Source organism: Pseudonaja textilis, chromosome 1 (assembly GCF_049901715.1).
Source record: "Pseudonaja textilis isolate UNSWEBS1 chromosome 1, rPseTex1.2, whole genome shotgun sequence".
NCBI classification, from domain to species: Eukaryota; Metazoa; Chordata; class Lepidosauria; order Squamata; family Elapidae; genus Pseudonaja; species Pseudonaja textilis.
This window is the reverse complement of record NC_141990.1, coordinates 262069206-262141294: the sequence shown is the minus strand read 5'-3', so window position 1 is coordinate 262141294 and position 72089 is coordinate 262069206.

Sequence of the window (72089 nt, the reverse complement as noted above, 5' to 3'; positions counted from 1 at the left end):
GCGTAGTTGGTCCAGGTGCCTCCGCCACACGCGACCGTCCTCTAATTGGACCCGGTAGGATCTTGGACCGGTGATAGCCACGATCTGTCCTGGCACCCACAATGGATCCCCTGCGTAGTTCCTTGCAAAAACTGGGTCCTGCAAGGCAAAGTCTCGTACCTGGCTGTCCGATCCCAAGGGGGTATCCGGGCAGTAATGAGGGTGCAGCCTGTCAAGAGTAGTCCTTAAACATCTCCCCATTAAGAGTTCAGCCAGGGATTTGTTAGTGCTTGTGCATGGAGTTGTATGCTGGCTGAGGAGAAAATGGGACAACTTGGAATGCCAGTTTTCCTGACCGAATCTGGCTAGTGCCTCCTTGGCCGACCTGACTGCTCTCTCCGCCATCCCATTACTAGCAGGGTGAAAGGGGGCCATGAGGACGTGTCTGATGCCCAGATTCGTGACATGCATGCTAAATTCACAGGACGTGAACTGCGGCCCGTTGTCGGAGACTATCGTGTCTGGAAGCCCATGAGTTACAAAAAGTCGGGTCAGGGCTTTAACAACTGCCTGTGTGGTGGTTGTGGGAAGCAAGGCAACGTCTATCCATTTAGAATACGAATCCACGACCACCAAGAAAGTTTTGCCATGCACAGGCCCGGCCAGGTTGATGTGTAACCATGACCATGGGGCATTGGCACTTTCCCACTTAGTGGGTGAGGCTGCTGGTGGGGCTGCCCTAGATTCTTGACAGGGTTTACAGGAGCTTACCCACTCTGCGATCTGATCGTCCATCCCCGGCCACCATACGTAACTGCGAGCCAATGCCTTCATTCGCACGATACCCGGATGGTCCTCGTGCAGTACCTTCAATATGGGCACGCGAAGAGTGGTTGGGATAACGACTCTGGTACCCCACAGCAGGCATCCCTGGAGTTTTGATAATTCCTGTTGACGCATTTTAAATGGGACAAAGTCAACTGAACACTTTGTATCCGGCCACCCCCTCCCCACCCAGTCCAGAACCTGGGCGATTATTTTATCTTTCTTGGAGTGTGCCGCGATGTCATCTGCAGTCACAGGTAGCTTAAGTTCGTTGACTTCGAAAATTGCGTGCACCGGAGCTGGGTCCTCAACTGGGGTCGGTAAGGGGCAGCGGCTGAGAGCATCTGCGTGGCTTAAAGTCTTACCGGGGCGATAGACCAGCCTGAATGAATAGGCCGCCAGGAACAATGTCCATCTAGTCATCCTGGGGGACAGCACTTGTGGAGTTTGCCTGTCCCCCGATAAAAGTCCCAAAAGTGGCTTGTGATCGGTAATGAGTTCGAAATGGTGGCCAAAAAGGAATTCGTGGAATTTTTTGACTGCTGCTACTTCAGCCAGAGCCTCTTTATCAATCTAGCTGTAGTTTCTTTCAGTCATGGAAAGGGTCCTGGAGAAAAAAGCAATTGGTGCCTCGGTGCCATTGGGGAGTCTGTGACTTAGGACAGCTCCTATCCCGAAAGGGGATGCGTCAGCGGCCAAGACCAAGGGAAGGCGTTGGTTGAACTGAATTAGAACGGCGTCAGAAGTGAGCAGAGATTTGATCGCTTTAAATGCATGGGATTCTTTGGGGCCCCAGTGCCACGGAGTGTCTTTATCTAATAACCTGTGTAAAGGTTCAGTGACTGAAGCTTTGTGTGGTAAGAATGAAGCGTAGAAATTTAATAAACCCAGGAAGGCTTGTAGTTCCGTTTTATTGGTAGGTGTGGGTGCCTCGTGGATGGCTTTTACTTTTGACTCCACCGGGTGGATGCCTGAGGCATCTAGTCTATATCGTAAAAAGTCCACTTGTCTAGTGGCGATGGTGCACTTCTCCTGTTTGAGTTTGAGACCATGCTGTCTAAACTTCTCCAATACTGCCCTAACCCTCTGGAGGAGCTGGGGTCTGTCCATAGCTGAGACCAAAATATCGTCAAAGTATGGGACTACTCCTGGAAGACCTTGGAGAATTCTCTCCATTAGTGACTGAAAAATACCTGGGGCTACGCTAACGCCGAATTGGAGGCGTTTACACCTGAATGCCCCTCTATGAGTTACTATGGTTTGTAAGTCTGCTGTGTGGCTGTCGACAGGGAACTGCTGATATGCCTGTGACATGTCTAGCTTGGCAAAAATGGTGCCGGGTTCAAAAGTGTGCAACAGGTGCTGGATGACTGGAACAGGGTATGCGCTAACCTGGAGATAACGGTTAAGGGTTGTCTTGTAATCAGCACAAATTCTCAAACTACCGTCCTTTTTGAGTGGGGTGACTATGGGGGTCTCCCACTTGGCGAAATCTGTGGGTTCAATTACCCCTTGTTTGAGAAGTTTGTCCAATTCCGCGTCTAATTTAGGGCGGATAGCGAAAGGTACTCTACGGAATTTCAGGCGGACAGGAACTGCCTGGGGGTCTACGGAGAAGGAGATGGGTGTGCCATTGTAGCAACCCAGCTCGCTACTGAAAACATCGGAATAGTCGGAGAACAATGTGTCTACATCAGAAGTTGAGACAGCATGAATCCCTGTTATGCTAAGGCCAAGAGAGGGGAACCAATCTAACCCCAAAAGACTAGGGAGGGTACCATTAACCACCACTAAAGGCAAATGGCCTTTAAAGGTTTGGAATTTAACAAGGAACTTGCCTTTCCCGAGGACAGGGAAGTTCTTGCCTTGATAGTCTCTCAGGGTGAGGTGGCACTTTTGCAGCTGCTTCCTGGTCAGTCTGGGTTGAATCTTTTCAGCGTATCCCAGGAGATGATTGAGAGCACTGAGCCAGTGTCCACCTCCATGGTGCAAGGTTTACCTTCTAGGGAAAGAGAGAGTTTAATTTTATTTGGAGTTTGGGAAGTGTGGTTGGCGTGGTAACACGTGTAACAGTCTTCTACTTGCCTTTGGAGGCTAGGAGATGAAGGAAACTTTTGGGGAGGAGCGCGTGCTGCCTGGCAGACTCTTGCAAGGTGACCTTTCTTATGGCAGTTTAGGCAACTGGCGTTTCTAAACCTGCAAGATGCCCGGGAATGGGAACCCCCGCAGGTTAGGCACAAAGGGATCTGTTGTGGGCCACTGCTGTTTCTCTGCCTCGCTCCTACCTGTGGCTGTTTCAGTTGCTTGAGGCGATGGACACCTGAAATTTCAGAGGGGTCAGCTTCGCTCATTACCTCCTCTGAGTGGACGGTGGAAGTACCAGGCTTTGGTGCGGTGCCCTGAATCTCAGCTGCTGACTGGATGGATAGTTCAGCAGCTAGGGCTTCATCCATCGCTTGGGAAAGATTTAGATCTTTCCTGGCCAGCAGACGTCGTTGGAGCCTCTGATCTCTTACCCCGCAGACCAGTTGGTCGAGAAGCATGTCGTCTAAGTAATTATTGAATTCGCATTGGAGAGCGGCTGTCCTCAGGGCGGCCATGTACTGGTTGATGGATTCTCCCTCGGCTTGCTTCCTCATCCTGAACGCGTAGCGTCTTGCGATCTGGGAAGGTTTAGGGGAGTAGTGGTTCGAGAGTGTTTCTTGTAGCTCACTCCATGGAACGTTCTTGATGTCACATGGTGCAAAAAGTGCCATGGCAGTGTCGAAAACTGCAGCCCCACAGTAGCTAAGGAAGTACGACTTCTTCCTATGCTCCGCAGCATCAGCTAACCCAATGGCATCGATGTAATGGCTAAAGCGATTTTTATAGGAGTCCCACGTCTCCTCGTTGGGTTTGAATGGTTGAAACGCCGGATTGGCGTTCATCTTGGGCCCCTCAGTGTCGTCGGTAGACCGGGCTATCTCTCAGGTTGGTCGTGGCCCTGGGGCTGCGCTATCGGGAGTGCTGGCGGTTGTGGCTACAACGCCCTCGACTCGCTCCATGACTCGGCCCTTGCAAGAACAGCCTGCGTTGCGCTCTCTGCGCTCGTTGGCGGTGGCAGCTAACAGCGCCTTAACTGACTTCAGCTCAGTGATAACAGTTTGAATTTCGCGCTCTCTGGGGAGCGTTGGCGACTGTGGCTACAGTGCGGTACTTCGCTTGAGTAACTAATTCAAACGACAGTGGTTTGAATTTCGCACCCTCTCGGGGGCGTGGGCGGCTGAGATTTCAGCGCCGTGACTTCAGCTCTTTCGCAGCGGATGAGCTTGAGCTTTCAGTGCGAAGCGGTTGCGGTTCAGCTCCGAGGCTTCGCTGGCGTGACTTTCAGCTTTTTTGAATTTGAGTGCTTCTGGCTAGCCTGCGTTCACATCCCATCCTCGTTGCCAGTGTTGTAGAGCGAAGGAATAGACGAGGCTTAGACCAGAGCATACAACTAACAGTCTTTATTCAGGGAATAAAGGGTTGTTGCGTCTGCTAGCTAACAAGGCAGACTGCAAGCGAACAACGACTGGCTCTGCTCGACAGCCGGCTTTTATAGCCAACTGTCAAACGGAGCCAACCAATGAGAGCTGCTGATGCTCCCGCTCAAACAGCGGACTTGGTTGGGAACTCCAACCAGTCCTAAAGACATAACAACATACATAGTGTGTTGTGAGTTAATTTTGTGAGTTTGCTTGCTAGCAAATTTTATGAGTTTCCTTGCAAGCAATTTTTATGTGACAGACTCAGGTAGCCAATTGCAGAATCATAGATCTTTAAGTTAATATGTGATTCTGTGAGCAACTCAGTCTGCCTGCCTGCTTTGCCTGATTTTTGGTAAAAGTTGCTTTTTTTTAAATAAAAAATTCAATATTTACATAAATATTTATAATATTTACATACAAGCCATGCCCACCCAGTCACAAGTCTACTGAGCCACACCCACAAATTAGGCAATGCCCACAGAACTAGTTGTTAAGAAATTTGAATCCTACCCCTGCCTGTATGTGCGTGTGTGTGAGTGAGAGAGAGAGAGAGAGAGAGAGGATAGATCAGATCTCTCTCTCTTTCTCTCTCTCTCTCTCTCCCACCAATGTCAGCAAGCCACCACCAGTCAAAATTCATATTAGTAGTTCCTGGGATATAAAATTATGAGTTTGATGGTCCCTGAGGTCCAAAAGGTTGGCAACCCCTGTTCTAGACCATCCTCAAGTTTGTCTTTGCAATTGGTATAATTAGCCGGCTCTTCCAGTAAGAAGACAAACAGACATTTTGAGTTACCCCATCTTATTTTTAGAATAACAGAGTTGGAAGGGACCTTGGAGGCCTTCTAGTCCAACCCCCTGCTTAGGCAGGATACCCTATACCATTTCAGACAAATGGTTATCTAACCTCTTCTTAAAAACTTCCAGTGTTGGAGTATTCATAACTTCTAGAAGCAAGTTGTTCCACTGATTAATTGTTCTGTCGGGAAATTTCTCCTTAGTTCTAAGTTGCTTGTCTCCTTGATTAGGTTCCACCCATTGCTTCTTGTTCTACCCTCAGGTGCTTTGGAGAATAGTTTGACTCCCTCATTTTTGTGGCAACCCCTGAGATATTGGAACAATGCTATCATGCCTCCCCTAGTCCCTCTTTTCATTAAATAGAAATACACAGTTCCATCAACCTTTCTTCAAATGTTTTAGTCTCCAGTCTCCTAATCATCTTTGTTGCTTTTGTCTTCACTCTTTCTAGAGTCTACTGTTCCTTTGATGCCTGACTTTTGTATGGTAAAGCCATACTATTAGTCTAGATATGAAGTAGGTTTAGATACAGAGGTTTTTAAGATGCCTTGTATCATAGTGCAAGCATAGGCATAATCACACATGCTCAAAAAAGCAGCAGTGGTTTCTTAGATTCCCAGAATATCTGTTAACCAGTCAATATCTTACAACAATAACTGTATAATTAAAGTGATATTTATCTTAATATCTTGCATATTTAACATGCCTTACAACTGCACCATTAACATATTTAACATGCCTTACAACTGCACCATTAACTAAAAGTAGTTTGATGTACTATAAATGAGTAATTAATTGAAAAGTGTTTTTCTTTTGGCCTTGCCTTGGCCTTATTACTGTCACTAAATAACTTTATTAATGCATTAATATATGTATGTATACACACACACACACAAAGAAAACAATAGGGGAAATACACATGAGGATGGTCTTATTGAATGAAATGTTCTGGAGTAAAATAATTTTCATTATAATAATTTATAAGAGGCTCTGCACCTGTATGGAAGATTTCTGCACATATAGACATGTCCAGCTGAACAATTAGCAATCATGCTGATGTAGCTATTTTGGGATGGACTGGAGATTTGGAGATTTTTCTGGTCATGGTGTCATAGACAAAGTAGGCCTGCTTGAGGCCTGGACCCTATTCACAAACTACTCCTAAATTGGAAGCTTAACTTGAAATCCTCATGAAGCAGCCTGATTGGTATGGACAAGAAGAGAAAGAGAACATTCTGCCCCGGAGCATTTGCTCTTAAGCATATCAAATTTACACATTAATGGCACAATCATATAAACATATCAGACTATAAATGATATAATGATCCTTTCCCCTTCCTCTTTTTTTCTTTTTTTGTCTTTCAGTCTGCATTAAAAAGCCTGCAGGCTGAATCCTTTTCTTACAATTTTTCTTTTCAATATTGTGATTTCTTTACTTAATAGCAGAATACATAATGGCAAGCATTATTGTCTCCTGAATTATTATATTATGTCCAAAACACAATGGCCTGCCATCAAGAAAGGCAGGATAAGCCCCAGGTAGAAATAAAAAAAGGTTCAGAAATGGATGATTCTAGGAAAACAGATGCAAAAGACAATGTTACTGAAGTGCTTTTCTAGAAATGTTCTCATAATGATTGTTGGGTCCTAGACCTCACTTGATTTATTTGTAATTTCAAACAAAAACAGCCCCAAACTCCTTAAAGGTATACCAATGTCTTCAATGTGACAGATTTTAAAGCTTTGTCTCTACAAATATTTCTGTAGTTACAGTTAAAATTTTATGAGAGCTGTGACAGAATGCAGCAGCTTAGAATGCAACACTTACTAGGGTAATGTGTCTATTCTAAAGTCAACCAATTAAATTCAGTGAGATTTACTCTTAGATAAGTATATGTAACAGCTTGAGGCTTCAAAGCCGCATAATTTCCCCTCTTACTACCAAAATACACTGACCAGAATTTCTCCAAAGCTTGAGACTGAATAGTTTCTGTCATAGCTTCAATCTATTTTTTGAAGTCTGAATCTTGCTGTACCTCTTTGCAGCCAAGTAAATTCTTCAACTGAAAAAAACTGGGCAACTCTGAGTCACAGCATGGCTCTTTTACTTACCAAATGGGCTAGATGGAAGTCCATTTTACTTTTAAAACTCACCTTCACACTTGGCCCAGCAAACCGAGGGCTTCCTATATACACAATATATGCAAGGCAGGGTGGGATTCTACCAGTTCGCACCTATTTGCTAGAACCAGTTGTTAACATTCTAAGCAGTTTGGAGAAGCAGTTGTTAGAAGAAATTACTGGCCTAATCCTGTAAGGAAGGCAGGAAGGAAACATTCTGGTATTGCTTACAGAAACTGCTTCTCCATTAACCCTTATTACATTCTTGGCAGGACTAGACTTCCTGTCTCAGGAACTTCTCTGGAGTTTTTTTCCCCTCCTTTGCTGGTACTTTGCTTGTGTGGAGTGACCATTCAAAGTTACAATGGCACTGAAAAAAGTGACTTATGATCATTTTTCACACTTACGACTGTTGCAGCATCCCCACAGTCATGAGAGGCCAGGGGAGGAGATGCATGCCTCGATGTGAGTGACATTGAGTTGGCCACACCCAGTCAATAACATGACCACCAAGCCATGTCCACCCAGTCACATGACCACCAAGCCACACCTACCACCCAAGCCACACCCACAGAACCAGTTGTTAAAACATTTGAATCCCACTAAGGATTATATTATTGGAAAGTCCATCCTCTCTCTGCATCTTTCATCCTGTTTTGATCACTATGGCAAATGGCAGAAGACTGATACAGGGAGGACTCTTCATTTTTGATACCTGTTTCTTACCTGGCTTTGTTAAGTAAATCACAGAGCTTAAGAAATAAAGCACAATGTTTCACTTTTTCTTCTGCTTCCTGCTCTTCAAAATGTTGTTTAGATAGGAGTGAAGCTTTTCTATCTTTGTTTATTTCTCAAATTTTCCTTTTCATTCAAATGTAATGAATGTTTGTCATTGTCTGTTGCATAATTGCTCAGCAATCTTGCAGTACTTCCTTATGTTGAGGAGACCATCTCTATCTGAAATCACCTCTCCAGCATATTTTCTTGTTTGTTCCATCTCTATGTATCTCACTAATTTAAAATTCAAGTATTCTTGAATATTTCCTTTTCATGATCTCATAAAAGGCACATATTTCTGGACAAAAATACTAGGTTCATTGGGACTTAGAAGCCAAAAGTGGTTCATTTTCAATGTTGGAAACAAAAGGACTAGGAGTAAGCTCAGGGATGCATATTTATCTCATTCAAACTGTCTCATTTTCTTCCTCTGCTTTTTCTTTTCTTTTCTGCTTGTTTAAAGATTTTAAAGTAGTTTGCATTGAATGCAGAAAATACTATCTATGTTGATTGAAATGAATTTATTAGTAGCATCAATACAAAACTTTAGTAGTTCAAATATCAAATTTGCTTCCTTTACAGCAACACCAGAATAAGCATAGCCTTCAATTGCCATCTGTTATTCAGATCTGACTTCTTGTATCACTTTTGTGGGCAAATGGTTATAGTGATAACTCCAATATCTCTCTCTCTCTCTCTCTCTCTCTCTCACTCACTCACTCACTCACTCACTCACTCTCACTCTTAACTGCCCATTTGGCTTTGCAAAAGCGTCCTCAAAGAAAAACTACAGGAAGAGAAAACTTTGTTGGAGGATAAAATCACTGCAAACGCCAAACTGCACAAATACTCCACAGCTCATAAAGCAGAAAAATGAGCATTTGATAGAAACATAATTTGAGGGAATAAAAGCTCCGGGCAACCTAATGGTGAAATACACTGGTTACCTGACCTCTCGCAGAAATAAATCTGCAGCACGCACCAATTATATCCAGGCCCCAGTGTGAAAAATAATCCAAAATGAGATCCTGAATGGAGGAATATAAACCTTTAACAGGGAAAAATTTACAGTACCCAGAGGCATTGCATTTCAGAGGTCACTGCAGTTGTGGTTTAATTGCCTGCCCTATTAGCAGAACCCAAACATCATGAATGCCTATTCCTGTAGAGGAGAATGATAGGAAGAAAGCTCTTTTGGGTACTGAACTGAAGGGAGCTTTGGGTAATGACTGCAAAATTGTCTACTTTTCACATTATTATTCAAATGATGAGGCTATTGTTTTCCATTATGCACTTCTGCAAAGACAGTCCAGCTAGAGACCCTGGGTGGACAGCTGGTGGAAGTGGATGCCAGGTAGAGCTGAAAGGCTGAACTGGAATGCCACAATACTGCAGGCACAGACAATGTTTTTTCCCACACTGCCTCTGGGCATGAAAGTTCCTTCCTGTACTGTCTAAAGCAATCTTGGATCTTTGGCGGGTCTGACATGTGTATCATGTCATACAGGTTTATGCATTGCATCTAAGATACAAATCAAGTTGGCTGCTGTCCAATTAAAGGACACTTAGCTGATTAATTATATGAGTTTCAGCTAATTAATTGATAAAATATTCATATTTCATACCATTACAGATGGATAATATTTATCTTCCCACAAATCCATGAAAGTAAGTGTTTGCTTTCAGAGAGAGTATCAGAAAACCCTGTTGGGTAGTACCTATCCACAGGCACAGATCCTACATTTAGAGGAGTCTCGATAAGTGCAGTGGTTAGAGTGCAGTACTGCAAGCTACTCCTACTGCAATTTGGCAGATTGAATCCCACCAGACTCAAGGTTGACTCAGCCTTCCATCCTTCCAAGGTGGGTAAAATGAGGACCTAAATTGTTGGGTGCAATATGCTGACTCTGTAAACCTCTTAGAGAGGGCTGTAAAGCACTATAAAGTGGTATATAAGTCTAAGTGCTATTGCTATTTATATAAGCCACGGACATTTTTATACACTCTGCTGAAAGCATGGAAGTTAGGCACTGGTTCTGTGAATTGAGATGGAGCATTTAATCTATGTTCTGAAAAGTATGCCACAGAAGAGAAAATGTTATTTTGCACTACTTCAATTTAACTAGAAGACTTTGTAGGGCAGGAGTATCAAACTCAAGGCCTGGGGGCCGGATCCAGCCCATAGAGTGCTTAGATCTGGCCCGCTATGCCACCCTGCAAATAGCAAAGGACCAGCCCACAGTGCCTCTGCTAGTGAAAATGGAGCTTGTGAGGGCCGCGCACGGAACTTGTGAAGCTGTGTGCAGAGCTTGTGAGGACCGTTTTTGCTAGCAGTTGCAGGAGGACATCACAACCAAAAATGGAGTTTGGGAGCCTGTTTTTGCTGGCACTATAGGTGCCCCCAAACACAGGTTACCTCATGCTGGCCATGCCCCCTGCCTCCCCACCTGAGGTGAAACACAACCTGATGCAGCCCTCAATGAAATTGAGTTTGACACCCCTGTTGTAAGGGAAAACATTTCTAAAGTGACCTCTGTATAGATATCTCAAAAAAACTGAGAAACAGCTGCTTCAGTGGTACTTTAAAATGGCCTCTAAACCAACAAGCAAGGCAACAGTGCCACTGTGATATCTTTCTTCAGAATGTCATCCACAAATACGTCACAATGATCATTACTAATTACAGATTATCAGACCATTTTAACAAAAGTCTCATTAAAAAAACCCCTCCAAAATCATGATTTGAACTGCAGTCAAGTTGGTAAAATTGGTAAAAGTTCAAATGTGAATATAAGTAGCTTTGCTTTCCACTAATTGCATGTCTTATCTGTTATCATAAGCAATGTGCACATAACCCACTTCCTTGGCCTACTGTATTGAAATCAAGAACTTGACAGACATGTACCAATAGTGAGGAAAACTTCTCACGCTGGAAGAATGGATGAAGCTCATGGAAGCATTTCCACATAATACTATTGTGTGTATTGGGGGAGGTGGCTGAAGCACATACAAGCACATGTTAATAGCTTATGCAAACTTACATCCCTTGACGTATTTTTGTTTAGTTCATTGATTGATTATGTACCATCAAATCATTTTTGATTGCTAGTGACCACCTGGATAGATTTTAGTTCACGGAGAGATCATATATAGTTCTTCCTTGAATAAAGTTGAACTCTTGGGATTCAATTTCAACTTTGCACCCTCTTTACCACTCTTGAGAAATGTTACTTCAGGGAACTGTCATGTTTCTGGAAATATAACAGTTAAAATACACATTGTTGAAATGACAATGGACCATATATTTTTTAGGCACACACGCCTAAAGGAGTTAAAGGGGGTAATAAAATAAAGATAATCCAACTCATAGAAAACAAAATCCTTTCCAACATTTGGGCTAACCATTGACAAAAATAGAGCGGAATTTGGTCATGCCACGCATTGTTCCTGATGAATCAAGTGTATTCTCCAAATAGAGTTAACAAAATTTTCCTTTCATTATTTATCCCTACAAATTTCATTGTTTATTTCCTTCCTGTGCACAAGTTGCTTATGAACAGGTTGCATAGCCATCCACACAATTTAAAGTTGGTAACAAACCTCAGTAAAAAGGCTCTCGATATGTAGATTACAAGCCCAGACACCAAGCGCTGTAGAAATACACAGTAACTTAATTAACCACCACGGTGCAAATTAGGAATTTTACAAATGGTTACAAAATCAAATAATTATTTCCAAATAATGCATGCAAAATGCATGCAAAATGATGAGTGCAGGTGAAATAATAAGACTAGATTTCTTGTCCCACTGAAAAAAAAAAATCTGAAATTGTTTTTCACTGGGTAGCTCATGCTTAGTGAATTCTTAGTGTTTTCTGCACTGATTAGTTCTATCTGCTTTTATTTCAAATAAATTAACAGTTTAAAACTTGGTCATCTAATTAATTTTACAGAATTAAAATAAATATATTATCACAATGCAAATGATAATTTGAAACTTGCTAATGAAGCAAGCAGTTTCTCTTGACTAAGTTGAGCAATCATTTATTCTTTTGCAAATCATACTACTCAAGTCTGCAGATGGATAAATTGTACGCAGCAATAGAAGTGGTGTTGGAACATTTTCATAAGTATTGAAATTGGATTAACATCTCCATTTGATAGAGTTGATTCATAATTAATCATAGCTATTATTTCATCTTTTTTTCCAGGATTAATTTCTGTTCTTCTGCTTCATGCATCTGAGCTAACTCTTCAAGATTTCTAAAAGGAAATAACAGATCAGGAATGCGTATGCTATCAAATATGTTGGCTTATATCAAGTAATGACAAGTAATTCTTCCCTTTTTTTGAAATGGGAAACTGAGCTTGGCAAACCAATTGCAAATGGGTTGGATAATTCTGAGATCAAACCATGCAGTGCTGTGAAAAAGTGAGGCAGATTTAGAATCCTTTTCAACCACAAAGCCTCAGACTTGGCTGTTATGAAGTCAACAGCTTCTGCTACTTTTATGCTGGTGTCTCTCCATCTCTCCTTCCTTCCATTCTTTATTGCTCCCTGAGGCTTCAAAGCTGTTATGGTTCATATTTCATTATTATGGTTCATATTTTTAAGGATGAAATTCCTGGTGCTATGTAAGGGAAAACAAAAGACAATTTAGTCTTACATATGATGAAAATTCTATACACTTTGTGCTTAGAGTTTTAGAATGCAACCTACTACAGGGCATGATTTAAACTTTAACTCATTTTCCTGTCTCCCTTCCCTTATCCTGGATTTTTAATTTTTTTGTCTAATGAAGAGTTGTTGGCAACTGAAAAGATTGGTAGAGTATACTGGTAGAGTATATAAATTGTACTAATAGCAATAACACTTTGACTTATATACCACTTCATAGTGCTTTACAGCCTTCTCTAAGTAGTTTACAGACTTAGCATGCTGCCTCAACAATCCGAGTCCTCATTTTACCAATCTTTGAAGGATGGAAGGCTGAGTCAACCTTGAGCCAGTGAGAATCGAACTGTTTGCAGTCGGCAGAATTAACTTGCAATACTGCATTCTAACCACTATGCCACCATGGCTCTATTAACTTTTCTTTACTTTTGAGGTTATGTGATATACAATTTCACCAGACTACCAACCAGCACAGTGTTTGACAACACAGTGTTTGAACCAAGCCATTCTGCCTTCAAATGCTGAACAAACTAAGTTTACAACAAATCTTGGATTAATCGAAACATATAATGAACTGTCAAATCTGAGTGCAGCTCTCCATGTGGTTTTCAATGGATTGCTAATTTTGGCATCAATCAAGGTGGTTGAAATACCATGAGCTTATTTCTGTCTACCTAGACTGCAAAGGAAGATATATAGACTTCTTGCTCAAGTCAAGAATGCCATAAACTGAGGGACCCTTGTTGGTCTCTGAGATTGGTTGCTTTATTACAGACGTTACATTGCCCAAACTAAGTAACATCATCAGTGCTAGTGTGCAGTGCACACTATGATATTACCTAGCTTGGGTAATGAAACATCTGCAAGAAAACAGTGAAGATCAGAGGGAACCAAGGACCCCTCATTCCAACCCTGAGCTATAAATATTATCCTTTAATGGCATAAGCTGCATAAGGTTTCCTGAGCTCTGTTTTTGTATCTTACAAGAATATCTTGCCCTCTGTAGTCCTAGTTAGTATTTTAATGATTTATTCTTACAATCACTACCAGTTGATTATCCATCCCTTATTTAAATTTTTGAGGCACTCTGAAAGCTTTTATCTACACTATCTGTTAAATAATCAAGATAACTTCATTTCTCTAAAAGTAGCAAAATTTTGCTACATTATGTGTAAGCTTTGCCCACAAATGGTTGCTCATTGTTCTTGTTGTATTTTTATTCGCTTTATTTATTTCTATTGGTCAATGAATGAAATAAACTTACATTTGTCTGACTTGTTTTCACATTAATTCTTGCATGCATAACTTTTTTTTTGACTTATTCTCTCTTCCCTCCCTTTTGAGATTTTTTTTAAACCAAAGTGGGAATTATAAATACAGGCAAGATACAGCATTACTACATTTTGTGTATAGAGAAAGAGACTAAACCGGAAGCCTCTCCCTCACCATATGAAAATTGAATGAAGCCAGAGTCAGTGAATTTGGAAATCACAGCCTCAATTTGAACTTTGAGGAAACCAATCCTTTTGCATGCCAACAACTCTTTACTAAATCAACAGACTAAAAATGAAAGGAAATAAAGGCAGAGAAATTCCTGCATTAGCATCCCTCAGAAGTATGCATGTAAGGTGGCAGCTGGCCATACAGTTACATAAATCGCTGGATTTTGGCAACTTAATGTACAAATGGCAGGGTACCTTATTTAGAACAGAATAAATTGATTTCAAATTTTGGGTTCAGCAATCCTCTGTTCCTCAGTAACCAAACTGATTAGTATTTAGAAAATAATTTTTAAAATAGAAGTGGAAAGGGGTTGACAATCAATGTAATGCTTATCAATGTTATAATTGTAATGGGTGAGTTGTGAGGTGCAGTTAGAATGCAGTATTGTAGGCTAATTCTGTCAACTGCCAGGAGTTCGATTCTGACTGGCTCAAGGTTGACTCAGCCTTTCATCCTTCTGAGGTCGGTAAAATGAGGATCCAGATTGTTAGCGGCCAAATGCTGACCCTGCAAACTGTTTAGAGAGGGCTTTAAAGCACTACGAAGTGTTGTAAAAGTGTAAGTGCTATTACTATTGCTAATTATTTACTGTAACAGTTTCCATTTTCCTAATGTATTACAAATGGATTTTTTATTTATCTCTTCAGGATTTGAGAGATTATCCTGAAAAGGACAAAATCAGACCAGTTACCCTCAGACATGTGGATTACAGAAATGTTAACAATAGCCATGCTGGCTGAAAAATTCTTAGAGCTGTAATCCAGCTGCCCAGAGGATACACATCTGGAAAGGATACTGATCTGAATACACTGCAATTCAACATGTCAGGCAACAGTATATTCCTACGTATTGCAGAAGAAAACACTTCTTCCCAATGGGGAAATTTCTCCCTTGACTTCAGACTAGCAGACATACCATAACTGTATAGTAAATCATTACAATTAAGCTTCAAAAGAACATTTGGGTAGCTTTCTTAAACCCTTGGTCCATTTCTTATTATTGCAATGCCATTTGAAATGGTTGATGCTTTAAGGCCAAAAGAAATCAAGACTTCTTTCAAAAGAAAAGGAGAGGAAACTGCTTTGCCTACTTTTCTAATGACAGCCAATATTCTGGATAACCACTGGGTAAATGGAGATGAAAATGACTTTTTCTTCTATACTTTGTTGCGGGTAGCAGAGAGAACTCTATCTAAGATTTTTGGTGTTGCTGGCAACCTTGAGTTGCCAAGATGTGTAGTTTCAGCCTGATACCTCTGACTTCAGTATCCTGGAGTGAGTATTGTGCTTGTGTGCAAGATGTAGACTTATATTGTATTCCAAGGCCACTGTGAGAACTTCTTTTATTCTTGAGTACATTATCTCCAACACTTCTTCAAAGATCAAACCCATCCCACAGTTCCTATAAAAGTTTGCCATTAGCAGTATATCCTACAGAATGATGACATTTCAAAGATCAAGGAAAAGGTTAAAATATTCCTATAAATTTATTCTTAGGACTTTTAGTGCTTCCTGTGCTGGGGGAAATGTCATTTTTCTCTGGGCTGCCTCTGTTCAAGTAATGGGTGTAATATGCTTTCTGTGATTAAAAAAATATGTTCTTTACTCCCTGGTTTATGCAAATGAAATCTAATTTAATTTTTATTTGTTTGTTTAGATTCAATCTAAAACTCCCCCATCAAATCAGACAGACAAACACAAACCACCACACATAGGAATGAAAGTGCTAATAAAAAGAAATGGCAGCAAATCAAAATAAAACTCAGACAAGGAGCTTCTACATAGTGGTATAAAATATCACCCATCCTTGATGTCCTTTACTCATCACCAGAGTTGAGTATAAATTTAATTCAGTCACTGAATGCTTTATGCTAGCATGGAATCCTAAGATTTGGATCATATTGGTTCAATCTGGAGAGGAGCGACACATTTTGTGGCGAGAAAAGCACTCCATTCCCTTAATAAACTCTAGTAGTCTATTTCTAAATTTAAAATAAAATAAAATAAAATGACTCCTTTCTTAACTGGAGCTAAATTCCATTCACACAAACTGCACATGTTCCAAGCAAGGAACAAACAATGACATAAAACAGCTGATATCTGTGACCCAAGTTCCTCTTTCTCTCTTCATTTATAATATCTCATCTCCATCTCTCCAAGCCACTGTCTAGCTATGTCAGAGCTGGCTGAACTCCAGTTACTTTATTCTGATGTACTACCTTTCCTTGCCTATTTCTTTGCAGCTGTTTACACTTAGTGCTGAGATCCTACAAGCATATTTTAGCTGTGAGTTCCCTAAGCCAAAGGTATGATAAGCTGTAAAGGAATCACAACTGCAGAAGTGACTAAATGGTGCCCTGAATCTGGCTGGGGATTGGGCCATGCTTGCAAGCATATATTCTGTATGAACTGAGGGTACATTGGAATATGACCTCAGTATTCAGCCATGGCACAATTGACTCTAGAGCATGCTTGATGCCAGAGTAGTCAGAAGCAGCATAAACCCTTGGTTTATTCCTTTCCTAGCATCATGTAACCACACCATCTTGTACAATTGTACTGTGTAAAATAATACTCAGTTTGCTTCTTTTGGCAAGGAATCAGATACCCAACTACCTCTCTTTTAAGTCCACATGTTTATAGGTACAAACTCTTCCCTGGTATTTTCTACTTAAAATATAGAGTGTTTTCATACCTCATTTACAGAGGTGGTATTCAGCAGGTTCTGACCATTTCTGAAGAATCGGTAGCGGAAATTTTGAGTAGTTCGGACAACTGGCCAATACTACCTCTGATTGGAGATTTTACAGTATCCTTCCCCTGTCTTGCCTACCAAGCCACGCCCACAGAACTGGTAGTGAAAATATTTGAATCCCACCACTGATGATTTATACATGTTCTCATCAAAAATAAAAAAGGAGGAATAGCTGTGCTTTGTTCCAAATTTTTATTTTTCTAACTTTGGTTTACAGTTTTATGAAAACATCACTTGGGTTTTCCTGGTTCTTTCCCACAAGGTAAGCATGAAGACTTGTCTATAATTATAAATAATAAATGATAGATTGTTATGTTCCTCCTCATCTGAATAGATGGCAGTTGTTTTATGGCAAGAAGATTATCTTTTTTCACCTTATAGCAAATATGGTCAATGTGTTATCCTGTGGAAATTGCTGATCAGCAATTCCTGCCATTTTTTAAAATCATTGGCCATCAAGCATGTAAGAATTGGATTCCAACATCTGGAGAACCACAATTATGAAACTTATTTAGATTCAAGGGATAATTTGCTTGTCTACTTTGTTTATAAAGTGTCTTTGGCTACTTTTTATCCTAGGGCAGGGATGGGCAACTATCACAACTTTATGATCTGTGACATCAACTCCCAAAATTCTTGAGCCAACATGGCTGGCTCAGAAATGTTGGGAATTGAAGTCCACAGGTCATATGGTTGCCATCATTGCACATCCCTGTCCTAAGGACTCAAAGATGAGTTGGGGAGTGATGGAGCTTAAATCTTCTCCTGCTTTCCATTCCCAAACATTTCTGCTTGGTCTAGCAGATGTTAAGGGAGAATGGTGCTGAATGTGACTATATGCAAAGAAAGCTCTCCCAGCTATCATTTTATAAGTATAAAAAGAATAAGTATACATGAAGAGACAGATGGAATTGTTGCATCACAGCTTTTCTTTGTGTGTGGCTGTTTTGCAGTCTGAATTTAGGGTTATATGGGAATCCTCAAGAAATCAACCCCTTGCCTTGAATTTGGAAAAGTCGCTCTTTCCATGCCAAGATAACCATTAAATGCAAAAGGTGAGCAAGACAACAATGGAGATCAGCCAAAAATTGTCCAAGAGCAGATCATCTTGCAAAGTTTAATGCATAAAATGACACTGCCATCATTGTCAGAGAAAGAATTGAGGTATTTGCTTTTCAATCCAAGGGATATATTTTGACCTCTATCAAAGACAGGTTGAGCAGGGAGAAGTGTCTGCTCAGGATATCAGTTAAAGTAAAAGTTATCAACCATTCAAAGAAAAAGAGAGAGAAAAGGGAAAAAATCAGTTTATCTCTTCATCCAACAAATAAACCATAATCCTAGTTGTATGTAATGTAAAGAATTTTTACTCCTTACAGTGTTGCTTGGATTAAAAAGAGATTAATGGGGGATGATCGTGGAGACAGAAACAGACATTATGATTTCTGAATGCCAGAAGGACTTTTTGCAATACTCATGTGTTCCAGTTCAAACTGAGAGGTAATTTACAACAGTCGCATCTGACAATAAAAAGAAACACCTGCTTACACCCAGCTGCCTGACTAAAACCTTTATAACCATTAGCAACATGAAAATATGTACCTTGACTCAATCAGCTCATAAAAGCTTATGAGGGAAATCTGGAGAGCAAGACCCATTGTCTTCTTTCATTCAGAATAAGCTTAGGTTTAAGTGACACATCAGAGAAATTGGCAGCTGCAAGGAAGAAACAATGAACTGCGAGAAGCTGTACACAAAATGCAGGCAAAATAACACAAGGTGAAACGGTATATGTTATATTATAATGATCTTTTACCCAAAGGGCTCAGAGGAAATAGGCACTTGCTGCAAGGTGCAAGGTTGCAGAATAAGTAGAAATAGGATTCGAAAGGGTCTGTTTAGAGGCAGTGCACTTCAGAATTGCAAACTAATGAAAATGCCCAGATTCCAAGAATTCTGCACTGTGATTTGTACGTAATAGAAAATAGGGATTCTAGTGAATTACCAAAGGCAGTGGCATTGGATTGGTTGTTTATAGCTGAGGTAAGGATGCCCATAGTTCAATAGGCAATTAGCACCCATCTTCTTCTGCTCCAAAAAGGGAGTCAAAGAGTGGTGCTCAAACTGGCTCCCAGAAGGCAGATTCCAAGCAAGTGTCTTCTGTCCCACAAGTCCATGTGACCACTCACCAACTTTGTAGGCTTGATTAGTGTAGTGGTTAAAGTGCTGACCTAGAAATCCAGAGACTGTGAATTCTAGTCCTGCCTGATGGAAGACATATCCAGGTCCAGGAGGAAGGCACCGGAGACAAAATGGAGGCTGGAGGCTGATTGGAAAAGAGGTCCATTTATTAATGAACAGAACCACCAGGGTTTGTAGTTCTGGTGCAACTAACCACATGGAATTGAGAGTGAGGGGTTTTTATACCTTGTCTTGGGCTTTGCGCTTAAGCTTCCTATTCCTGAGCAAGAACATGTATTCTATTGGCTGTTGTCAGAGTCCCATGGGGCCATGTAGGGGTTATGTAGGGGTCATAGCTGGCTCTATAGGCAAAGTACAAATCCTAGGTGTTTGTCTGAGCTAAGTTTGGTTGAGGTTTGGACTTCTCTAAGATGATGCAATGAAGGGCTCGTGTTTTGAACAGGTGTCGGGCAATTACTATTGTGTCTTAATGGCTTTCATCCTGTTTTGGCTCTTGGGTGAGGATATTTGCTTATAAATAGAGCTATACTTGTCTTCTTTCAATAAGTTCTTTATCTCTTAAGTGCTGACATCTGCTGTGGCTATTAAGAAAAGCGGGGGTTGCTTTCTGCCTCTAAAAATGTTTCTTCATTTCTCCCTTTGGGGAAATATAATATTCTGCCTTTTTTAAAAAAAGTGTTGCTCAAATATTTCATTTTCCTAGGAGAGGGGTAGGTGCTGACTTTCTACATGCCTTAGGTGTGAAAGCCACCTGGATGACTTTGGCCAGTCACTCTCTTTTAGCCCAACTCACCTCACAGGATTATTGTTGTGGTAAAAACAGGAGAAGGAAGGTGCATTAGGAGCCTCTGTGGCGCAGTGGTTAGAGTGCAGTACTTCAAGCTACCTCTGCAGGCTACAGTTTAGCAGTTCAAATCCCACCAGGCTCAAGGTTGACTCAGCCTTCCATCCTTCTGAGGTGGGTAAAATGAGGACCCAAATTGTTGGGGACAATATGCTGACTCTGTAAACCACTTAGAGAGGGCTGTAAATCACTATATAGCAGTATATAAGTCTAAGTGCTATTGCTACTAAGTATGTTCACTGTCTTGAGTTTCTTATAAATAATAAAAGCAGGATAAAAATCTGAAGCTAACTAAACAAACAAAAATACAAATGAATAAAAACTTTCTAGTTGAAAAAGCATTGGATAACACAAGTAATTAACTCCAGATGCCACAAATTGAATAAGAAGCTGACATTCTCAAGAGATATTAGAGATGACATCCCCCAAATCTTGCAAGAGGTGGGAATCATATGAGATTTCAGTTGAATGGGGCATCTTTGGTTACAAAAGTTGTCTCTAGTGGCAAGTGATAGAAAAGTAAGAAGGAAAAAAAAATATGTTGTTTGTCATGGCCAATAAAACCTGAAGGAAATTATTTTCACCCTATAATTATTCTGCAACAGTGTCCATGGAGTTCCCAGCCAGAAGAGAGCAAAGGGCAGGAAAACATTAATTAATCACATTGCTGGTCATCCTGATCGCTACAGCAGTTGGCATCCCAGAGCATATTTTGATGACTTGCCTCCTGGCTCACATTTTCCTTCTAGTTTGAATTATATTTGGTTACTAGGATACCTGGAAACTAAAATTTAGAAACCAGAAAGCAATACTATACTAATTCCCCTATTTACTTTTTATGCTTTTCAGTAGTATTCTCATTAGCAATAAATTCTCTCAGTAAGAGACAATGATTCCATAATCATACATATAAACAGGGGTGGGATTCTACCAGTTTACACCTATTTGCTAGAACTGGTTGTTAACTTTCTAAGCAGTTCGAGAACCGGTTATTAGAATAAATTACTGGCCTAATCCTGTAAGGAAGGAAGGAAGGAAACATTCTGGTATTGCTTACAGAAACTGCCTCTCCATTAACCCTTATTACATTCTTGGCAGGGCTAGACTTCCTGTCTCTCTGGAGTTTTTCCCCCCTCCTTTGCTGGTACTTTGCTTGTGTGGAGTGACCATTGAAAAAAGTGACTTATGACCGTTTTTCACACTTGTGACTGTTGCAGCATCCCCACAGTCACGAGAGGCCAGGCGAGGAGATACGTGCCTCGATGTGAGTGATATTGAGTTGGCCATGCCCAACCAGTAACATGACCACCAAGACATGTCCACCCAGTCACATGATCACCAAGCCACACCCACCAACTAAGCCACATCCACAGAACTGGTTGAATCTCCAGAACTGGTTAAAAAATTTGAATCTCACCCCTGCATATAAACCATTAAATGCATGAGATTAAAATAATAGAAAATACTACAAAAGCATCATCATGAAGTCAGTATTGTATAAGATTATAAAAGCAGACTTATTTTATAATGGAAGAACCTTGGAGAATTAAAAAAGGCTCCCTCATTTTTTGAAAGACCCACAAAGTAGGGACCAGCTGAACCTCAATGAGGAAGTGTTCTGGGGGGGGGGTGAAACATCTCATTTCCTTTGGCAGGGCATCTTCAGTTTCTAGCTGGTATACAGGAAGAGAAAAACTTCTATTTCATGGTCTTATGCTGATTACAGTTTGAAAAATTAATACCAGTCTTTCCATTAGATAGTTTGCGATTTAAATTTAATGAGGTTTACAATAATATTGAGAAATCACTATAATGCATGCTGCAAACAAGTGATTCATCTTAATTCCTTAACAATAATTTGTAGGAAGGAAGGAAGAGAAGTTCAAGAACCAAGGTTGGCCCCCAAATATTTGATATGTGCAGTGTGTGAACCTGATAGCAATGATAAAGTTTCTAAAATTTATTGGATTAGTATCCAATAAAAGATAAATGACTACAAAGAGGTTAGGCAGTAAATAAATGATCACACCCAATTTCTTGAAAATGAGCAATGCTAGTGAGTCAAGAAGAATCCATACCATAGGGGTTTGCCAATGTCAGTAAGAGAATATCAGTAAGAGAGATTCTTTCCAAGTCTATAGTTAGTACTTGATTACTCTTAGGGCCTGAGAAAGGAATAAAACCAACAGACAAATAACCAACCCCTTCTGAAAATGTTTTTAAAACGTATCTGTAGCACCAGTGACTAACCTTTAGGTGATAAAAATTGATATGTATCATTTCAAATCAGGGAGGCCTTACAACAGAAGTTACCATGGAGGCAACTTTCTATCTGAAAATCAAACAGGTGAAGGAGCAGGTCCAATTTACAACAACTGGATTGCAACAACAACTGGATGCAAGAGGCAAAGAAGATAGTCTCCATTGCTGGAATTCAGCAAGAAATGTTCAGGGCCTGTTAGAAGAATTAGAATATCAGCATTCAAGGAGGAAAAATAGGCAGGCAGACATCGAGCTGATCACTGATGGGCTGTAAGAATACAACCATGCAGTATAAAACTACAAAAAGATATGCTGTGGTACTTAGTGATTTAATACAATACAATCAGAAAGAGCAAAATGTGTGCCATCAGACTCATTGGCTGGCAAAATGAGCTGTCTGCCAGCTGTAAGAATAAGGAATGTGACAAAACAATCCTGGACTTTATTAAGATGACTGGCAATTATCTTTTCTTGATAATGTCTGGGACGAATGACACTGTAAAGAACAGATGCATGTTATTTTATTTTATTTATTTTGTCAAGTGATTATAAGATAACAGGTATAAGTATAAACATAGTTATGAATACATGAAATGGATACATATAAGACAAAAAAAAAAAGAAACAATAGGACAGGGACAGTTGGCACATTGGTGCGCTTATGCACGCCCCCTACAGACCTCTTAGGAAAGGGATAAGGTCAATAGTAGACAGTATAAGGTTAAAGTTTTTGGGGTTTGGAGAAGAAACCACAGGGTCAAGTAGAGTATTCCAGACGTTGACCACTCTGTTGCTGAATTCGTATTTCCTGCAATCAAGTTTGGTACGGTTTACCTTGAGTTTGTATCTATTGTGTGCTCTTGTACTGTTATGGTTGAAACTGAAGTATTCATTGACAGGTAGGACATTGCAATGTATAATTTTATATACTACACTTAGATCGGACCGAAGGTGACATAGTTCTAGGTTTTCTAGTTCTAGAATTTCAAGTCTGGTGGCATAAGGTATTCTGTAATGAGTAGAAGAGTGGAGAACTCTTCTTGTGAAATATTTCTGGACTTTCTCAACTGTATTAATATCAGATATGTAACGCGGGTTCCATATTGTATTCAAGTATTGGTCTAGCAAATGTTTTGTATGCTCTAGTTAGAAGTGTGATATTACTAGAAAAAGCTATGTAAGATTAGGTTAACAACTCTTAATGCCTTTTTGGTTATGTAGCTATAGTGGGTTCTAGCACTTAGATCATTAGAGATGAGTATTCCAAGGTCCTTGACAGAGTTTGGATCATCAACAAGGTCTTGATTTTTCAGCTTGTATTTTATTTTCTGATTTTAATTGCCAATACGTAGGACAGAGCATTTATTTGTTGAGATTTGAAGTTGCCATTTGATTGACCATTCTGATACATAGTCAAGGTCTTTTTGAAGGGTAGCAGTATTGTCTGTGGTGTTGAATAGCTTTACATCATCAGTGAAGAGAACACAGTTGCTCTTAATATGATCACAGAGGTCGTTTATGTAGAGTATGAGAAAGTTGGTCCTAGAATGCTGCCTTGGGGGACACCACTGTTGACAGGTACAGAATTTGATAGGATGCTCCCAATTTTAACCATTTGTTGTCTGTTTGACAGGAATACTTCTATCCAGTTATGCAGGTGTCCAGAGATACCATAAGATTTTAGTTTTAGGAGTAGTTTGTTGTGTATCACTGAATCAAAGGCTTTACAGAAGTCTCTATAAATTGCGTCTATTGCTTTGCCCTGATCAAGTTGTGTAGTCCATATGTTTTTGCAGTGTAAGAGTTGCAGATTACAGGATAGCTGTTTCCTGAAACCAAATTGTTTATTAGAGAGAAGGTTGTTTGTCTCTAAGTGGAGGATAATGGATTTGTTAATAATTGATTCCATGACTTTACAGGTGATGCAGCATAAAGAGATTGGTCTGTAATTTTCCACTAGGCTGGGGTCTCCCTTTTTGAAGATGGGGGATGACCATAGCTAGTGACCATAGTTTTGGCAAGGAGCTAGTCCTGAAAGATTTTTCAAAGATTATGCTTAGAGGTTAAGCTATGGCAGTGGATAGCTTTTTAAAGAAGTAGGCACATATTCCGTCCGGTCCAATTGATAGAGATGGTTTTAGATTACATAGTGCTTTTTCAACATTGTCTTCTGTAAAATCAATATGTATTAGATCAATGGTTCCCAAAGTGGTGGGATGCCTTGGGGGGGGGGTGCTAAGAGGCAAGGGAGCTGGCAGGGGCAGGGGGCTGGAGAAGGGGCAGAGGGGCAGCTGCATTAAGGAGCAGAAAAATCTTATCCATGGCTTATTGACTAAGTGAGAATCAAAGAGCATGCTAAACTCTAAACCAGAATGGCTGGGTTGATATATTCAGCCCGTGTTTCTCAACCTTGGCAACTTGTGTGGACTTCAATTCCCACTCTGGCTTTTCTCTACTTTCCCTACTTATCTATCTTTCTATCTATCTATCTATCTATCTATCTATCTATCTATCTATCTATCTATCTATCATCTATCTACCTACCCACCCACCCACCTACCTACCTACTTATCTATCTATCTACCTACCTACCTAGCTATCTACCAATCTATATATCTACCTACCTACTATCTATCTACCTACCTACCTACTTTATCTATCTATCTGTCTGTCTATCTATCTATCTATCTGTCTATCTATCATCTATCTATCTATCTATCTATCTATCTATCTATCTATCTATCATCTATCTATATCTATATCTACCTACCTACCTACCTACTTATCTACTACCTATCTTCCTATCTCTCTATCTCTCTATCTACCTACCTACCTACCTATCTATCCATCCATCCATCCAAAAGGTCTGTCTGTCTGTCTTCCTGCCTGCTTGCCTTCTTGCCTGCCTGCCTGCCTACCTATCCATACATTCATCCAAAAGTTCTGCCTGCCTGCCTGCCTATCTACCTACCTATTTATCTATCTGTCTACCAATATATCTATCTATCTCTGGACTACTCAAAATTTCCGCTACCAGTTCTCCAGAACTAGTCAGAACCTGCTGAATACCACTTCTGCTCAGCTGGCTTTTCTAATAAAAGAAAACTAGAATTCAAAGTCTTCCACTTACTAGTCCAACCCCTTCACCATTCTTGGAATAGTACGTGATTGAGCCAGCATGTGATATTGCTGCAAAAAAGGCAAATATAAAGTAAGTAACAACTTTAGAAATAAGGTTTCTAGTCCATAGGAAACAATAGTTTTCACTTTATCCTACTTTGGTCAGACCATACCTACAGATCTAAATTGTCTATACTATGATTCTATTATTTTAAGGGACAGATGGCAGACACAATTCTATCTAATTCAGAAAGATTGGGAAACATAAAAATAAGCTCATTTTCTCAGTAAACTCAACATTTTAAAACTCGGCATTCCCAGCAAAATTCAAAAGAAGGTCTTGTATATACACACTATCTAATGGTGAACACTGAGCCGTGAACTCAAGAGTCAGGAAGGAAAAGGGTACAGATAAACCAGCAATCAGAGATGCAAGATTTGAATATGCAGGAACTCGAATGAAATAGCCCAAATGGGATCAGTGGTGTGTTTCTGCTCAGTGGATAATGTTTCAGTTTCAGGATAATAGCATAATATAGAAAACATCTTCCATTATAGGTAGCATATTTTAACAAAAGCTGAACAAGGAAGTAGCTGAGGCAGATTCATAAATCTGCGGAATTAAAATCTATCACAACATATCACACAGTATTTTGACTAAAAAAAAAAGTGTTCAGCAAAGGAAGCTGATTATTCTTGCAATCTGTATAGGCAACATCTGTTTTGAAAGGTTTATAAACATAGACAGAATGGGAAATTATATATGACAAAGAAAGTTTTACAGTGCTATTTGGGGAAAAGTGGGTATTTTAGGATATTTAAGGACTATTATAGGAAATGGCTTTCAGAAGATAATGTCCTCAAAACTACCTTCTAATTTGAAGGGAGGTGTATAGGAGTTTTGAAGATATACCTATAGAGGAAATTAGCAAACAGAGCCTTATGCTTAAAGCAAACTATTGCAAAGAACTGGTGCATTCAGGGTAAAAAATAGAGACTATGGGCTTGGATGAAGTATGGCAGGTCTCTATAGATATTTTAAAGGGTGAATCCAGGTTCATCATTCAAGGAGAGAAGTTTAGTAATGGAAGATGAAGTGTAAAGGGAAAGGTGTAATTTGTCTGAAAGATGAATTGTATTGGAAGCTTCAGGTAAAAATGTTTTAACTATTTTGATTCATTATTCCAGGTTTAGAATTTTCTTGGCAATGTCAAAAGCCATGAAAAAGGGGAAGAATGTTGATGTCAGTTGTGGAAGTTCTGAGGTCCTAGGAATAGATCAGAAAGACTTCAAACACCCTTTGGGTGATGAGTCAATGCAATGGAGAACTGAACATATCTAGCAGATTTTGGTCTGCAGGACCTGGTAGGAAAATCTGCTTGGCAGTCAATGTTTGACCAGGCCAGAACTGAACTGTATACATGTGTAGATTGTTTAATAAGACAGTGGTGGAACAGCTATTGGACAGTATGTGCTGCTGGGGGCACTGGTGAAAATTCAGTGTCATGTGCTGGAAGCATCAATGAAACTGCTTGCAAGTCTTGTTAAACTGGTATAGTGGCAATGTGTTATGTTGGCCTACCTTCTCCCTCTAAGTGGCAACCCATAGATGTTCACCCTCCATGTAGAAGAAGCGAGTGAGTAGGGCAGTGAATGAGAGTAACCAGGAGCTAATCAGATGAATGGATGAGCTGGATGGCAAAGCCTGCCATGCTGGCAACAGCCATTTTGTTTCTTGAATCCTGTTACAGTTAAACTGCACAATTGGCTATAATTTCAAGACACTCTCCGTAGAGCTTGGTTTTAAACAACAGCTACAGCAACAAATCATTAAAACCAAGTTGGGTAAAAATTTTCCCGGGAATGCATATAAGAAAGTGATTCATCCTTTAGGTAATCTTGTCCAAAAGCTAGAGGTAAGGGCCTGTGACATTAATCTAAGGGTTAGTAACAAGCTAATGGGAGCCATGGCCTCAATAATCTTCATAGCGTGAACGTCAATTCAAGCATGGTCTCCCAGCACTTCTGGAGGGCATTTTATATAGCTAGCAAATTTGCCTTTTAGAACACAGAATCATATAAAAGTGAGCTAAAGGCATTGAATTGGAGGTGGTTTCTGGAAAATATTGCTGATGGTAAACTGACATTGTAAATAAATGCACTAACCTTTCACCTCTGAAGAATTAAGTGAGTCCCTAGTGAAATGCTTGTGATGATGTCTGTAGAAGCCCTTGGGTATGTTTCTCCATACTGCAAAGTTAATGTGACCCATAAGTATTGGCTCAAGGTCACAAATGCATAAATACTAGGTTGCACTTTAGTATTTGGTCCTAGCTGTTGTGCAAGAAGAAAATAGGTAAAGTACAGAAAATATGTATTTAATCCGGCAAGTAGAAAGATTTTAAGAGCTGCAAGAAGCAAACAATTGCAGTGGGATCAGAAATAATAAAGCATAGCTTAAAGAAGGATATGAATTTACCTTTCTTGAACACTTTTTTTCTTTTAAAGAGGTCAAATAGGTAACAGTGTTTCAGAGTAAGAATTAGCACAAGATAATCCAGAAGTAGCTTTTGATAGATAAGCAAAATTACCATGCTCCGTCTCAACATTTCTCTTTAGCCAATAATGGCTCAACCAATTGCACAGGTTCAACATCCAAAATCTCTGATAAACAGATGCACAAGGAGGGGAAGGAACAAAAAGGGGAAATACCATTTCCTTTTCTTATCTGAACTCTAGTACAGTTCTGGAGGTCTCCTATTCATGCCCACACAGAATGTCATAAATGCAAGAAGAGTCTCATCTTCTACTTCATCAGAGACATTTCCTTTAAAATGGTTGATTAAGCTTATTCTTTCCAGCCCAATTCTTGAGCTAACAGCTGCAAGTCAGTCACATAAGGAGTTATAAGTAATATTAGCTTATAATGGGGGCTGATCAGTAGTTTTAATTAATTATATCATAAAAAACACAATCAAAACTCCATCAAGATCACAAACTCTGAAGTGTTACCTCATTCCAACAGAACAGGTTGCTTGCCAGTCCTAAAGTCAATGAGTAACATAATCACCTTCACCACTTGCCAGAATTCCTCAGTTTTGACTGAATAGAAAACTTGCTATGAAAAAAACCCCTGTTTTCACTACTTTTGAAACACCGCCTCAGTAAAGTTGTATTTTTGTTGAGTTTTTAAAAAATCAGCACCTTGCAGCCTACTTATGTGCTTTGTTTCTGATAACTAAACACATAAAAATATTTTTGCCGTTTAATTGGAAACACACACAGACACACCCTCCAACCCTTTCGTAAGCAAGGAACAAATATGGTGAGCAAACCCATTTTAGAGCTTTTCTGGAGGGAAATAAAAGCTAGCAGAATGTGAAATTCCTATGTGCAAAGGTTTAATTAGTCTGCACCTGAGCAAAGATATTTCCTCACAATATTTAAAACATGGGTAAAGGATGTCCTGCAAACGTAAATCTGATCTGTGTCTGGCCATACCCATAGTAACTAATCTAGGCATGTGTAGAGCAAACTCTGTAAACACTTGTCACTAAGTAAAAGGGATGTCTTGATCCACCTGGGCAGAAGCAGGGCCTCCCCCACCCCCAGCCCAACCAGTAGGGAAGCTGATTTGTTTGGTGTAAAATATAATTTATTTGAGGAGAATGCATAGGGTGGAATCATAATGCCTTGTTGCTGTAGGTTTAAGAACAAAGCAATGGTAACTAATGAGAAAAACAGTACAGTTCAAATTCCAAAATCCTAATTTTATTTTTGCTATGTGTCTATTTGCCGCAGTCAGCATTCAGTTCTTTTAAACTTTCATTCCTAGGTGTGGCTAATGAAGGGAATCAAGGCCCTTTCATCCCCTGTAAGCCACGCAACACATGTTGCTCTCTTCTCTGTTCTCCTTGCATGTCCTAGGATGAAGAGGGGTGGGCCTGGGTCTTCCTCTCTCTCCCTTGTTCTACCTCTTCCCTGCTCTGCCCAGCTGAACTTTGCTTTCCCCAGCCTCCTCTACAGCCAACGGAGCCACACTCCCACTCCCTGTGAGCTGTTTGTCTTCCTCCTCAGATTCAGACTCTGATGGGTGCATGAAAAACAGTGAGATTTCAAGATGTTCAAATGATGCTGATTCACATTGCAGGCCAGATTTAGCCCATGGGCCTTGAGTTTGACACCCCTGGTCTATGTGATTCAGAAGGATAGTTTAATGGCTGCACTGAAAGAGAGTTCATTAACAGGTTTTGCAGTAGATTTGCAGTAGACTTTCTAAACAGGAGGCTCTTTGGTTCATCATAAATATTTCCACCAAGCTGGATAAATTATATTTCACACAGAACACAACTTTCATGTATCACATTTAAAAGGGCACTAATCCACTTTTAGTAATGTCAGACATTGGGGCTGAATTGTCTGTTACTCTAAAAAGGCTGGCAAGTTGGCAACATTGTGAAAGGGACAGCCAAGAAAGTTTAGGAACCTCTGGACTAAATTAAGATAAGAAGATAAGAAGATTTTATTACTATTTTGGGGGAAACAAAATAGTATTGCTGTACTTTCTCCCCCACCCTCCTCAACAGTATAAATTATCAGACACCCATAGTGTATGAAAGTAATACATTTTTTACATAAATAAATATTGGTAGAATTTTTAAGTTCCATTCAAGTATTCCTACAGCAACTTGGACCTTTGTTATATCTATCTATCTATCTATCTATCTATCTATCTATCTATCTATCTATCTATCTATCTATCTATCTATCTATCTATCTATCTATCTATAAGAGCCTCAGTGGCTCAGTTGTTAGAGTGCAGTACTACAGGCTACTTGTGCTGATTGCTGGCTGTTGCAATTTGGCAATTCAAATCCCACCAGGCTCAAGGTTGACTCAGCCTTCCATCCTTTCGAGGTCGGTAAAATGAGGACCCAGATTGTTGGGGGCAATATGCTGACTCTGTAAACTGCTTAGAGACAGCTATAAAAGCACTGTAAAGCAGTATATATGTCTAAGTGCTCTTGCGATCTCATTTTTTTGTCTTTTTAGATTTAGATCAAATCTTTGCAGTACTGCCAATGCCCACAATGTTTACATTGTGGAAAATGTTTGGAAAATGTGTACGACTGTCCATCTTACACAAGTAACTATAGGTGGCTGACAAATAATACATTATCATCATTTAATAAAGAATCAATATAAAACAGTGCAAAATACAAACAAAAATAATCACAGATGCCCTTTGAGTCTAAAACCAAGATGCCTTAAAGCAATTGTTGTTGCTTTAAGGCATCAAAGGATGTAAGCTATTCCAAGGAAAGCTGTCTTTTGCAATTGACTGATGGTGAATTTGTCAACACTGATGATGTTCAAGTGGTGCTCCAGATGTTTTGGCATTGCACCCAAGGCACAAATTTCTATTTGCTTTCTTTTGCCACAGTAATTCTACTATTATTTGCAGGTCTTTATATTATGTGATTTTCTTCAGTTCTTTCTCTTCTATTCTGCTGTCTCTAGCTATTAAAACATTCACTATCCAGACCTTTTTTGTGTTTCTTATCAACAATGGTTATCGACAATGGTATATCCAGGGTATTTGTGTGACAGATGCTTGTCTGTTTGAATTCTAAAGTCCCAGACCACTTCAGCTTCTTCATTTTCTATTATTTTGTTTTATATATATATATCACCAGTGTTTGCTTGCAGGCAAGTAGAACTTTATCATGCCATTGTTTGTAAGCAACTTTTTTCCTGCTAGTTCTGTAGCTGTTGGCCCTGGTTGCTCAGCCATCAATCCTGTGTCCTGTAGCCCATCTGTCACCACCTGTCTAGGAATCCCAACACTTAGCACAGTCCTTATTGACCTGGGCAATAATGGATCTGGTATGGGTTTCTGTAAATTACACCTTATTGTTTTGTTTATGGAGGAGATACTCTTTTCCTGGCTCCTCTTTTGAGATTATTCAGCGGTATAAGCAGCAAGGAGAGGGTCTATGCCAGCAATGGTACTCATAAAGAATATAAATAATTTCATGCAAGAGAAGACTCAAAATCATTGAACATACAGAATATGATGGAGAGATGCCTGGAAAGGACATGAAGGAGAACTTTAGGAAATATGGCGCTACGGAATACTACAAATAACATGGATACCTAATCCTTGCTTGCAACCACTCATTCACACATTCCATAAATGTGAATCATAACGAGATATGGTATCATGCAAGATCTGGGGCAGTCACCAGGAGTTTTCTGAGCTTTCAGACTAATGCTGGAGCCCATCTTCAGGAAACTTCTCTCTCCTGGAATACGTGCTTTGGGCAGTTCTGTGAATCATGCTTATGCGGTGCCTTCCTATTGGCTGATTGGTGTGTTGATGGCTGGTGTTTGGTCTGTTGTTTCTTTGGGCTGCCAAACCCTCAGCTCCTAAGTACTTGATAGGCTGGTGATAAATCAGCATCCTGTTCACTGACAAGGGGCCCATTTCCCAGGCTTCAATCCTTTCCCTGGCTTTCTTTCTATTCACACAGCCAAAGATCTTAGTTGCTGCAAAATTAAATGTGTGTCCTTGTTCATTACAATAAGAGGCTTCCAATGAGTCTGATATGGATTCATTCAAATATTGCTTCTAAGGATATTAAACCAAACTATTTTATACAATTGAAGATGGATGAGTAGGAGCTGAACCATCTTCTTCTTTTATTAGGATGCAAAGGGATGATTTAAATGCTGATGAATTCTGAACCATGTTGACAGCATGGTTTCAAGCAGTGCAGAAGTGTTGTGAGATAGTGATTTACAATGAGTGGTCAACACTGAGAATTGGGAGGGGTAATCTTAGAAAGGTAAGCACTGAAATGTTCAGCTAAATTCTGCCCACAAAAAATATTCCATCTGCTTGATATCACTGTAAGTGATGAGTTTTAATGTTTTGCAGGTTGCGTGTTGCATTGGTTTGACAGCTGGTTATTAGCAAAATCAGCACTAAAGCCAGAAATCCCCATTACAGGATGAGCATTTTCATGGAAAAGATTGTTGACTGGTACGGGTCGCTGAAGAACATCTTGGTGTATCAAAGGCAGGAGATGTGAGGCCTTTTTAAATCACAAATAAAATATAATTTAGTTTATATATAAGAACTGTTGTTTGTGTAGTTAATAACAATAATTTCTGTGGAATCAAAAATATTAACAGCTTCCAGTACCAACCTAATTTCTATGAATTCTGTCATCATAAGTCCTTTGCACCATAACTCTTGGCTGAAGTCTATGTTTGAAGCAAAAGTGTCATAAGATGGATGTGAGGAGCACAAATTGTTTGCTGTTATAAGTCCTTCCTCCGAACACACAATTGGCAAAAGAAGAGGAAATTATAAGGAAAAGGCATGATGTGATGTAGGCAGGCTTTACTTTTTAGACCCCCCCCCCCAAAAAAAATGTCCAAAAAGGAAATTGGGGCAGTGCTAAAAAAAATTGAGAGAATGGGAGCTTATTTACATTTTCTAATGTAAATAATAATACATGTTCTAACTCCATTGTCTCAATCAAAAGTAGGTATGAGATCTGTCACTTTGGATTTTAAACGTCATTAGGAAACAAAAGTTGGCAAAACAAGTTATCTCTATGCCATGGATATGCTGAGGAAAGAGGACAACTATGAGTGATTCAATGGAAATATGGTGAAAGATACATACATACATACATACATACATACATACATACATACATATAATGATTCATCACTCAAAACTCCATTGCTCACAACTTCAAGGGATATAATAAACACTTACTTCTGAAATAGCTGAACTGTGAAAAATTCTAGGTTGAACTTTGACTTGAGGTGGTAAACTGCTCTATGCATTATATTACTATAGTTTGTGATTATACAGGACCTCTCCCTAATATAAGATATCAGTCTTGAAACATGATGCCTGATATGAGAGAGGGTCTTCTGAAGTGGTAGGCTATTAACACTAGTACAAAGTTGAAGCTGCTTATTACTGTAGACAAGTTGTAGAGATACTGAAAGAGTCTTGTAATCGTTTAAGGGTATATGTGATGACAAGGACACAATACAAGTTTCTCACAGATATAAAGAGTGATGTTGCTGAGGAGACTTGAGATTAGATCTATTGAGCCTTTCGGTATGTTACTATGGCATCTTTCTGCATGGCTTAGTATTGCTTCATATGTTTAGAGAGAAAGGCAATCACATTACCACTTTAGACAGCTATCACCAGGTTCAAAAAGGTGTTCCACATCTTCTATACAATAGTTGATAGATGTAGCATATAGCAAGAATCTGAATGTTTTGCATGCATTACAAGGAGTGTGAGAAAGTTTTAATTATTTTCTGGATGGCTTTGCTGTCATTAGTGGCACCTCTACAGCTTTTTATTGAATGGGTGTTCCCCCCGCCCCCCATGGTTGTCTCATCTATGCAATATAAAGAACTTCATGCTTGAATAAACCTATGAAATTCTGCACACCCATACTAGAATGAAAAAAGACTACTCAAGAGTTATGCTGGGTACATCAGGACATGAATCAAATGCCAAGTTAGTGACTGATGTTCCTTAATGCAGTTCACAGTTCAGAAGAAGCTCCTGGCCTCCTTGAGCCTACAATATCCTCTTTTTTGGAGGGGAGGTGATAGAACAAAGGTGTCAAACTTGCAGGGTCATGTTGTCATCATGTGACATATTGTGACTCCCCCACCCCTTTCACTAAACAGGGATGGGCATGGCCAGCACCTGATGCAGCCGGCCTGTGGGTTGCAAGTTTGATATCCCTGTGCTAGAACAAATGCTAAATGTCTGTATCTTACAAGCCAAATCATATATTACAATTTCATCATATTGAAATTGAACAAACCTCTCTTTGTTATGTATTGCCAACTTACAATTTCACTCATTTATACCCAGTTTTGAACAAGAAAAAGGAGACCTTGATTGACCAGGCACAGATACAGTCAGTCTATAATTTGGGAAACCTACCCAAGTATTTTAGACTTGCTAAATAAAGTTAAAATGTGCCCACTAAGAAAACTCTACTTCTCAGTTTTGCCCTACAATTCAAGGCTAAGTTAATATTTGTTTTGCATTCAAGCTGCACAACAATACAATAAACCAATTTGTGTAGACACGGTAATAAAGAGAAGGCATTGATTGGAACAAGGTGTGCCATAAAAGGGAATGTTGTTTTAGAGAAATTTGTGAGGCGTGGCCTTTTGAAAAAAAGAAAAAAAGAAAGTACACTATTTTCAAAAATATGATGAGAGGCAGAAGGCAAGCCACTCGTAGGGAACACAGGCCACATTAATTGGCATTGTTTCTTTAGCTCTCCCCCATTCCTTCATCTCCAATTTTTGGTTACCAAGCCATCCTAGCGCTGGACTCCAGCTAGTAATTTTAAATCCTGAATGCATTGATGTTTATCTTGTTCCACCTTGTACAAGTCAAAGTATCCACTAGCCTCCTGTTTTTATCTGAGACGTGTGTTGAATTAATTTTTTTGCATATATATTGAGTCCAGCTCAGAGAATATGACTGAGTCAAAACCAACAAATACAAAATGCAACTTGTATTATTAAAACTAAGTAGACAATAAATAGCAAAAGCAATTGATACAAACTGCCTCTTCTAAAAAGGACTCTTGTTTATTCTCATCCAAAGGCCCCGGAAATAGCTAGGTTTTAACCATCTGCCTATAGCTGGATCCAATAAGATGACATTGTTTTAAAGAAGAAAGACCCAGAATGTGCCTTTTCAAGTGGAGTATGTGTGTGATGGATACATCCTGCAAATAAAGCAGTTGTGTGCCCTGTAGAACTTTGTAGCTAATCAACACCTTGAAATTCACCTGGAAGCTTATTGAGAGCCAATGCTGCTTGCAAAATAGAGATGCACATGGGTGTAACAAGATATCTTCCTAACTATCTGCTCTACTGCCTTTTGGACCATTTGTGGCTTCTAGGTGGCCTTTAAGAGAAGCTTTATATAGAAAATTCATTTCATATCCATGTCAGTTTGACTTTCACATCAACCCCATTATTCAGTAGTCTATCTTGAAAAAGAAATATATTGCTATGCAAACAGCCTGCAGATCCCATTTACAACTACCAGTCATTTGCCTTTTAGCCTTGAAACCAGGGTTTATTGCAGGTGTATATGAGTCACTCTGAAGACAGTCATCTTTATAAAATCCCATGGCTATAAGATGGGTTCCTAATGCATCACTGCCAAAATTCAGAATCATTTCATTTCTAGTCTGGTAAAAATAGACATATTTCAATAAGGAGATGATTTCTCATAGCAAGGTCCAGCTGTTAAACAGTTATACTATAGGATAGTTGGTCAGGGTCACCTGCATGCCATCATCAATATCTGTCCTTCAACCTTCACAAAGTTGCCAAACATGCACAGGACTTTGTTTAAATCCATGTGATTTTCCTATGGCTGGTAATAAAGGAGACCATTTAGTGATATGATGGATAGAGGGGGGGAATTCAGCATAATACTATTTTCAGTGCTGGCTTGTGTTGGTACCAGTTGTAAAAAGTCCAATTCAGACTTCACTCACTTCTCAGAAGCCTCATGGATAAAGTCCATCTTGTATTATAATTTGTTCTGCTTCTGTTAATGACTTCTCTGGGCACGATTGGGTCCTTTCATAAAATTCCTCTTTTTAATCAGGATAATTGGGCCAAGTGCAGAACTTTTCCTGGCCATGGTCATATCCAATCCTTCTTGCCCTCCTTCAGCAATAGAGGACACAAACTGCCCGGCCACACCTTCAGTTCTCTAAGCCTGTTCTATGCATTGTAGTGGGCTCTGGCAAGTCAAGCCATCACCACCACCTTGTCTTAGCTGTAAAATATTGAGGGCTTCTGTGCTCTTTGATCACAACCACTCTTTACCATTCTGGAGCCTGACATGAAGCTTACAAGTCACCTTCTCATGGATGTCGAAAGCTGATATTTTTATTCAGAACAGTTCTGAGTTCTACAGTAATGCTTGCTCACCAGGACATAATGGGAATTGTCATAAATTACCTTGCTGAGATTGTTGTTTTGTCCTCACACAGGTACATAGCAAAATAACAGGACCTACAAATTCCTCACTATCTGATATTCTATCATACCTATATATTAAACACGTAGTGTCTTAAAGCCTCTGATAATGTTTTCTGAAAAGGGGAATTTCTTAAATTGTATCCCGGGGAACAGGTCTAACACATGTCTTTGCTAGTTGGAATGGCACATGTTTCAGTTCCTTTCAGATTAATTTTTCAAGCCACCAGATTGCACCACAGGGTCACACCTTAGGGCCAAATTTGATGTCTAATATAGAGTTGTTCATGTTTTCCAACAGCTGTTAGATGCTGGTATAATATCCATTTGGCTTGAATTACAGTACTCTAGATCTGTTTCATTTGTTTTAGATAAAATTAGTACAGTTTCTATGAAAGAATGGAATCAAGGCTACATTCCAGCTCAGACAAATCCTCAGTACATCTTTGATAGTGGTGGTCATCACAACAATATAAATGTAGCCTCCATCTAACTGCTTGCTTTCCAGGGCGTGTTAATTCAAAACCTGCAAAATATAAATCAAATCCTTTAGGGCAATGCCAAGATACAGGTATTTACATAATAAGAAATAAAAACCAATTACTTTCCCACCAGGGGTCCTTTTCAGATATCGAGAGAGGTCCCTTTCATTTCACAGGCTGCCTAGTAAATACAACATGATAGTGCCTGCATTTTCCTCTGTTCCTCATCAGCTTTGTCAGAGTTGCAACACTGATTGTGACAGCTAAGAAAGACTGACCTGAAAAATATCAATTTTCTTATCAAAATCCTGACAAGAGACTTTACGGCGGTTTGCCAGCAGTGGTTGTTCTTTCCACAGTAGCTTGACACACATTGAGAAACATGACCTTCAATTGCCCTAGATGTTGGAAAATTATATCGTAAAATGGTTCCTAGAATTTTAAAGTTCCTCTTTAGTACACCAACTCCAAAACTACTGGCCTTTATTTTCTAATTTTGCTCCAGTAACCTCCTAAATCTAACCAATCTCCTCTTGTGGAATTTTGGGAGGTAAACAAAGACTAGAACATAAACATCTTATGCAAGTTATATGTATTATGGACCCTTTGTTCATGAAGAAACATTATTTAAAACAAATGCCAGACAGGTCATTCAGGTCTCTTGCCTCAAGCCACAATATGCATGGTGAAACTCCTGAAAAGACAGAAGAGGGTGACTGTACAATAATACAATGTGTACTATTGTATTTTATTTTGTGTAGGATTTCCCATCTTTTTTATGGCAGCAATTAAAGGGGTTCTTCTATTCTTCATCTTCTTTCTCTCCAAAACCTAATTTTACCCCTCCAGGAATATATCCTTCTCTCTTCTCTTCCTCCCAATTTAATGTAGACTATGTTAAATCTTCCCCAGGGGTCAGGGAAATATGTGTGTGAGAAAAACGTTTTATATTTTAAGCATATTGAGCCTTGCACTTTTCAACCTTAAACTTCTCATCTTTCTCCTCTGGCATGTAGTTCTCTTCTCTGCTTCTAGCTGAAAACAGTATGCTTAAAATAAACCACACATATTTTTCAACTAATCTTCCTCCCTCCCTCCCCCTCCTTTCCTTCCTTCCTTCCTTCCTTCCTTCCTTCCTTCCTTCCTTCCTTCGAATCTCTCTCCCAACTTTTGACTTTCCATTCACTAATACCCCCTCCTTTCTGAGCTCACTTTCAGCTTGCCTTATAAGCTCTTCTTGCAGCCCATAGAAGATATTTGTATTGCTATTGCTATTTAAAATGTGTTCATTAGTTATCCTTATGCTAGCCTCTAGGCTGCTCAGTCTTTAACATGCCTTTTGTAATGTTGCATAAATAGCTGTTTTTAAATCTCGTTGGCTTTTAGCCTGTAACTTACTTAAGTTCTCTGTGTTAGCTTTCAGAGTCGACATAGTTTAAGATTTCTCTATTAGCTTGCAGGCTGGTAAGAGTAGTGTTTGAAGATTAAATAATCATTAGAGTATCCTCCTGAATGACAGTAGCTTCACAAATTCTTTAAGCAATTATATTGTTTGGTTACTGATTATCATTTAATTTTTGGACTTTCCCAATGCATAAACTGGCTTAATATCTTATAGTAAAAAAGAAGATAGGGCCAGCACTGTCTGAAGACATTTCCACCATCATGATGTCATAGGGTGCTGTTACATTCCCATTGAAGTGGTATCTGTTTATCTACTTGCATTTGCATGTTTTTGAACAGCTTGGTTGGCTCGAGGGTGGGGGCTCACCAATATCCTACATTATTCAGTCTGAAAAGAATTGTTGCTGTAAGACTGGACAAACCTGTGTCATGGCATTGGTTGCATTCAGGACATGCTCTTGAAGATATAAAATGTGACCCTAATTTTTGGGGTGGGGTGGGGGGGGACATTAGGGCTCTGCAGGCTAAGTGGAATTCATGATGATTCATAATCAGGACTGCAACCTATAACTTGTCTTAGTTTTCTTTTGAAAAATGCTTCAGAGGATAGTTTTACACTTGATGACTCTATGTTGGAAGGAAACAGAGGTTTGCACAGATGAATAATTCTTCATCCAGGAAGTATTGCTATGTGGTTATTCTGATACTCTAAATGCATTGCATCCATGTCCTCTGGTTATTCCTTTCATATTTAAAGGAATATGGTTTGCCACAGACACAGATAAAGCCCTGAGTGCTTAAGGAAGACCCTAAAGCATCTAAGACTTTAGATACCTAACTATAAATAACAAAAAGTTTAAAGTTACATATTAAAAACAAATGAACAAGCCAAACGTGGGGGGAGGGGAGGGGTGACCCGTAGAAAATCCTCAGGATTAAACCAAACACGCTTTTGTGAAAGGTTCTTTTTTTTGAGCAACTGAAAATAGAAAGCATTTTTTCCTCATATATTGATCTCCCAACAAATCCTCAAAAAGCATCTCCACATTCAGTATCAGGAAGTCCAAAACTCATTTTGCTACTGATATAGAACAAATGCTCAAGGGAATAGAAAAAATATTTTCTAAGGCTGGCCGTATCCATATCCAGCACAGCCACACAATTGAACTCAAATTCTGTCTAGAAGACAAGAGAGATTGCAGGCCAGGTTAAATAGAGATGCTGGATTTCCAGAAAGAGTAAAGACTCCCCTCAACTTTTAAAATGTAACTCTATTTTCACCTGGGGCAACTCAGTTTATTGAATTTATGTGCTGTCCATCTTGTCCGGAGGTGACTCAGTTGCCAATCAGGTTTGCCTTAATATTCAAGAAGGTACATATTTTCACTGTGAGTTTTATTTTGCTGTTCAGTGCTAATCCAGGAGCCCAGGAAACTGTGCATCAGCTGAAACAACTCTCCATTAAAAAGCAATTCAGGTGAGCGGGGGTGAAAAGATGCTGTGGGAGCAGATTATAATTATATAGATACCCTTCTTTTTTTCCCCCACAGCTCCATGATGGCCTTTGCTCGTGCTGAGCTCAAATGAGATTTGAATAAGTTTTTGCTATGAATTTCCATTTCCCATTAAAGATATTGTGGCTCCCTGTGCTTCACTGGCGAAATTGCTTAAAACGGCATGAAATTGAAGCCCCCACAAAATGAGCACAACCTGACAGGGCTGATAATGTGAGTATTGATACTGAGGCTTAACAAGATTACATTCTGCTATTTAGAATGAAACAATTCATAATTGGAGTTGCAAGTTGCAAGTTTCTTTCTGGGAAATATAAAGTGGTTTCCCACAAAAGATGTTTAAAAGATCATCAAATAAGGTCAACGTTTGGGAACACAGAATAAAGATTTATCTTTTACGGAGGGATCTTTCATTTAAACAAATGCATCCCAAGGAAAAGGTATAAACCTATTAATGTGGAATAATTCCTTCACTTACCTGTAACTGCTTTTTTTGTGGATTGATTTGATTTTAGGAAACAAAAAGTTAAAAGGTCAAAACATCACACTGGTTTCTCATGAAAATAATTGAAGGATGTACATAGAGCCAAAATATGCCTCACCCCTGGTGGAGAGGCATACCTGAATAGTTTATACAATGTTATGTAAAAGGATTCCTCATGGCTGATGCCATTTGTACTTTAGCTGATGCCATGTCTATTTTATATTACAAGAATAATTCTTAAGATCTGAGGAAAAAGCACTGAGCACAGACGAGTAAAATTGCTGTCCATCTGTCTATCTATTCATCCTTCCATCCACTGAAGTAGCATGCAATACTAAACTTGGAGAATCTTCCAGTTCAGTAATAGGTGTCAGGGTTCCAAGTAACATACCCACAGCAAACAAAACTCCGAGGCAGGTAGTTTCCTCAAAGAATAGTTTTATTTGATGTGTCATTTTGGCACAGGCTAGTGAAAATTGACTCTGAAGGTTCCTGTGGCTTTCACCTATGTAAAAGTGGAAGTTTGTCCCCTTTCCCAAACATTCAGTCACATGGTCCAATCAAGGCACTTTCTGGTTGCCAGGCGACATCACTCCTCCTTCCTCTGACCAGAAGTGAGAATGTCCTTGGTTCCCAAGAGAAAGTATTTTATTGTGGCTACAAAACCACAGCTATCTCTAATCCCCCCTCCCTCCCACTCAGCTCCAGTGTGGCAACGCTGAAGCTCCAAGATGGCTTTGGTCAGATCAGTTTCTGGGTTAACAACAGGACTCTTAAACAAATATATATAAGTGTAATTAAAGAGCCAATCTGTTGTCATAGTTAAAGTGTCAGGCTGCATGCTGTGAATTCTACTCGCATCACAGGCACAAAGACAGCTGGGAGACCTTGACCAGTCACTCACTTTCAGCCCTAGAAAGGAGGCAATGGCAAACCTCTTCTAAAAAACCTTGCGAAGAAAAAGAGAATCATACACAATTGAATGGGAAAAAATGTAATTAACATTTTAAGAAGAGTCAAAGTGTGCACCCAGTCAAAGTGTGCACCCAGATGATATGCTGGTGGCTATTTCACTTATATTTCAAAATTAATGTCAGTGATCCATATCTTCAAAGACAATTGTTTTGTATGTTGTCAGGTTACTTGTAAATTATGACAAACACATCAAGATCTAATAGAATATGTGTTTCAAAGCACTTAATATTCTACAGTGTTGTAGAAAATGCAACAACTATGTCCTCTAGCCTGTATTTTTTTCTGAAAAGTTTTTGCTTTTATCAATAAAAAAAATGAACTTGTATTTTATGTTGTTGGTTTAATTTTAAAAGAGACAAAAGGGGGGAGGGGACAACAAAGAAAAAGAATGGAAAATGAAAAACACATTATGCTTTATTACATGGGTTATATATCAATAGATGATAATTATGGCTCATGCATTGAAAAAGTCAAGGTCTATATCTTGCCATTTTTCATGTAAACCTGATAGAAAAAGGACCCCTGTGTTTTTCTCTGGAGAAATAGGGAAAAGAATCTTTGAGCACAGAATGAAAATTCTATTTAGAGGAGACAGAACCAGTGGTGGGATTCAAAATTGTTTACTACCGGTTCTGTGGGCATTGCTTGGTGGGCGTGGCAGGGGAAAGATAGTGTAAAATCTCCAGTCAGAGGTGGTATTTGCCGGTTCTCCGAACTACTCAAAATTTCAGCTACCGGTTCTCCAGAACTGGTCAGAACCTGCTGAATACAACCTCTGGACAGAACTATTACTTTTGTCATCTCTTGGTACTAGCTATGTTGACTATTAAAGTCAGCACAAAGATATTCAAAGCACATGATGAAAGCTATTTACTATTTCATACTTACTCCATATGCCTTAACACTAAACATCCAGTCTTGAAAACACTTTAAAGATTGTGTGGAACATGGATAGCACAGCAAATAATTTTCATACCCCCAAAATATTAGAAAATAAGTTTCCACTCCTTGAATAAAATTAAAAAGTTATCAGCAATCACCACCTTTTTGAAGATTCACCCTGGGTATACTAAATAATTTAAAACAATTAGTCACTTTTAATAATTTAAACAATGCAGTTAAAAGACAGGTAGTGAACATTACAATCTTATTTGATAGTAAGATTTTAATCAGGCTATTGTAATGTTGGCACTGATGACTCAATATGAAATGCTTGCAACCAGCACTGTTTGTCTTTTAACTGTATTGTTTAAAGTACTAAATAATGTTGATTACTGCCCAGTCAAATATCAAAGATTGTAAACATGGACTTCTCTTCTGCCTTCAAGTTATTTCCTATGTTAGTAAACTTCTCTGCGAGTAGTAGTTCCCAAACACTAACATTTTCTTTGTTCTATTCCATTCTACTTATACCAGGAGTCTGCAAACATTAAATTGCAGACCAGAAGGCAATCCCTTTTGACAAACTTTGCTGAGATAACACAGGAGCCAGTAGTACCATTTAATCCACTGGTCTTCATAGATGCTCTCACTTTTACTCAAAGTTTCAGCCTGTCATATTTTAAAAGCTCACACATAAACATATTTTTGACATTTGCAAATCAACATGGCTAAAAGCAAGCTGCTATTACTAAACTGGGCCTGTGAAACATTGGACAGTGGCTTTTTATATCAAGAAAAGGATGGAATAAGTAAGGAAAATCTGAAGGAAAGGGAAATGGATATTCTAAAGTCCTCTCTCTGTTTTTTCTTGTGCTATAATGTCCAGGTTAAAATGTCTATCACTTTCTCTTGGAAAATGAAGAATGTATTTCTCTGCCCATGATACTCGTGGAAAACCCATACTCTGCATTAATAATAGTGGAGAGGCTGTAGAATCTAAAAGCAACACTGTCATATAAACAAGTAAATTAACATACTTTTTAACCATGAAAAAGGAAGAGAGAGAGAGAAAAGCATCATATAGTAATGGTTCGATATATTTTTTTCTTAAAAGTGGCCCAAAGTCAGCATTTCAGGTTTCTTAAGAAAATAAAATGCTCTGTCTGATCTTTTAAGACTAACATCTACCTAAGGCCTCCATATAAGAATGATTAGTTGCAATTCTCTATTTTAATTATAGGGTAATTCTATGTAGGACAGGGATGTCAAACCCATGGCATCACATTGTCGTCATATGACATATAGTGACTTTTTTCCCACTTTGCTAAATTGTGGTGGGCGTGGCCAGCCCATGATGCATCTGGCCCATTGGCCGTGAGTTTGACACGCCTGATGTAGGAACTCCAGACTACTCTAGAAAATTAAATGGCAGCTCTATCATTGCCCACATAAGTCAGAGAAGGTGCTTTATCAGATGACATTTTGACAAAAGTCCCTTTTTGTGTATTGTTGATAAAAGTCTCAATTCTGTTTTCTTTTAATAAAACAATGAAATCAAAGTTTAATAGGCTGCATTTTGTTTAAATTTAGTAATGCAGGAGGCAAAAGAATAGATCACACTCTAGAAATCAAATCAATCAAATCCAATTTTAAATTACTTTCAGAAAAATTCAACAACTAATATGGTAACATCATCATCACAACAAGCCATTTCCACAGACATATGATATAGAAATAGCATTTTTAGAATTAAAATTTCTTTTCCTTCCTGAACTCTCCATTACTTTTCCCAAAAGTAAAGTTAATCAAAATATTAAACATATTCCTTTCTGAAAGGTTGACCAAATGCCAAATGCTGTTTTCTTGCTGTATTGCCCACTATTTATCCCTCTCCTACAACAGGATTTGTACTTACTATTTATCCTAACATATACAGAGATTGGAAAAACAAAGCAAAGATTTCTACAGCACTCTTACATACATCTTTGAAACCTAGGAACTACTATAATTATTGGATGTTTTTAATTCAAATCATATTCTGGCTGGAATTTAAATCTTTTTCAGATTTTTTCAAAAATATGCAGCAAGTTGAAAAAGATTCAAGACACATGCTTACAAATAGATATAGGTATTTCACAGGTTTAGCTAGAAGGCACATGGCATGTACAAATCTGTATGTACCAAAAGAAGATTTTGTCTTCCCAATTACCAAGCCATTGTTGGTCTGAAATCCTTTTAGCCCAGCTGCAGAGCCTACAAAAGGATTGCATGGGCCCGCGGTGGCCTAGAGGTGGCGCTCTTGCCTCACAATCAGTAGGCTGTGAGTTCAATCCTACGTAGAGGCTAATGTTTGGAATAGACTCTCCTGCTTCAGCAGGGAATTGGACCAGATGACCTCCAAGGCCCCTTCCCAACTCTGTTATTCTATATGTTCTTGTCTTGTCTACTACCAAGGGATAACATTTCCCAGTTAAAATTTAGCATAACTCAAACATGTAAGATGTCAGAAAGCCTGAATTTCTTTCCCTCTTCTGTAATTATATAGAGAGTCTTTACTTAGTGACTGCCCTGCTTAGTAACCATTTGAAATTATAATGGTACCGAAACAGTAACTTTATGACTTGTCCTCTCACTTGCAACCATCACAACATTTTCATAGACAACATTTTCAAGATTTGGGTGCTTTTTAATTGGTGGGCATTTATGACAGTTGCAATGTCCCACAGTCCCATAAAACTTCACAGCCAAATTCTAACAAGTGGAATAATGGAGCAGCCAGCAGTAAATTCTCACAACAGTCATGTGATGTTTCACTTAAAGATCATAGCAGAAGTCAAATCATAAGTCTATTGTGGTCACATGATAATTTGCTTAAGGATTATGTCACTTGGCAACAAAACTGCTGGTTCCAATTGTGCTAGGAAAACATATCTAGAGGAGTGTAGTTTAGGTATATTTCAAAGTCAGAAGTTACTGTCTAATGGCAGCGTATTCTAAATGGATGCTCTCCAAATGTATTAAATTTCAACTTCTAATGTTCCTCCACCCAGGCACTAGCTGGACAGTTATAGAATTGAAGACCAATCATAAATTACTCCCTGTTGCAAAAAAAACACACAAAAAAAACACAGGACTTGTACTTAATTCAACAGCACTTTACAAATTCTGTGCCTAATTCTGACAGAGAGAAAAAGATAGCATAAACAAATCTTTAAGTGGGAAAGGATGGAGGGATAAAGTCTGAATCAGCTTTGCTTTGAAAATCAACATTGTTTAACATTATTATCTATACTCATGAAGGTTATTGGAACTTTTTTTCAAAATTCTTATTTGCAGATGAAAAAAGTATTTGTGGACTTCCTTTTCTGGCTGTCCGCTTCACATAACAAACCTCCTCCTTTGAGAACCAGAATAAGCAAGTCTGCTGTCCTGTTAATAAAAGCTTGAAGACTAAACAATGGATATTCAAACACAGCTGCAAAAGGCCATAGGCTATGCCTGCATATTTGCTATGAAACCCACAGTCCTCTGCATTGTTAATTGTATGTCTCAGTTATACAAATATTATACTACACAGGAGAATGAGTAACACGGAGATACCTCAACAACAAGCTATATTATTTTGGGCATGTTTGTACAAGGTTTTTTTTTTGGAGGGGGGAGTAGGGTCACATTGTCATTGTAGTGGGGTACTAGAGGGACTGCATTCCAAAAAGGAGCGGGGATTCTAGATAAACTATTAATTTGATTTCAATTGAAGCTATAGTTTAAAATGAAATAAAGATAAATTATTAAAATATTGTATAGTTAGTAAAACAATTCTTTCTCTTGGTTCTACAGCCATATTCTGGGCCTCTTCAAGCTCCTTCAAGCTGTGAATCTCTGCTATGAATCGTGCATAGTTTGCTGCATTTCAATTTCTTTTATTTCACAAAAAGGAACAGGCAAAAGGATGACAGACACCATTAAGAACAAGGCACAGCATCAAATACAGGACAAAACTTAAGCTAAAGCTTTTATTTCCCCATGGAGAACCATAGCTTGAGGTTTAGGCATAATCAAGAGTAGGGTACAGAAAGGAACAAAGGGTTAGTGTCCTTCTTATTTATGAGAATTTAAGAGCTCCTTCTCTTATTACTGGTTTTTCTCCTTCTAGATACAGTCATCAAACTTTCATGAAATTTCATCTTTCGGCTTCCCTCCACCCCACTCCACCCCAAATATTCTTGATGATGGTCAGGAGATCAGATCTAAGCCAAAGATTTTAGCAATGTTTACTAAATGCCCACTTTGGAGTGTCCTTTTAAATGTCCCTTTTCCCTTAAAAAAAGACACCAAAGAAACAAAGAAAACATGTGGTAGGTTCATTTCCATCTGATTTTCAGTCTAAGAAGTTATTCATTCCAGTTACTACTTGTATGAATGAGTGCACACTTTGCAAAGTACAATCACACACATTTAGCTTTTAACAGATTCCAGACTCCTTAACCAGATTGTCGATAAACAGAACATATTGTACAAATGGATCAATAACAGAACCTTAATTCAATTACTTCCAACCATTTTCTGTGCATTCTCTATTAAATTCAGCCATTCAGCCTGAATTCCTTAGAAGCTTAGACAATGTACTGTATGTTTCTGAAAATGAGACTAGAAGATAAACTGGTACATATCAGCCTAAATCTATCAGTTATTTTTCACTGATGCTTCACTATATCATTTTTACACATATGTATGTTTCCTGCATTGGAATAGAAGAAAAGTTGGATATGTCTGTGTAAATTGTAGCTGACAGTTTATGTAAATGCTGAAACATTTTGTGTGACCTTCAATGCCCTGGAACTTTTCAGAGGAATACCCCAAACTAGGAAAGATTCTTGTGCTAATTTAAAACAGTGTTTTTAACCTTGGCAACTTGAAGAATGTGTGACTAGAATTCCCCAGCTGGTATAGGGAATTTGGTGGGGGGGATTGGTCCACTCGTTGCCAAGGTTAAGATGCACAGACTTAAAATAACGAGCTTACTGAAGCATAGAGAAACATGCATCAAACGTACCATGAAGAAGAGTATAGGCACTGTGAACTGTTTCTCCTAAGCTTCCAACTGTTTTCCTAATGTAGATAGAAAAAAAACTGAATGACCTGTTTTGTGTCCCTAAGCTAGAATGCTAGAATCTCATTACCAATATCATAATTTATCTGTCCTCTATATGTGGATAATGGAGTGGGTATTGTGCTCTCCTTTTGGGTAGTGGCTGGAAAACATCTCAGGTTACCAAATATGTCAAGAACTATGTTTTGCTCTCTTCAGCAAGGCTTTTTTTTTTTTTTTACAAGTCTGAGAGATTGTAAAACATCTTCTGGAATAAATTCCAGGATTAGGAGTTCGGGGGTGGGGGTAGGGAATTAAAGGAGTATTTATATGTTTCTGGTTGGTTTTGAGGCTTCAAGTAGAAAGCTCCTTCTATTAGTATATGGGTTTACCTATATACTAATTGTCTTTACCCATTTTTCTAATAAGAAATTATTAGATCTTGATCATGATCAGGCTCTTTTGTTTTTATTTTAGTCCTTGATAGTGCTCCTTTATCCTTACTTTAATTAACAACAAGGCATATTATTGAGCTGACTGAACTTTGGAAGCTACTGAAAACATACACATGAATAGAAGTGGCTTTAGAAATTACTATTACTTTGGAACCTGAGACCAAGGGCTATATGCATTTATATCTACAGTAATAGCGTTTACTATTGCTTTAAATCTTGGAGTCATTATTCAGCTCAAATTTTTTTATTTACTTGATTTGGATATCTGATATGTGGTTTTTCAATACATCATTTAAATGTGTGATAATTTGGTCAGTCTCAAAGCATTTATATGTGGCCCTTAACACTGTATCCTTCTTGTTTTTATATATGCAATGGTGTTATTCCCCAAGACAAAAAGTGTGATCTTAGTGAATCTGAAAGGGACAGTTTTTCTTTAGAGGCTTCTTTGTTTATTCATTTGTTCATTCATTCATTCTTAGCCCCAATCAAAGCATTGTAGACCTCTTAAACACTTTTCTAACTGCTTCCAGATTTTCAGAAGTTGCTTACAATACACAACTTTCAGGTAAGTTGATATAATTCAAGTGTTTCTTTGAGTATTTTCTGGAGTTTTTAAGGTCAATTGGTATCCAATCAAGGGTTATTGTTCTCATGCAATATGATAAACCCATGGCTTTTTCCATGAGGACACCAGTTCTTTATATCATACTTCGCCCTGTTAGTGGATTCATGTGCACCTTTTCTTGTCATGTTGTATTCTGTGAAGCATTTGAAATGTTATTTGTTTGTCTATATAATTTTAAATTTCTTTTTTTGTTTTTTCATTTAACATCCAAGTTTCAAAAATAAATAGTATTGTTCTTTGGCCTGCTTCTGATATTACGTATGCCTTTCCATTTCCAAGAGTTTGCAAGATTCACACATCAGATGTGTTTGTCCCTTCTATTGATGTGTGAGGTGGCTTATTAATTATAAAAAGGAGTGTCTTTTTTATCTCACTGCTGTCTAGAAGGGGAAACAGATGGGAAATTAAAAAATAATGCCTTTAAATAGAATAATGTAAGTAATATGGTAAGAGCTGCTATAGGTACCAGCCTAGCAGACTATGGGTAATGTTTTTTGCTCTCCCTCTCAGCAGTTAATATTTTCATTTGTTTCATAGATCACATAAAAAATGATCAATCAGTCAATAAATATGGGTTAGCACTTTTTGTAGGGAAGCATTCTTCATAAATATCTTCCACCATTATTTAATGTTAATGTGATTCACATTCCCTATCTTCTATTCATAATAAAATGTGAAAAAGTAAACCTGTTGTTGAAATGCATGTATTGAAAAATGACAGAAATGAGGAAAATAAGAAAAATGTAAATAAATTATCTATATACTACTAAAATTCTCCCCTCTCCTCTGTTTGTGATCTTCAATTGTGCTAAACAGCGTGGCACAGGGCAACCATTTTTTAAGATAGCTCAAATGGACCAGCTTTAAGAATGTATCCAAAATCTGAGACTTTTGCTCTTTTTTAATAAAAAAAAAAATCAATATTTATATAAATATTTATAATATTTATATACAAGCCATACCCAGCCAGTCACATGACCACCAAGCCATACCCACAAATTAGGCCATGCCCACAGAACCAGTTAGTGGTCCCTGGGATCTAAAATTATGAGTTTGGTGGTCCCTGAGGTCCAAAAGGTTGGCAACCCCTGATCTTACAGGACAGAGAAAATAAAATACAATAAGAAATGCAAAAGTCTATTTTCATCACACTGGTGAATTTAGTAAAACATGTTGCTTTGATTTGTGTATATATTTAATAGTTTATCTCCTGGTATCCAATTTGATAGAAAGAAAAATGTTGAAGGCACTGTAAAACAGTGCATCTTTTAGAGGTTACCCAAAATTTATTCATCCTCTCTGTGATTACAGTGTTTCAACATGCTTCTTTAAGATGGGTGAACTTCAACTCTCAGAATTGAAGGCTGGTTGAGGAATTCTGTGAGTTGAAGTCCAGTAGTGGGATTCAATTTTTTTTTTTACTACCGGTTCTGTGGGCATGGCTTGGTGGGCGTGGCTTGATGGGCATGGCAGGGGAAGGATACTGCAAAATCCCCATTCCCTTCCCACTCCTGGAGGAAGATTACTGCAAAATCCCATTCCCTTTCCACACCACTAACCTGCTTTCCAGCTCTGTTCTCCTGTGCAGGGCAACAAAAGAAGATCCAGCCAATCAGCTGGTACTCCGGAGGCAGAGAATAGATGGGGGTGGGGCCAATCAGAGGTGGTATTTGCTAGTTCTCTGAACTACTCAAAATTTCCACTATCGATTCTCCAGAACTGGTCAGAACCTGCTGAATACCATCTCTGAAGTCTACTCATCTTAAAGAACACAACTTTGAGAAACACTGTTTCTAGTGGCTGAAGATAGAAGATTTAAACACTATCAAAAATGAAGTCTGATATCTTCACATGCTTGAATACTTCACATCAAAATAACATATCGCACAAATGGTGATTCTGCATTTTGGGATATAAATCAATGACCTCTGAGTGGGGAGTCCTTCCCTCCCTGTAAAGTTAGAATGGCTAAGTATTTCCTTTGAAGTTCACGTGGCTTAAATTAGCTGCAAGAGAATGACTTGCACTCTCCCTGGCAGATAATCAATGTCAGGAAAGTCCAAGAAGGAAGAAAAAGAGACAGAATGAGTTGGACTTGGGATGGGGAAGCTTTGCTTGTGTATGCTGCTAATTCGCCAACCTTTTGGACCTCAGGGGCCACTAAATTCATAATTTTAAAACCCACGGACCATTAATATGTTCTGCCTAATGACTGGATAGGTGGACGTGACTAGATGGTTATGTGACTAGGTGGGCGTGGCCAACTCAATGTCACTCACCTTGCCGGCCTCTACTTGCCCCTCCCCTCCCAGCCTCTCCTTGCCCACCCGCCTGGGCTCCTTAGGGCCCCAACAGGAAGCAGTTGTTGGAGCTAAGCAGCCACCCTGAGAAAGAGTTGGCAAAACAGCTGGCTCAGTTCAAATTGGATCTGACCGAGAGGGACACTCAGCAGAAACACCTCACTGAGGACCAGGAGCATAGGCTTTCCAAGCAGAGGAAAGAGCTATGGAAGTGCAAGGCAGGTAATGGCGCCTGGAGGCTCAGAGGGCTGAGATGGCCAGCTAGTTCCAGGCCATGATTCAGTCTCACTGGAACAACGCCCTCTGGCTCTTCGCCACCAGCAGCACTTCCTTCCAGCTTTTGCCCAAAGCCCCACACTAGAAGGCTGAAGCAGACCCCAAGTCGGAGTTTCTGCCCCCCTCTGACCTGCACAAAGAGACCCTGAAGGGGGAGATTTTCTGCAGCAACACAAACATTCATTGCACGTTAGTGCAATATAGAAATGAAAATAATTTTTCTGTGGACCACCAAAATTTTCTCACGGACCACCAGTGGTCCATGGACCACCACCAGTTGATGACCGCTGTGCTAATATGCCTATATAGATGTAGAAATAAATACTCTGCTTGACAGACCTTTAAGAAAAGCAGCCAGCAGAGGGATGAAAAGTTTTCCATTGTTTGTTCTTCCTGCAATTGAGCAGTGCTGTGTTAAGGCCTTAAATATGCACGCTGGGCTTTCTCCTTCCGTGGAAGTATTTATAGAGTGCCTTTTCAAAGCTCATATCTCTCTTAACTTCCTTCCACTACCTGTCAAACTGGAAAAAGCATCTTGGAGCCTCTGGGGACATCCCTTCCTATTTCTTCAAGCTCCGGTGCAATATCAAGATACTTCTTCTGAAAGAAATGTCACTGGATGGCCCACTGTGATTGATTCACGCTTTACTTGCTCTACAGCAAAGCCTTTTTCCATCTCTCAGTCTAATAACATTAGCTGCCTCTTTCTTGGGTTTGATCTTCCCATTTGCTTTAAATATACAATTCTATAGTGTACAATGCCAGTGGGACACCTTCCTGTACATTAACTTGCCCGACATCGGATAAAAACAGCATAGTTTTCGTCTCTGCTTTTCTTTTCTTTGGGCACCAGCAAATCTATCTGAAAACATAAAACAACATTTCGATTTCTGAAAGCTCTTTCACACTATGACCAGTAGACCAAAGGGCAAAGAGCCTGTGGAAAATGGAACCATGTATTTAACAGCGCAGGTCTGTGGTACTTCCTTGTTTCCAGGGGAAAAAAAGTTGTACAACAAGGAACTGCTCTTAAAAGCAACTGAGAGAGCATAATACACCAAAGTAGATTTGAGTTTAATTGGGTCATAGTAATAAGTAACCATTTCCAGCACAGAAACTGCAAAATTATTTATCTTAATTTCATGTGTCCAGATGGTTTTAATAATTTCATAATGTTCAAACCAGAAGAAATGTAAACATGAAATAACAGTGTGTGTGTGCATTTTTTTCAAGACTATGTTTATTCTGTTCCTTTATAGTTTTTATCTATAACTCTTTAAACAAATACATTTTCTTTCATATGTAAATTCTTCCATTATGCATTTCTCCTAATGTGCATTTGTCCACCAATTTCCTCAAAAATGTGCATGTCCATTTCCCCTCCAATGGACACATATTTGCTCCAAAATATCTTTTCTTTGATCTGAGATGTGACCTTTGAAAAATTTCTAGACGATCAAAAGCCACATTTTGATTTTATATTCTTTTATTGGGAGTTGAGCGGGGGGGGGCACAAGCGGCAGCCCAGAATGTCTGCATGTTGGGAAATAAGGAGATAGGGATTGTCTAAATATTGCCAACCACAGGAAAGCAGCATTGGCATTGTTGTTTTCTTTTTAAGCATTCTTTTTTGTAGTATTTTGCAATATTATTCTCAGAATAGTAGTAGAGGTATTATTTATTTAGCATGTGGGGAAATATGAGAAAGAGGAGCTGTTAAGTTTGAGCAATGAGAGGCTGAACCAGAGCATGAGTGCAACAGTACTTTATTTTACAAATAAAGGGCTGACCGTGCTTGCCAAGCCTGGAACTGGCTCGCAGCAATCAGCAACCGGTTGGACCCTGCAGCCTGCTTTTATAGCTGGCTGCTGGGGAGAACCAACCAATGGGAATGGGGAATATCGCCCACACAAGTGAGTGGACCTGAGTGAGAACTCCTTGAGTCCTCAGGACATAACACCCCTTCCCCCAGATGCGAACATGCATAGTCCTTGAGGTAGACGGGGTTTGTGTTGGCGCCCGGAGCGGCGCAACTCCGGGAACATTGTCTGTCTGTTCGGTATCAGTCTGTGATGGTTGAGCCGGTATAGTGTCGCCAACACTCTCTCCGGACTGGGCATCCTCGGAAACCACCGGGTTGGTTACTGGGGTCGAGCTCTCGTGGGTTGGATCAGGCTGGTCAACTCTCGGGCGCTGTTGTCCGAGTTTGGGCTGACCGGGAACGACCGCTGGCGCAGACTGGTCGCAGGGTGCGATGTGGCTGGGCGGCGGATGAGACGGTTCCCCTTCGACTGGAGACTCTGGATTCTTGTTTGCGAGGTTGCTGAGGCGCCTTCTGAGTTGGTCTACGTGTCTCCTCCAGACGCGACCATCCTCCAGCCTGACTCTATACGATCTCGGCCCGGTGACGGCGATGACCTCGCCCGGAATCCAAAGTGGGTCCCCAGCGAAATTCCTTGCGAATATCGGCTCCTGTAACATAAAATGTCTAACCCCGAAGTGGAAGCGAGGGGAGAGTCAGGGCAGTATTGTGGGTGCAGCCTATCTAATACAGTCCTCAGGCGCCGGCCCATCAGAAGTTCCGCTGGGGACTTATTGGTGACTGCACAGGGGTTGAGTGCTGGCTCATCAGGAACCGTGAGAGTTTGTGGTGCCAGTCACCTCTGCCAAACCTAGCGAGAGCCTCTTAGGTGGTCCTGACGGCCCTTTCAGCCAACCCATTACTCGCAGGGTGAAATGGGGCTGTGAAAATGTGGCGAATGCCTAGGTTGGCTGCAAAACGGCTGAATTCTACTGATGCGAACTGTGGGCCATTATCGGAGACCAAGGAGTCGGGTAGTCCATGTGTAACTAACAGGCGCGTTAACGCGTTGGTGATTGCTAGTGTGGTGGTGGTGGATAGCTGTGCCACGTCTATCCATTTGGAATAAGCGTCCACGACCACTAGGAACATCTTTCCATGCACGGGCCGGCCAGATCGATATGGATTCTAGACCAAGGGGCACTGGCACTCTCCCATCTGGTAGGGGTGGCGATGGGGGAGCAGGACGGGATTCCTGGCAAGTGCTGCAGGAACTTACCCAATTGACAATGTCCTCGTCTAGACCCGGCCACCACACGTAGCTGCGTGCTAACGCCTTCATTCTCACAATGCCGGGTGTCCCTCGTGCAACGCTCCAGGACTCGGGCACGCAGCGAGGTCGGAATGACCACTCGAGTGCCCCACAGTAGACAACCCTGCAAACTGGACAGCTCCTGCATGCGAGTCTTAAAGGGTGCGAATTTGTTATCAACGTTGCCTCCCGGCCACCCCTCCTCACCCAGTCGAGCACCTGGGCGAGCGTTTGGTCTGCCTTGGTTTTAGCGGCGATGTCAAGGGCGGTGATGGGCAGGTCCAACTGGGTGATTTCGAAAATGGCATTGACAGGAGCTGGGTCTTCAGCCGGAGCGGGTAAGGGCAGCGACTGAGAGCATCGGCGTGGGATAGAGTTTTGCCGGGTGGTGAATAAGTTTGTATGAGTAGGCCGCTAGGAAAAGTGTCCACCTTGTCATCCTAGGGGAGAGGACTTGAGGTGTCTGTTTGTCGCCGGCCAGTAGGCCCAGGAGGGGCTTATGGTCGGTGACCAGTTCAAGAAGTGGCCAAAAAGGAATTCGTGAAACTTTTCACGGCTGCAACAGCTGCTAGGGCTTCCTTGTCTATTTGGCTGTAATTTCGCTCCGTGGCCGAGAGCGTCCTGGAGAAAAAGGCGATGGGGGCCTCGGTGCCATTGGCGAGTCGGTGACTAAGGACCGCCCCAATTCCAAAAGGGGATGCATCTGCTGCCAGTACTAAAGGAAGGTTGGGGTCGAATTGGATGAGCACTGCCTCTGACGTAAGTAGTGATTTGACGGCGTTAAACGCCTGGTCTTCTTTGTGCCCCCAGTGCCATGGTGACTTTTTGTCTAGTAATCTGTGTAGGGGTTCGGCTACTGAGGCTTTATGGGGCAAGAAGGATGCATAAAAGTTTAGCAGCCCCAAGAAAGCTTGTAGCTCCGTTTTGGAGGTCGGTGTGGGAGCTTCGTGGATCGCCCTAACCTTGGACTCCAGGGGTGAATGCCAGAGGTGTCAATTTTATAACCCAGAAAGTCCACCTGTCTCGTGGCAATGGCGCATTTTTCTTTTTTTTAACTTGAGGCCATGCTGTCTGAACCTCTCTAACACTGCTCGCACTCTCTGGAAGAGTTGGGGTCTGTCCCTGGCCGAGACCAAGATGTCGTCAAAGTAGGGTACTACACCAGGGAGGCCCTGTAAAATCCGCTCCATGAGGGACTGAAAAATACCCGGGCAACACTTACGCCAAATTGGAGACGCTTGCATCGGAAGGCACCCCTGTGAGTGACGATGGTCTGAAGTTCCGCTGTTTGGTTATCAACAGGGAACTGCTGATATGCTTGAGACATGTCCAATTTAGCAAAAATACTGCCCGGTTCGAATGTGTGCAATAAGTGCTGAATGATGGGCACAGGGTAGGCGCTAACTTGTAAATATTTATTGATTGTTGTCTTGTAGTCCGAGCAAATTCTCAGGCTACCATCTTTTTGAGGGGTGTGACAATGGGCGTCTCCCACTTGGCGAAATCTGTTGGCTCAATGACCCCTTGTTTTAGTAGTTTATCCAATTCAGCGTCTAGTTTTGGTCGAATAGCAAATGGAACTCTACGTGGTTTTAATCTGATTGGGACTGCCTGGGGGTCAACAGTGAACGAGATGGGGGTTCCATTATAACACCCCAGCTCCTCGCTGAACACATCTGCGTAGTCAGCGAATAAGGAGTCAGTGTCTGAGGTTGAGACAGCATGGACTCCTGTTAACCCTAGGCCGAGGTGGGGAAACCAATCGAGCCCCAATAAGGTGGGTAGATTGCCGTTAACTACCACTAGAGGTAGGTGGCCTTTAAAAGCTCTAAAACTGACAAAGAACTTGCCTCTGCCGATCACGGGAATGGCCTTCCCTGGTAGTCCTTCAGACCGAACTGGCATCTCTGAAGCTGGGTAGTAGATAGGCTGGTGTGGAGTCTCTTGAGGGTGTTCCACGAGATTATTGAGAGCGCTGACCCTGTGTCAACCTCCATGTGGCACGGTTTACCTTCTAGGGAAACGAGAGAGAAATTTTACTAACAGTGTGGCAAGCACGCCTGGCAAGGCGGTGCGTATGCGACAGTTTAATACTTGCCTCTGTGGTCCCGAGTGCGAGGACGGGGTCTGTGTGCAGCGCTTTGGGGGCTTGGCAGACTCTGCAATGTGCCCCCTCTTATGGCAGTTGTTGCAAACGGCTCCTTTAAACTTGCAGGTGGCCCTTGATGTGATCCCCACAGGCTAGGCACAATGTGATGTGCTTGGGTGGACCGGTGTATTCTTGTTTGGCCCCTACCTGCGACAGTCTGTCATTGGTGAGGCGGTGGACGTCGTTCTCATCGTTGTGGGTTTCTTCCGCTTCCACCTCTTCGGAATGGACTGGGAACGATGCTAGCTTGGCACTTGGGCCCTGAATTTGGTGGCTGAGTTCGTTGCTAGCTCGGCTGCTAGGGCCTCCTCGACCGCTTGCGCGAGGTTGAGGTCTTTTTGCTAGCAGGCGCCTCTGTAGGTTGAGATCCTTGACCCCACAAACTAATTGATCGAGGAGCATGTCCTCCAGGTATGTTCCAAACCCGCAGTGCAGGGCTGCTGTTCTGAGGGCGCCATATATTGATTGATGGTCTCCTTACTAGATTGCTTCCTCATACGGAACGTGAACCTCCTGGCGATTTGTGAAGGCCTGGGAGCGTAGTGGTTAGTGAGGATCTCAAGCAACTCCGGACCACGGAACGCGTTTTCAATTCTCTCGGCGCTTACGAGTGCTGCGGCGGTATCGTAACGCGGTGGCTCCGCAGTAGATTAGGAAATAGGATTTTTCCGATGCTCTCTCGCGTCCGCCAGGCCGACCGCATCGATGTAATGATTGAAGCGGTTCTTATCGATTCCCACTTCTCTTCGTCTGGTTTAAACGCCGGGAATACTGGGTTGGAACTCATGGTGCTGGAACGGCTGGGCTACCTGCGGAAAAATCTCTCTGGGACTACGGCTCGTGAGTTATTAGTGATATCAGCTCTGGAGAGGTTTTTGCTACCCTCTCTTCTCTCTCTGGGTTACCACATTGGCTGCTAGCCGTTGGAGGTGTCTTGATTCGCGCCAAAAAAAGTGGGCGTTAGTGACTCTCTCACAGCGCTGTGCTGTGATTCCTACTGGCTCGAAATTCAAATGACACCCATTTGAATTTCGCGCCAAATGCAGAGCAGCTGCGGCTCGCAGCGCTTCACTTTCCCCGTAGCGGGGCTAACAAGCGGCTACAGGCGCTTCTAACTTTTGAATCAGACCGCTTTCTCTGGCTGCGGATCAGCGTTTGCTCTTTTTGATCGCTCGTTTGTTGGCTGACCGCTCTCTCTGGCTGCGGATCAGCGTTTCCTTATCGCCAGCCGATCGCTCTCTCTGGGCTGCGGATCGGTGGCTAGTGACTCAGCGGTTGCAAGGTGCATCTGGTAGCCATCCCATCCTCGTCGCCAGTGTTAAGTTTGAGCAATGAGAGGCTGAACCAGAGCATGAGTGCAACAGTACTTTATTTTACAAATAAAGGGCTGACCGTGCTTGCCAAGCCTGGAACTGGCTCGCAGCAATCAGCAACCGGTTGGACCCCGCAGCCTGCTTTTATAGCTGGCTGCTGGGGAGAACCAACCAATGGGAATGGGGGAATATCGCCCACACAAGTGAGTGGACCTGAGTGAGAACTCCTTGAGTCCTCAGGACATAACAGGAGCTAATATACTTATACAATCCACATAATTATATTAAAAAAAACTTCTGCTGGGGTACAACAGTGCCCTCATAACTGGATGTGCAATATTTCAACTATCTGGACATTGGCTTCTGGCATTACTTCGTGCACATCTTCCAAGGAACCAGAACAGTGGTGGGATTTAAATTCTTTTACTACTGGTTCTGTGGGTGTGGCTTGGTGGGTGTGGCTTGGTGGGCGTGGCAGGGGAAGGGTACTGTAAAATCTCCATTCCCAACCCACTCCTGGGGGAAGGTTACTGCAAAATCCCATTCCCTCCCCACCTCCACTAACCTGTTTTCCAGGTCTGTTCTCCTATGCAGGGCAACAAAAGAAGATCCAGCCAATCAGCTGGGACTCGGGAGGCAGAGAATAGATGGGGGTGGGGCCAGTCAGAGGTGGTATTTTCTGGTTCTCCGAACTACTCAAAATTTCTGCTACCAGTTCTCCAGAACTGATCAGGACCTGCTGAATACTACTTCTAAACTAGAGAATCTTATCATGGAAAGTCTTGCACCATATGTTTAATAGTTTTCATATCAGCACCATAGTTGTAACAAGGGAATCTTTCCAGACCCATTGATACACAGCATAGGCACTTACTTCTTCCAGTGTCGCATCTCTGTTGAGAGAAACAAAGCAAGAAACCTTCACAGAGGTTTCCACAGAGGGCCATGTTTTCCTCTTCCCTATCAACCTTGTGATGACAGTTTCAATAGCAATAGCAACAGCAAACTTATATACTGCTTCATAGTGCTTTACAGATTTCTCCAAGCAGTTTACAGAGTCAACATATCGCCAACCAACAATCTGAGCCCTCATTTTACTGACCTCAGAAGGATGGAAGGCAGAGTTAAGCCTGAGCTGGTGAGAATCGAACTCCTGAAGTGAACAATGAGTTAACATGCAGCATTGCATTCTAACCACTGTTCCATTAGGGTCTTCATTAGTTTCATTAGTAGTCTTAGTCTTGCAAAGCATCCTAATTTTTTAGCTTTTCTAGTCACAGGTCAGCCTGGTGATGTTGACCTCAAGGGGTAATCAGATAAGAATCACAACCAGGACAGCAAGTTCTATTTTATTGTAAAGCTACATCAACAGAATCTTGCAAGTCTAAAAGTACAACTCCCCATATCTCTTTTATAGCCTGAGTAACTATCTTTGGTTAACTTTTTTCTTTATGGAAAAAGAAGAGAAAATGTGCAAACAAGATTCTGCTGACAGTGGGCCAACAAACTGCAGAAGAGGCAGGGGTAGTAGTAAAGCTGTTCTTATTGGAAATCTATCTGTAAAAATGAATAAAATCAATAAATTCTTAAGAAAGTCTATTTACACTCACAGTCATCCTTTCTTTTTTGAAATATTTTTAATCGTTTCTATGTTGAGCAGTATGCTCTCCAGGTGTCCAAGATGTTAACATACAAAGATCATCATCATTATGTATGTATGTATGTATGTATGTATGTATGGCAGGCATTCGGCTTTGTTTGGGTATCTTCCCATGTCATTATAGTTGTGCTTTTAAAGTTGTAGCAACGTTTCGGCAGAATCTCATCTGCCATCATCAGGCTTCTGTATAGTGTTCATCTATACAGGAGCCTGATGACGGCAGATGAGATTCTGCCGAAACGTTGCTACAACTTTAAAAGTACAACTACAGTGACGTGGGAAAATACCCAAACAGAGCTGAATACTATACATGTAAGTACCCGCGAAAACTTAAGAAAGCATACATATATATATGGAAGATAATATATGTTATAATATGATTGATGTTACCACATATTTATATATATATAAACAAATACGTGGTAACATCAATCATATTATAACATATATTGTCTTCCATTATAGTATGTATTATATAACCGTCAGAAATATTTACTCATCTGTTTTTCTTTCTCCTATAAACCATATTTCACCTAATTCCACTCCTCTAACCTCAATATCTGTCGGCACAGTGATGCCAAATGCCAATGTGCATATTGTGACATCACAACTCCAATGTACGTTTCAGATTTGTGGTCTGATTCTCCCACCCACCCCCATGCATGGCTATATGCACCTTCTCTTGCCCTTTCCTCACCCACTCCCTTTCTATGTCTCCAGGGACACATGAAAGCACTTGGACAAGAAGGGGAGACCTCTATTACGTTGTGTCTGCCTATTCTATCTGTGGCAGGAAATTTGTTCGGAGAGCCGTAGGCGGGGGATTACTAGATAGAAGCAAGCACTAGCATCTCTTTTGAGCAATGTGCCTGTGTGAAGGAATCTGTGTATCTGAAAATGTGCAAAATGCCTTTTCACTGACAGTGAATAATCACCCTCGCCTCCTAGGTTCCCCTCCGCCAACATCTCGCTCAGGCCTACTTAGACTACTGTATTTCCCATTATAGAAAAAAGATTCAATTAATAGAACTTTAAATAAGGAAAATGTTAAGGCTGGAATGAAATGACATTCATGCTCCCTTCAGAACAAATTACGCCCCCCTTTTTTCAATGCAACTGAACTTCTACCCAATACACCAGCAGGAATTGTTGTGATCTGAAGAAATATAAAGATTCTATTAGTTATGCTCAGATGCTTAGCAACATCAGTGCAATTTTAACCACATACCTGCCCTCTCCGTAGCAACACATTATTAGCATGCTAAAACTCAGGGAGGCATAACTTTCCCAAATTGTCACCAAAAGAAAACAGTGTTTAATTGAAAGGAGCCAAATAGGAAATTGTTCAATGCCAAGGATAGTTTTATATATGCTTTAAAATTACGGGACTCTTTTGGTTTGCTTTTGAAGTTTGGCCGAGAAGTGTTTGGGAAAAAGCCAGGGACCCAGTGAATTCTCATTTTAGTCAAGAGCAGTGGATAAAGCTTCTCTCAAATATTGTTAATTTGTGAAGCTGCCAGAGTGATGGATGCTCTGAGAAATGGCAGCTTTCATTGTAGCTTACGGAACTGCTATTAATGCAGTCAAAAAAGGCTTTACTTCTTCCAGAGAGCCTCATGCTGAATATTAACAGCAAGCATCTTTCTTCAATCCAGATCATTTTAGGGAACTCTCTAGGGTGACAAAAAGAGTTTTTTGGAAACTAAATGTGTCTGCTTTGCTTGTAGGCAGATGGCCATGGTCTATATGCTTTCCTTTCCATAGTTAGCCTGGGAGTGACGTTATTTGAGGTGAATACATGTGAATACTATATTTTTTTTATATGAATAAAGTCTTCTTTTCTGCTCAGGTTTTGAAAAAATCCCCCCCCCCTTTAATTCAGTTATATTAACCCCCCCTTTTTTTTTTAAAGGGATGATGTTAGCTATCAGTATATTCCCCATTTAGAATAATGGGAAATAGTATTGCATTTGTTGCGCAGTTGTATATAATTCGGAAGGTCAAGTGGGGGCAACCTGGAAGATCACACCCCTTTGTGGCCCCGTCTGGCAGGAAGTTCAGGCAGAAATTCAATCTCCTATCTGGAAATGAAAGGTGGACGTTTTGCATCATGCACACCTATGTCCAAAACTTAAACTCCATCTTTCCCCCTATTAGTTTTATCATGTCCAAGGCAATTCATCTTTCTTGGGAGTGAAAGTTCCCAAGATAATAGAAGACAGGTATATATCTTTGTCAGGAGAAATGGGCTGACAGGATGCCTGTAATTGACACAGTGCCCAGAGACATCTGCATTTCATAGACGAAGAGTGTTGGGAGAAAGATTCGCTGGGTTCCCACCCCGCTTCCTCATTTCTTAGGACTCATCTCCAATTATTAATAAAAATTAATTGCTTTCTCTCTCTCATGTTTGCAAAATGGATTCCCTCTATATGAATGTCATTGTCTTCTAAAAGGTAATGAGCATGGCAAAATGAACTACTGTCTCCTGGTCAAAGAGAAAGACAAATTCATTATCATCCACTAGAAAAAAGCTGCAAAAGAACAGATGAAAAAGATGAAAAATGGAACGCATGTTTAATAGTGCCTGAAAAAGGGGAAGAGTTTAGAATAGGGTCCTTACCCTTTTGATATCAAGGACCTCTTTAGGAGTCTGCTAAAAGCATATAGAATCTTTCTCAGAAAAATTAATTTCAGAAAATATATTTAGATTGCATTACAAAGTAAACCAATTATGCTAAAATATAGTTATCAAAATATTAACAACTGTATAATATAGTAATATGTGTGAAAATAAAGTTCACAGATCCCCATGGACTCTGCTTCATGGATTTTATCAAGCTAACCTCAAGGTAAGAACCCCCAGTTTAAAACTTCAGGCAGAAAAACAAATTTACTACCACTTGCAGCAAATGGACACATGAGTAAGAATTTTAAGAAAAAAATATAAGATATAGTGGTGTGAGGGAATGACCTTAGGAGATATGAGGAAAAGATTTTGCCTAGGGAAGAGATGTTGCTTGGAGTTAGCAATAGCAATAGCAGTTAGACTTATGTAACACTTCACAGTGCTTTTACAGCTCTCTCTAAGCCGTTTACAGAGTCAGCATATTGCCCCCAACAATCTGGGTACTCGTTTTACCCAGTTCGGAAGGATGGAAGGCTGAGTGAGATTCGAACTGCCAAATTGCAGGCAGCCAGAAGTCAACAGAAGTAGCCTGCAGTACTGCACTCTAACCACCATGCCACCACAGTTAAAAAAGTGTATAGCCCAAACTGTCTAGACAAAGAAAGAAAATTAGAAAGAAACTTTCTTCTCATCAGTGATGGTGGGTAATTGATACTATCAGACCTGCAAGATCTTGTTAATGTAGCCCAGTGGTAGTCAACCTGGTCCCTACCGCCCACTAGTGGGAGTTCCAGCCTTCATGGTGGGCGGTAGGGGTTTTGTCCCCTACTTTATAAATCACCATTACTGTGGAACCGGTGGGTGGTTAGAGAAAATTTTACTACTAACAGAGATACAAAAGTGGACGGTAGGTATAAAAAGGTTGACTAACCCTGATGTAGCCTTACAATAAAGATCCTAGCTTTGTTACTGTAGCCACTCCACTGGGATGGAGAAAGGAAGCTTAGACTTTGGGATTTGGGCTTCTTTTCTCCAGCCAGCCACAGGAGTCATCCTCCCTTGTGTGTGTTGGCCTTTCTAGAAACCTTACATTTGACTAGCTTTGTAGACCGAAAGAAAGTTATTGAATGAGCAAAAAGTTTCTAATGGAGAGGAAGGCTCTAGCCTTTAGAAACATAACATTTGCTGGCTTTCAAGTCGGAAAGAAAGTGATGTTCCTGAAGGGTAGAAAGAGCCATTACAACTTATGGTTGTAAGTTGAGTACTACGTTTAGATTATCCATCTATCCAACCATCTTGTAACAGTGCTGGGAATGTGTGTGTGTTTTATGAAGTCACAAGTCTATTTTCGATTCTCCTTGGGAAGAGACATCAATGTTCCTGCTGAGAGTTCTTCCTGGTGCAACCAGAGATTGTCCAGAGCTTTTGAAATAATAAGTAGGGTACCTTTACACTTCTGATCATTCTTGGAACAAGAAACCAGTTTAACTGGCATTTCTCCACCTTTATTTGTAAACTTTTAGCTGCCATTCCAAATGTCTGCCACATAGAGAGAGAAGAAATAGGGACCACTTGATTGGCTCAGCAAAAGTGGCAAGTTCTGTTTGGTTTCTGTTCTGCCTGGATTCTTTCCTTTGATGCTGATCTTTATAAGAACATTAAAAGTTACAGAACAGGTGCCAGAATACTGGCCTCTTCTCTTCTCTTCTCTTCTCTTCTCTTCTCTTCTCTTCTCTTCTCTTCTCTTCTCTTCCCTTCCCTTCCCTTCCCTTCCCTTCCCTTCCCTTCCCTTCTCTGTCCTCCTTTCTCTTTTTAATGACATTCAGAGCACATTTGAAAGTGAGAATCAACATATTCCCTTTGGTAATTAGAATGGCCCCATCCTTTCTGGCCTCTCGTAAGATTTAAAAAAATTGGCCCTGCACAGGTAATCCTTGACTTAAAACCACAACTGAGACCAAAGTTTTGGTTGTTAAGTGAATCACTGCAGTTGAAAAATTAGTTACATAGATGTTAAGTGAATCTGACTTCCCCATTGATTTTGCTTGTAAAAAGGTAGCAAAACATGATCATGTGACCTTGGCACATAGCAACGGTCATAAAGATGAACCAGTTGCCAAGCATTTGAATTTGATCATGGGGATGCTACAAAGGTTGTAAGTGTGAAAAATGGTTATAAGTCACTTTTTTCAGTGCCATGGTAACTTTGAATGGTCACTAAATGAACTGTTGTAAGTTGAGGATTATCTGTATCTGTACCTGGAAATCTGAATGTCTAAACGCCCCGTTTACTGTTAATTAGTTAGTTACCTTGGCTGCTGAATATATTCATTTTAGATGTTTTTATTATTTTAATTTTTTAACTATTTTTTTTTATATCAAAGCTTCTATTGCTACCTCTTCAAGAGGTAATTATGGAGGTCTATATCAAATTCTACGACTTCTTTTTGCAACTTCAGGTGTGCTTCATGGTTTTTGCATTGGTTGGCCATTAAAAAAAAATCCATGAAATTCTACATTTCTTCCAATATTTTTTTTTTGCATGTACCTGTTCCACTATAACGTCTTTGTAAGCAATTTTCAGTACCATAACACATTTTTTGCAAGTTATATTTATCAATGCATACATTTCTTTAAGCAATTTGTTATAACATAACACACTTTTGTGTGCCATATTTTTTATCAATATATACATTTCTGTGTAATCATTTCTCTCATATATGCATTTTTGGATGCACGTTTTACTCCCAAAAGAACAATGAAAGATTTTAAACCATGAAAAATACCAATAGAATGACTTTTAAATGGCTGCTTTTTAAGTATGCTGAATTCAAAACAGAATGTGGGAGTTTTGAATGGCAGCATTTTGAATTTTTTAGATCAGAGAGGTCCAGAGAATCGGCCAGTTTTGTCAGAATGACATCATTAGCATTTCAACATCCAGATGCATGCTCCACATCTTATGCTGTGGTGCCCCCTTGGGCTGCATGTACCAAAGGGACAAAGACTGTGTCATGACCCCATGAATGGCGCTTATTTCATCATTGTCTTCCCCCACCCCATCCCCATATTCTCGGCATGAGAACAAACCAGGAAACGGCCCATGCTGATTATTCTGAGCACAAGAACAATGCGTAAAATGATGTGGGAGTGACCTTGGGAGACTGAGCAAAAAGACCCAGCCAATGGAACAGTCAGATAAAAGTCAGCTGAGCCTACATCAGGAATTTGGCTGGGTCAAATGGCTTAGGACAAAAAATGACTCTCCCTAGTTTCTTGGGCAGTAAAAGGAACAGAGCGAATAGATTTGTAGACTTGCCAGGTTTTTGTTAATGTTATAATAAAGTAGAATTGAGTCATTTGGCCATATTTTCTGTTTGGTCTACTTCACAATGGGTGGTGTGGTGGCTCATCAGTTATGATGCTGGGCTTGTCAGCTAGAAAGCCAGCAGCCCAGGTTCAAGACGAGGGCCACACAATGGAATGTGGTCCTATCCTCGCCACAGCTCCTGCCAATTTATCATTTCAAAAGCATGCAAATGTGAATAGATAAATAGGTACACTTTGGTGGGAAGGTGACAGTGCTCCCTGACATCATGGTGGGCACATGACCATAGAAATGTCTTCAGACAGAACTGGCTCAACAGCCCTGAAGCAAAGATAAGCACACACACACACACACACCCCCATAGTACACAATGACTAACCAAATAAAATCTGCAGGAACTCCTTTACCCTTACCTATTTCACTAGAGTGACATCAATCTTGCAAGTCTGAAAATCATTTCCATGTACCATTGCACATTTTGTTTTGTGCTCAGAATAATCAGCCCAGGCTGATCCACTGTTATATTTTCATATCCAGAACATGGGCCCTCAAGCCATTTCAAGTATTGTTCATAATGCAATAGAATCAGCTTGATGGAAAATTTCAAGGATGGTGAGTGCAAACCTAAACAAAATTCCTCTTGTCTGTGCACTTTGACAAAAGATGTTTAAAGAATTCCAACTCAATCCAAATGAATAGTTCTCCCATTTTCAGCCCAGGATGTGCAGCACATGGAGGCAGATGGTGCATATATTGAGGGATGCATGTTAAAAGAGACTTTTGCAGTATGGATCCTACTGGCACCCTTAGCATGTACACAGCTTTCTGTCAAAGAGATAGGTAAGATCACCGAACTAGATCTAAGAAGGGATGATTGTCTCACGTAAGCACTACTTCACCACATATACAATGTTTAATGTTCCTTATAACTGAATATAGCAATTATTTGCCTGAAATCCCTGGACTCACGCCACCTATTCTTTGGGAAAAGATTATTTCCTTAGAGCAGAACAGTTTCTGTTATAGCTGAAAAGTATTTAACACATAATTGATAGCTTGTAAATATCTGCCAGACTTCCTTTCTCTCTCCCTATTTGCTCCTTCTTCCAGTGTCCCTGTTTTAAATAGGGCGCTGGTGGCATTGACATGACCCCTGCTGTTCTTGGATATAGATTCTCTTCTGGTCCTTATCCTCAATCATACTGTCTGTAGCTGATGGGAGCTGGAAGACCTACAAACCTTGGAAAGCCACCAGTTCCCTATGGCTTTTTAAAACTGTTTATGAATTATTAAACAATTATGCATGGGTTCTCTCCAACTCAAGTTAGGATCTCTTCTTCCAGCTCAGCTGTATTGAAAACACATTTGCCAGTATTGTTTTCCCCTACGGGTACAGTAGTCCTCAATGACTACAATTAGGATCAGAATTTCCTAGGTGGTTGCAAACAAGATGGTTGTTAATCCTGATTTACTATCTTTTTTGTTCCTCCTCTCCCCAGACATCAGCAAACTCTGTGTACTTTTTTCTTTTCTTTTTAGCAATGGAAGGGATTCAGATGGTTGCTCCTGGAAAGGATAGGTTTGAATTAACATTCTGAGATGGGAAAAAGAAAAAAATTCTATTCCTTCTGGGTAATAAACTTGCAGCCAATTAATGCCCAACACAATGGGGACCTGTAAAGAAGTTATAACAGAATAAAGAGTTGGAAGTTCTTCTAGTCTGCAGAATTTCTCGGAAGGATGGAAGGCTGAGTCAGCCTTGAGCCAGTCAGAATTGAACTGCTGGCAGTAGGCAGAATTAGCCTGCAATACTACCCTCCCCCCCAATTGAAAGTTAGCTGCTGAAGGAAATGGTCTATTCAAAATCAGGAGTAATTAAGGTGAGACGAGTATTTTTAAAAAAGGATTCAGGGAATTGCCTCACATAATACAGGGGAGTAATCTCCGTGAAAGTCTATTTTAGCAGCAAGGATTGTTCTATACTTATAGCAGCCCATTTTAGTAAATGGAGATTGTTGTTCAGCTGTTTCTATGCAAAGAGAATGGCTGGAGGGAGGAAGGTGAAAGGAATATCAGTCTGGAGTTATGCTGACGGTATCAAAATGGAATAGGCCAGAGGGGGAAAAAGAGTCCCAGAAGAACTGCTATTTGATCCGCTCTGCATTTTCAAATGAAGCATCCTAATGTGACGGATGAAACCAATCAGTTGTAGGAAGAATACTATTTCCTTCTCTAAATGCATATTTATGCAGTTTTTGTTTAGCTTCTGCAGATGCTTTCCATAGAATAGATAAGGATTGAAAGAACCTCCTCAGGTAAAGAAAAAGGATATGCCATTCTCTATTTAACATTGGAAAAATCATAATATTTTCAATATTGAGACTGTGTAATCTGTGTAATAGCATGTGTTTATTATAATAATTTAAGCTGGCTTTTCATTAAAAGTAATCTCAGAGCAGGATGCATATCTGTCCCTCAGATTTGTGTATGTCTCATAATACTTCATAAATAGAGTAACTACCTACCTTAGGATTAAAAATAGAGACACTGTTATTTCAATGTACTGTATTTTTCTACTTCCTCATCCTCAACGCTCTTCTCTAACAGATTCCAAAGCAATATATTTTTCCAAACTAGATATTAATAATTGAGATTGAAGCAGAATATTCCCTTGAGGAGACTGTATTTTCAAAAACCCAAACCAAGAAATAGGTCCAACAAATATTTATTGCTGAAGCAATCTACTATTCCATGTAGAAGCATTTTTCTCCAAGTCTGTATTAAGATGTGTGGTATACCAAATGGTAATCATCAGAAATAGCACTTAATCCACTGAAACTATTTAGAATCCTTTCAAATATACATGTGTTTCAAGATTTTTCCGGTGGATTTTTTTTTGTGTGACGTTCCTATGTTTTGACACTTTTTTCCATGATAATAATACAGATCCACCAGAATCAAAGAAAAGAGCTTTTTTATCTCATATTTTGCAACTAAATGTGATAAATGGCAAGCAAGCCAATACCACATATTTTCCCAGCCTTCATTTCTTCTGTGAATGCTTCGAAACTGCTTGCTAGTCATTATAAGATATTATCTGAAACAAAACCACATGGTTTTGTAGGCTTAGCCTTGAATTAGAAATATTTCATAAAATATTTTTCAACATAAGCAAGGTTTATCTGGGATACATACAGAAAGTGAATTCTCACTGAAGCTTAAGACTCTTCTAAGTTGACAAGAAAAGGGAAGAACTTAATATCCTTATCAGAACCACCATGGGTATTCCATGCTTTACATGAAAAGCATTACTTTAATCACCAGAATTTTGTGCTAATTTATTTAAAGGGGCTCTGGGTCTTTTCCAATGTAATGTTCACAAAGCATAATTCTCATTTATTTCACTATGTGGGCAACAAAAAGCATTACCACTACCAAACTCAAAAAGTAATTCTATATACAGTAATGTGTTGGTGGCTCTGTAGATTGAACTCCTATAGATGACTAAAACTGCCCTGTATGTTTGTCTGCTTGTAACTTTCAATTGGGTGAAATGGTGCATCATAGGGCAGCAGGTTTTTTTGAATAAAGGTACCTTAAATCAGGGGTGTCAAACTCGATTTCATTGAGGGCCAGATCAGGGTTGTGTTTGACCTCAGAGGGCTGGGGGGCATGGCTGGAGGCATGGCCAGGGTGGGCGTGGCCATCTCAATATCACTTTAGCTGCAATTGTTTCCTGCAGCCCTCTGCCAATGAAAATGGACTTCGGTGAGGCCGCATGTGGCCCGCACGGGCTCCATTTTTGTTGGCAGAAGACTGCAGAAGGCTGTCATGGCCAAAACTGGAGCCTGGGTGGGCTGCGTGTGGCTCTCCTGAGCTCTGTTTTTGCTAGCAGAGGTACCATGGGCCTATCCTTCACTGTCTCCAAGGTGGGTCCGGCCCCCAGGCCTTGAGTTTGACACCCCTGCTTTAAATGGACTAATGTAAACAATGCATCCAAACTCAAGAACCTATTACTCCTATGTAATTGAAATTTCAAGGACCTTCACAATAGTCATATGTACAAAATTGTGGCTACCACAGCATTCCTGCAGTTAGCCATGGTTGCAGGATCGTGATTTCTGACTATGCTTCCCAGAAACCCATAGGTTACACAGTGCAAGGAACAATGGAAGGGACATATCTCTGCCCTCTTTGCCACCTCCTTCTAGCAACAGGCAAGTGGCAACTAACTGCTTTGGAACCTAGGCCCAAATTTGAAATCTGTTAATGGCAGTGGGCAATAAGGGAAGGACAAAAAGGTGAATTGGTGCCTGACAGTAAAATAAGGTTTGTTGTGGGTTATTGGTGGTCAATGGAAGAATCTTTTATCCCAGGAGAAAGAGGACTCTTGGGGACACATCAAGATGGGAAGCAGGTGTACCATTTTCCTCGTGGTCTGTGGCTGCTGTTGTTTCTCTTTCTTCCAGTGAAGTGGCAAGTAGTTCCTTCAGATCAGTTGAGGAAGAGGAGGAGGAGATGGAAGAAACTTCACCCGAATTTGGCTGAGGGTTGTGAGGGGAGGGAACTTGGCATCAGCCTATTATGTGCAGAAAGAAGGATGACCCAATGAGTCATGGGATGTCTAGTTAGAAAATATAGTTCTCCTCCCAATATCCACTTTCAGTAACTGTCTGTGCATTACGGGTGGGGTCAAGAAATTGTTGAAAGCAAAGAAATAAGCAAAAGGTATAAATGTTTTTTGATATTGCTCTTGCAAAGTATGGATCCCTTTGAAAATGAACTCTTGTTCAGGATGGCTGCCTGATGAATTTAATCCTTTTATAGTGCTAAGCAGAGCTTCTTTCTTTTCTTTCCTTTTCTGTCCACTTTTTCTTTCCCTAATGTCATTCACAACTCCAAAGTTGTTCAGCAACTTTAATTTAATTAGACCCTTCAAGTGTGTTTCTACTTTTTGAACCAATCTGGTCTCTACTCATCTATTGGGGACAATGTTTCCGCCCAGACCTTAATTTTTTCTCTGTCCTCTGGCATCTACAATGCTTCCAGCCTGGAGCCTTCCTGGTTCTATGTTAATGCTAAAACTCATTTTGCTCATGGCATTCAATTCACCTTCTGTCCCAGAAAGTAGCAATTGGTAACAATGAGATTGGCTCATCAAACTGGAGACATATGTGTCTTACAATAAAATCTTCACTTTTGTATTTTTAATGACAAAGTTGTTTTTGATTCAGATATTCATATTATTATGCAAATTCGGTTTCAATCCTCCTTTTGAATCAAGACATCATTTTTTCATACTCAGCACCATGAAGGCATACTTTAGATTGACAAACTAACTTAACAAATGTCTCGCTTAACAACAGCAGAAATTTTGAGTTCAGTTCTGGTCGTAAGTTGAGGACTACCTGTAATAAAGAAATAAATTCTGGATGGACATCAGGAAAAAAATTATAACGAAGAGCAATTGCTCAAAAACAAAACAAGTTACCTTGAGAGAAATGATTAACTTTCTTTTGCTGGAGATGTTTACACAAAGGCTAGATGATCATCTTTCAGAGATGCTGTAGCAATGAATCCCTGCACTGGGCAGGGATATAAAATAATTTAGAGATGACCTTGTGGAAGATATGAAAAAAAAAAACTGTTAAGGGATTTGGGGAAGCTATGCAATCCAGAGATTGAAGAACATGTAAGAAAGAAAGTCAAAGCAGCTCTGCCTTGACTTTGTTTAGTATCAGAAAGGACAGAGAGAAGCTTGGGAAGACTCTCAAGACTGCTATCAGCCCTGTGAGTAAGATTTGATTGTTATAGTCAATAATAACAGATTCTCAAAAATATAAGTCTTGGGGAAGAAGTATGCAACAAACCAGAACAACAAATCAATCTGCTAGGTGATAGGAATGGATAGGCAAAAAAAAAAAAATAAACACAGGAAAAGTGATTGGGCTAGAATAAATAGGGTGATTTGATAGTGAGAAGGAGTCTCTGAGGATTTTACTCTCCTAGTCATTGCTTACTATAGGAAATGGTACTCATCTTTATTTCAAGGCCATGAACCAGTGCTGTCCGAAGGTATTTCTGGGATTATTTGCCCAGCATGACATCATGGACAGCTGTTTTCTCCCTACCAAAGTGGTACCCACTTATCTACTTGCATTTACATGCCTTAAAACTGCTAGGTGAGCAGGAAGTAAATGAAGATGGGCACTCACCCCATCGTATGATGCTTGGGTCTTCAACCCAGGCTATCGACTTTCCTGCTGACAACCCCAGCATTTTAATTGCTGAGCCATTGTGCTCCCAGAATGATAGTGAGGTAGGCAACATATAAATTTAATAAAGTGAAAGGAAAAATAAATGATGCTTGTGATTATTGGGGAATATCTGTTTATAAAATCATCTTTTCAAATATTTGATTTAAGTATTTTTATTCAAATATACATACGAAAAGGAGTGAATAAACATCTAAAGCTTAATTTATTTAACAATTCATGATGAAAAATAGAGTTATATAGGAACAGTATAGGATGATAGGAAAATATGTGTGAGACTGAGTGGAATATGTCATGAATGGTTCAACACAGAGCAACAAGTAAGGCAAGATTCTGATGTCCCCTTTGGCTCCCTAATGTCTTTATGGATAAATGTATAGATTCCTTGTGGGGATGTTAGAGTTGTATTGGTTGGCAACATGAGCATTTACATAGTTTTGTATGCCTATAATGGCTGTGTTGTTGGCTGAGGACTCAAATGATTTGCACTAAATGTTAGAATGTGTGATGCACTGAAGAATATGTTTCTGACAATTAAAGTATTAAAGACCAAGTTTTCCATCAGGAGAAACACAAAAGAATATTGAATGCAGTGAGAATAAGATACTTAAGACATGTATGGTCAAACAAGAAGAATGGATGGATGCTACACGAATATGGATTGGTTAGAAAAAGGAATGACCAGGCTTCCA